Source organism: Terrapene carolina, unplaced genomic scaffold (assembly GCF_002925995.2).
Source record: "Terrapene carolina triunguis isolate 2854851 unplaced genomic scaffold, T_m_triunguis-2.0 Scaffold58, whole genome shotgun sequence".
Lineage (NCBI taxonomy): Eukaryota > Metazoa > Chordata > Testudines > Emydidae > Terrapene > Terrapene triunguis.
In genome coordinates this window covers 49,067,008-49,138,597 of record NW_020664409.1, presented here as the reverse complement: position 1 = coordinate 49,138,597, position 71,590 = coordinate 49,067,008, and the positions used below count along the sequence as shown (strand labels likewise).

At 42.0% G+C, this 71,590-nt stretch overlaps 4 protein-coding genes and 1 non-coding gene across 10 annotated transcripts in view; all 5 read left to right on the top strand.

Moving 5' to 3' along the window:
• PLAG1 (PLAG1 zinc finger) overlaps window positions 1-9,202 on the top strand; it is a 51,425-nt gene extending 42,223 nt beyond the window's left edge. For 5 of the 6 annotated variants that reach the window (XM_024198277.1, XM_024198279.1, XM_024198278.1 and 2 more), the window contains 3 exons: window positions 1,289-1,388; window positions 4,303-4,661; window positions 5,206-9,202. In XM_024198277.1, the coding sequence (XP_024054045.1) occupies window positions 4,420-4,661; window positions 5,206-6,469 (1,506 nt within the window). In that variant the 5' untranslated portion in view covers window positions 1,289-1,388; window positions 4,303-4,419 and the 3' untranslated portion in view covers window positions 6,470-9,202. The remainder of the gene's footprint in view (window positions 1-1,288; window positions 1,389-4,302; window positions 4,662-5,205) is intronic. The other variant, XM_024198282.1, reaches the window with a different exon arrangement.
• Window positions 9,203-26,194: 16,992 nt separating this feature from the next.
• MOS (MOS proto-oncogene, serine/threonine kinase) lies at window positions 26,195-27,244 on the top strand. The gene has a single exon (XM_024198289.1). The coding sequence runs from the start codon at window positions 26,195-26,197 to the stop codon at window positions 27,242-27,244; it is 1,050 nt and encodes a 349-aa protein (XP_024054057.1).
• Window positions 27,245-48,800: 21,556 nt separating this feature from the next.
• On the top strand, window positions 48,801-52,970 carry RPS20 (ribosomal protein S20). Its single transcript, XM_024198283.3, has 4 exons — window positions 48,801-48,921; window positions 51,505-51,604; window positions 52,229-52,302; window positions 52,746-52,970. The coding sequence occupies exons 1-4, from the start codon at window positions 48,919-48,921 to the stop codon at window positions 52,926-52,928; spliced, it is 360 nt and encodes a 119-aa protein (XP_024054051.1). The 5' UTR covers window positions 48,801-48,918; the 3' UTR covers window positions 52,929-52,970.
• On the top strand, window positions 52,090-52,154 carry LOC112105477. Its single transcript, XR_002908016.1, has one exon. It is a non-coding gene; the product is annotated as a small nucleolar RNA U54 (small nucleolar RNA).
• Window positions 52,971-63,995: 11,025 nt separating the features above from the next.
• Window positions 63,996-71,590, top strand: part of LOC112121150 (kinesin-like protein KIF20A) — a 34,534-nt gene continuing 26,939 nt past the window's right edge. The window contains exons 1-5 of the mRNA XM_026659562.1: window positions 63,996-64,133; window positions 65,737-65,811; window positions 67,832-67,951; window positions 68,997-69,135; window positions 69,227-69,411. Of these exons, the coding sequence (XP_026515347.1) occupies window positions 63,996-64,133; window positions 65,737-65,811; window positions 67,832-67,951; window positions 68,997-69,135; window positions 69,227-69,411 (657 nt within the window). The remainder of the gene's footprint in view (window positions 64,134-65,736; window positions 65,812-67,831; window positions 67,952-68,996; window positions 69,136-69,226; window positions 69,412-71,590) is intronic.

Sequence of the window (71,590 nt, the reverse complement as noted above, 5' to 3'; positions counted from 1 at the left end):
AATCTTCTGCTGGTGGCATCTGTCTCAGATGAAGAAAATTAACATATGTCGGACCCCACTGCTTTGGACCATTATTGAGCAGAACCCATCATCAGCATGGACATGTCCTCTGGAATGGTGGTTGAAAAATCAAGGGATATGACATCTGGCATGTAAATATCTTGTCGCCAGCTACAAACAGTGCCATGCAAACACTTGTTCTCACTTTCAGGTGACATTGTAAAAAGAAGCAGGCAGCATTATCTTCTGCAAATGTAAACAAACTTGTTTGAGTGATTGGCTGAACAAGAAGTAGGACTGATTGGACTTGTAGGCGCTAAAGCTTTACATTGTTCTATTTTTGAATGCATTTTTTTTGGTACATAATTCTACATTTGTAAGTTCAGCTTTCATGATAAAGAGACTGCACTACAGTACTTGTATTAAATGAATTGAAAAATACTATTTTTTTTAGAGTGCAAATATTTGTAATCAAAAATAAATATAAAATGAGCGCTGTGCACTTTATATTCTGTGTTGTAATTGAAATAAATATCTTTGAAAATGTAGAAAACATCCAAAAATATTTAATAAAATGGTATTCTATTACTATTACTGTTTATTACTGTCTATTACTGTTTAACAATGCATTTAATTGCACATTTAATTGCGATTAATTTTTTTAATCGCTTGACATCCCTAGAAAAAAAAGTCATGGCTTATTTATATACACCATAAAGAAGCAAAAAAGAGAATGAGTTATTTTTTTCCTCCCTTTGCAGATCAACTTCTAAGCAGATGATATTTCCTGTATAATTAAGCAGGATGAAAGTGTTACATTCTTGCAATGTTGGGCCCATCCAGAAGTCCTTTCTTAGATAGCTTGTTTGTTTGTTTTGTTTGTTTAAAAGATTGGTACTGTGTGAGGACTTTAAGGCTGGGCCCAATATTTAAGGGATTTATTTAATTTCCAAATCATTCATACATAGTAGTCTTTTACTTTTTAGATAAATCCTTTGCTGATACGTAATCTTTTCTTTTTATTGTTACTACCAAATGCAGAACTAACTGAAGTTCTGTAAGTGAACTTATGTAAGTTTTAGTCATTAATTGATACTTATTATGCAGTAAATCCATTCAATTTTAATCAGCATTAGATCATATTCTATATTTGGGCTATTTCTCTACCGCTTTAATTTTCCCTTCTTATACCACCTGCTCCACTTTCGTCCCTCTTCCCGCCCCTCCGCCTTTCTGAATATATTGGTTTCACTAAAGTCTAGTTCGTTCTTTCTTCCTTGTTTTTCAGACCAGCAAAAATGGGAAGTACTGGATTCTGGTTTCCTCCAAGAAGAGTCAGCGGAACTGGTTAAGACCAAAATCTGAGGACTTTACTGGGCTACCATCAGGTGTGCATTAAAACAAAGGCTACCATAATTCATTTTTAAGTATGCACTTCTTTTAAAATGGTATAAAATGTATGATGTATGTAATGCAGTAGATTTTTATAGTGTATATCATCATTCATCCTACAGTTGTGAAAGCACCAATGAGAGTGAGAATTTTAAGTGATATGTTGAGTCACAAACAGGCGTTTTTACTCATATAAAATTCGTTCAGCTGGTCTTCGGAAAATGTAATATTTGAGCATCAGTGTTTTTAAGCTTTGTCTTCATTGTTCAGTCTATACATCCACAGGTGAAAAGTGGAATTTTTTTTATATTGAAAGATAATTCTGAAGTTCTTCATTAACTATTGAAAATACCCTAGGAATAGCAATCAGAACAACATTTTTAAACGAATCACTATCATAATCATAGGGTCAAATCCACTCTTAATTTGTTTTTAACAATGCATATTTGGGTACGTTTTTGTGCACAAAGAATTCAAAATCATCTTCATTCGTTTGGATCTCAGGGAAATTAAACATTATTAACTCTGCTTGATCCTTTTCAGCATTCTGTGATTTATTTTTGAGACAGAGGTTAGAGAACTGGAGGCTTTGAAGGGGAGAGAAATATAGTACATATAGAGGATCAGTGACTTCAGTTGCACCGAAGTTAGTTTAATTTTATTTCTCAAATTCTGATTAAAAGGGACTTTGGTAAATCTTTTTGTTCACAAATTTAACTTAACTTTAAAGTTGCTGGGCCAGATCCTCCTCTCATATCAGTATAAATCAGAAATAACTCAGTTAAGTCATGGAAAAATTGGTCTGGGCTTTTACCCTTATGTAAGTGAAGAAAAATTTGGCCTCAAGTTTCCATTGACTGATCCATTTCATCACTTGATAGGGGAGGAGGGCTGAAACTAAGCTTCTTCTTTGATGCCTATGTACGTTCCCACTCAGGAATTGGTTCCCCATGCTCCCATCTCATGAGTGTGAACGTATGGAGGCAACTCTTGAAGAATCACCATTCTTGAAGACACCTCTCTTCCGTCACTGGTTACCTTAAAAAAAAAAAAAAATGCTGTAGTTAACCATTGATACAGCTTTATAATAAACTTTCAGTCTGATGGTTTAAGGTTGCAGTGTTGCTAATCCTTCAAATTAAAAAAGCATAACAGGAAAAATATCATGAGATTTAAAAAATAGAATAATACCTTCTTGGTCTGTCAATTAATGGTTTTACCCTGTCAGAGAGGAGGCTTATGCAGACACACTCAATGCATTTTCGGTTTAAAATTCAATCTGAAATGTACATAAAATGAACACACATTTTAAGGAGGACCCTTTCTCTCTTTTCCTCCTGGCCAACAGGAGAGAGACTTTCCTTCAGTCTCTCTCCGGCTCTCCGAAGTGGTATGTCCTGGACACTTTTGCAAGGTGCTTCTGCTTTTCTCTTCAAGCTGAAACCCCATTTCACTTGGGGATTGTTCTCAAGTCCCTTTTCCAAGCAATGTTTGCTACCTTCTTGTCCCCTAAACAGAAGCCCAGCGGCAATGGGGAGGAGAGGACAGGCTGCCTTGGAAGCTAGCTATCCTCCCTTCACCACCAGCTAGGGACCGTTCATTTTGTTCACTTGGGGAGGTGGCAGTAGCTTGGAGCAGCTGTTGCCTGGTGCTCTTTGCCTGACTCCTGGCTGCTCTTCCCCACCTGTCCCAACAGCTGCTTCTTTTAAGCTACAAGCATGCAGAAGCACACAGCAGGGAGCTGAGATACTGAAGGAGGCAGCAAGCTTGGGAATAGTGCCTTCCAATGCCAACAGAGAGCTGCACTTCAAAACCATCAGCTCAGGCTACTGACATCGACCTCTGGTGTCTGTGGCAAAACTGCATCTAGAACAGTTGCTCAGCCAGAATTCCTGAGCTGATGGTACTTGTGCATTGGATTTTCAAAAACTGGAAATTACTCACTGCGATAGAAATGCCAAATTCAACTCCTTCAAATCCTGCCTACCTTTTATATTTAACTCTGTCATTCATTCTGTTTCTCTCATGCTGCCTTCTACCATGCTGTTGTAGATCTAGCTTTTCATCTATGTCACACTGGATTCTTTGGTATTTCAAATTGCAGTTGAGTTTTGATGTTTAAAATAGTGCTGTAGTACTTTTGCCAATAAAAGATTGTAAAATACTGTGAGATCACCAAAGATCAGTTGCTACCGTGTATTGCCAGATTAAGAATTCAGAGCTACTCTTTCCAACAGACAATTTCAATGGGATAGACCTCCTCCTGAGTGGGTTTCTCATGTATTTCACAGATCTTAATACCTCAAGCTACATTGTGATCCTTCTAGAATGAATGAATAAGTGTTTCCATCTTGATCTAATCTAACTCTCAACATTTTCTCTATTTTATGATGTAGGAATTGTTTGGGGAGGATGGATATTTCCATTGTCGAGCTGAAAAAAGCCTAATTTATAGATATCTTTATCCATATCAATTTTGACTTAGTACAGTATACAGCTGCAGGAAAATTTCACTAGGCATTAACTGGAACATTGTGTATACTTTATTTATATATACACAAGTACAGTTTAATCCCTTGCGAAATCTGCAGCTGCCAAAAGTCAGCTTTATCTGTATAGTTTTGAGTAAAGTTATTTTTGATGCTTTCTGTAATCTTTCTGAAACATTGCTATTCTCCATCAGTGCCCTAAGGAAAAGTTACAAGGTGTAGTGTCAGGGCACATGTGGATCTATTCATCTTGAGCAATGCATTTTAAGAATTGTGACACATAGCATAAAGAAGCCAACAGGTATTACATTAGACCAGCTGAACCTAATTTTATTAAGTTTTATTCAGAAGCATCACATAGCAAGTAAACTTCAAAATTAAGTTTAGTTACAAACTAGTTGTTTCTTATTTTTTTTTCCAGTCCCCTTTTGCTTTCTTTTACGACCACATGAAACTTGAGAAGCCATCTAAAGCTAAATCATTTAGTGGAGTTGGGCAATTCCCAAGTGTCCAACAAGAAGGCCTGGTTTAGGCTGCGATGGCCACTGTCATTCCTGGTGATTTGTCAGAAGTAAGAGATACCCAGAAAGTCCCTTCAGGGAAACGTAAGCGTGGTGAAACCAAACCAAGAAAAAACTTTCCTTGCCAACTGTGTGACAAGGCCTTTAACAGTGTTGAGAAATTAAAGGTTCACTCATACTCTCACACAGGAGAGAGGCCCTACAAGTGCACACAACAAGACTGCACCAAGGCCTTTGTTTCTAAGTACAAATTACTAAGGTATTAAACTCTATTTATCTTTCAGATTATATTATCTATTTTATGTTGGCCATTTTAAGCCTTGTAAAAGTATATATTTGTGTACACATTTTTCAGCTGATTTGCAGAGAGGAAATGTTAATTAAAGTAGACATTGGTTTGTTTCTAGAATTCTAAATTACAGAATGTAAGTTTACCAGCTAATGTCTTTGGGTTTGTTTTTATAAACGAGAATAGAATTTTCATTTGTATAAGGAGTTGCCACAAGAAAAGTGTATGGACTGAGAAAATTTTGGCTATGGACATTTACACAAGTACTTTCATACTTGCCCATATCCCTGTTCCAGTAGCTAAAACCACCAAAAACTAAAGTGTCAATTTAAATGTAATGTTCATGTTTTGCTATATTTAAATTTGTCAAACTATCTTCGTAGTGTCCTGCTGTCAGCTAAAAAAGATTCTGTTGTGAAGAAACGTTAGTGTAGTATTTAGCTGCCATTAAAAAAATGAACACTTGTACTTTTTGATCAAAATAATTACTTACAGAATATATCTGTGTTTAAAGGCATATGGCTACTCATTCTCCTGAGAAAACCCACAAGTGTAATTATTGTGAGAAAATGTTTCACCGAAAAGATCACCTAAAGAATCACCTACATACACACAATCCCAACAAAGAGGCCTTTAAGTGTGAAGAATGTGGAAAGAACTACAATACCAAGCTTGGGTTTAAGCGTCACCTGGCTTTGCATGCTGCAACAAGTGGTGACCTCACCTGTAAGGTATGTTTGCAGACATTTGAAAGCACGGGAGTGCTGCTGGAGCACCTAAAAACTCATGCAGGCAAGTCATCGGGTGGAGTAAAGGAGAAAAAGCACCAGTGTGAACACTGTGATCGTCGGTTCTACACCCGAAAGGATGTCCGTAGACACATGGTAGTGCACACTGGAAGAAAGGACTTCCTCTGTCAGTATTGTGCACAGAGATTCGGGCGGAAAGATCACCTAACACGCCATATGAAGAAAAGTCACAACCAAGAACTTTTGAAGGTCAAAACAGAGCCAATGGACCTTCTAGATCCCTTTACCTGCAATGTTTCTGTGCCTATAAAGGATGAGCTGCTTCCAGTGATGTCTTTACCTTCCAGTGAGCTGACATCAAAGCCATTTACAAACACTTTGCAATTGAATCTCTACAACACTCAAATTCAGTCCATGCAGAGTTCTGCGTCTGCACACCAAATGGTCACCACATCATTACCCTTGGGAATGCCTTGTCCAATAGATATGGAGTCTGTCCACCCGTCTCACCAGCTATCTTTGAAATATCCACTCAGTTCTACCTCATATGCAATTTCTATGCCTGAAAAAGAACAGCCATTGAAAGGGGAAATTGAAAGTTACTTAATGGAGTTGCAAAGTGGTATACCGTCTTCATCCCAGGATTCTCAAGCATCTTCATCTAAATTAAGGTTGGATCCTCAAGTAGGGCCACTAGATGATGGATCTGGGGAGGTTTCCCTTTCCAAAAGCTCTGTTTCCATTAGTGAACCTCTAAATACCCAACCGTTGGACTTTTCTCAGTTGTTCAACTTTATACCAGTAAATGGCCCTCCCTATAACCCTTCTGTTTCAGTGGGAAATCTTGGAATGAGTTATACACAGGAGGAGGCACATTCTTCAATGGCTCAACTTCCACCACAAACACAGGATCCTCACGATCCTAGCAATAGTATAGGTCTTGGGTCCCTGCACTCATTGTCAGCAGCTTTCGCAAGTAGTCTAAGCACAACCACCACCCTACCACGTTTTCATCAAGCTTTCCAATAGGATGTACAAAGCTGGCTTATTACTGTCTATTTGTAGAAATGCCTTAGGTAATCATTTTTAACTTAGTGCCTACTATAAGACATTACAAATCCTCTGCTTTTGTACAGTACCAATCTCATGAAGCCAGTAAGAAATTTAAATTAACTTTTACATGTTTTGAAAGTGTTTTATTCTCAACTGTGTTTACTTTGGTTTTTAAAAAAAGTCTCAATGTATTGTTTGAATTTTCACTGCCAATTGACACACTGATAAAAAAAATAATAGAAAGCAATTCCTACTAAACTTTGACACACACCCCTTGTTTAAAACTTTTTTCAAATGTATCAGTCATTCTGTTTTGTCAAGTGAATGGTAGCTCGACCGTTTTACATTTTGTGCATTTTGTAATAGAATCCTAGTTTTTAATTTTACACACAGCTTCCTGAAGATCTTCAAATGAACTAAATGGTGGTATCTTATCTGGTCCATAATCTGACTTAATTTTTTTTTTTAATTAGTATAGAATTCAAACTTCCTTGTTGAAATGTGTACATACTTTTCATTTTGACTTAAAGTCATTATGAAAGGTATTAAGAACTTACTATTTTCTGGCTTAAATTGTTGCCGCCTGTATCAAGATTGGATAAGAAGCAATTTAACTTAATTACTCATCGACGAAATTATTCTTGCTTAATTGGCCAATGTGTCAAGTTAAAATTGGAACTGTTTTGTGCTTTTGTGACTCTGGTGAAGGGAAAAGAGGCAAAATTAATGGCTGACCCTGAAATATAGGAGTGTTGTAATTTAGTAGTGCGGAATATTTTGTCACAATTTTTGATTTAATTCTTAACTTGCTGTTTTTCTTTTTAGTAGTATAGAAAGAGTACTTCATAGGAGTCTTCAGATTTTATATTCACATCTGTAGGCATCAGTCTTTCCCAGCTGCCACAGCCAAAGTGTGGGTCAAGTCCAGCCAGAAGTTTTATACCTAGTGTCAGTTCAATGTGAGTCTGCAGTCAGAGAGTGAATGTAAATTTGCAGATATCAATTTTCATTTTTTAAAGTGGAGTGGATCTTTTCAGTTGTGTGACGTGGTGTGTTATGTCCTCCTAAGCGACAAGTTAAATGTTAATCACACTTACTACACCTGGGTACTTGGCTAGGGACTTTTTGCCCATTGCCAAGGTTTAAAGACAGGACTCTTAGGAGTGAAGTAAAAGCATATTGCTTACACCACTTTTACCTAATCTGATATACTCACGTCTCCTACCCCTAATAACCAAAAGAGAAATAACTGTGATGTGTAAAAGCAAGCTAGATTTGCTTTAACTCAATACTAATATTCATTTTCCTTGTCATTTTTGGATAAGGAATTAAAAAATAAAAATGAAATACATTAGTATCACTCAGTCAGTAGTGAGGATGCATACAAGGTTTTAAGTGGTTAAAATAAATATACTTCACAGAAACAAAAGTTGCTCCCATTGAAGGAGCTTTTGCTCCCAATACTTTATCATTAGCTCCTACTTTTTTTCTCTAGGAGCAATATGCAGGTGTAGTTTTACTATTTTATACTTATATGTATTTAAATTTTATTACTGAAAGATAATGTTTTTATAAATGTGTTTGTGTTCCAAAGGCATTAAAATAAGGATGTATTAATAAGGATAATACCTTTTCAAATTCTGCAAACTACTCCTAGATGTTGGGTTTAGGAGCATATTATCTCAAAGTGGACTTTAGCTCTGCTTCATGACTGCTTCCTTTAGTTTCTATGAAACAGATTGCTTACCTACATCTTTAGTTGAATGATGTGTTCAGTATTGCTTCCTCCTCCCTCCACCCCAAGCAGTTTAAGGAAAGAAAAACATTGTGTGAAAAGAGCACAAAATAAACAGAACAGAAACACTTTAATATTAGTTTAAACCAGCAAGCATAAGATAAAAAACAAGTGGAAAGAAGTTACTTTATTCTGGATCTTGTTTAACCAGTTTGAGCTGAAGATAAATGGATTCCATTCCCTTAATGGGCCATATTGTATGTGGAACTGAGCATCTTCAGCTTCTGAAAAGTTTTGGGTGCACAGAATCTCACAGAATCATACCCTTCATAAGCCACATTTGTCACCCAGAAAAGGCAATTGGAGACCGACAATTCCATTAGGTTGTGTTTGTCAATATACGCAGCTGTTGGAAAATGAATATGCATATCACCAATTTCAGAACTACAGTGAATTGTTAGTCTGGCAGCAGGGAAGGCCACTTGTTAGTGTTGCAAATTAGTTTAATCTTAACTGCCAACACAGAACATTCTGACAGACCTATCCCATTACTTAAGGGGATGGAAGTGGTGTGTATCTAGCATTTAGAAAAAGTGCCATTTGTTTATCAGTTTTAGTTCTGATTAGACTTGATTGAAAAATTTTTTGCCAGCATCCATTTTCTTAGTATATAACCAGAATCTTTACTACTAATGGTAGTGCCTTAGCTTTGTAAAAAGGGATTGACATTTCACTTCAGAAATAGGGACCTCAGACAAGATATTGAACCTCATTCAGTCAGGGCTTCAGTTGGTGGCTACATGATGTATGTTTGCTACTGAACTAGGATGTATGAATATGTGGAAGCAGATTGACACTGTAAGCAATATTAACACATTAGTGCTTTAGAGTATATTTTAGGCAGAATTATTATTGGCCACTATTAAAATGTCAGTTTTTAAACCCTACTTTCTTGTTACCGAGTTGATTTTATTTTTTCAGGGGAGGGGAGGGAGGGAGGCTGGCTGATCATGCACCACTCTTTGTGCAACTTTTAAACTTCTAGTATGTCTTTTTTAAATACATATATTTTTGTGTACTTGTTGCTTGTGCTTTATTTAGTAGTAAATTGTGGAATAGAGTGATTTATTGTTAATTTCACAGTAGCGGTTTTTAAAAACCATATACTGACTGAAACATGAGCCAGAGCTGATTGCTTATTAAGCTAATAATGAATGTTAAGAGTACATATTTTCAGGATCATTTGCCTAGTGAGCTATACATGTATTATAGGCCAATATTTTTTAAAATAAAGCTTGTTCAACCTCTATGTTACACATATTACAAGATATAGCACTTTCAAAAAGAAACCCTAAACCTTTTAAGAAAATTTCTTACAGGTTATGCTTTTTATTATAAAAACTTTTATTATAACTTGTTTCAAGTGCCATTAGATTACATATATGTAGGACTTTGGTATAATGCTTTGTGTACAAAATGGTAGACGTAATTTTAAACAGGTACATTTTTACAGTGTTTTCTTATCAATTTGCTATATTGCACAAAACCAGTGTGTCTTTCTTAAGGCTTTTACAATGGTTTTTTACTAGGTTTACATGTTTCAAACTACACTGTCTTCTACTGCCATTTTTAACACCAATAAAAAAAATCAGTCGTGCGTTCCTCACCAATTATAAACTGTGCACTCTGGAGTTTTGGATGGTAAACTGTCCTAGAATTTTAAAATATCTTATCTTAGCTATGCTGCTGTCTGAAGTAAACATAGGGCCTGATCTTACACCATTAAATTAAAGGGAAGCAGGACTGCACCCTTAGTTATGTCTGTTTGTCTCATACACTGGTTTAGCAGCTCATTCTACATACTTTTTCAGTCTATAGAAGGCCTATGAAATGTACTTTGCTATAAACTGTGTAGACACTCAGCTACCCATCCTGCAATCCTCCTAGTGTACAATTAAAACCCCCACCTATTTAACATTACACAGAAAGTCAAAATAGAGAAATGCATTCTAGTTCAAAAGTGTATCTGGAAAGTCCCAAAGCCCTTATACAGTTAAGGGTGTCTTATTTTGTTGGAAGGCAGTGTTTTTTGATAGCAGTTATCTAGCCCTGGAAGTGACACAGAACTATTGCTAATCATATGTAAACACTTTTCAGTATAAGCTTCAGTGGTACAGTTGAACCAGAATGAATGTTTATCTTCTCAGAAACACTCCTGCAATATTGTTATATTGGATCATGCTGCTAATGTAACTTGGGATACAACTCCTCTCATGGTGCTACAAACCTTTCTGTCTCATTCAGATGTATTTTTACCCCTAGAAAAAGGACTATACTAGACCTGTAGGTATACGATATATTTTTATACTGTGACTTAATTTGTCATTAATGAACTTTGTACAACACCACAATGTATTCATATGCACTTGCAAAAGGAAAATCTTGGACATGCAAATGTATACCCAGACAAGCCCAATTTTTGTTCACAAAACTAGAGGATGACTGTTAGTTAAAATGAAATGTGGGCTTTTTCTATGGTGTGGAGTGAAGAACATACTGTATGTTGCTAAGAGCCCTTTGAATTTAGACAAAAACTGGGAAAACTATATTGGGGAATGGATGACGCACGTGAACCTGACTTGGATTGCTGAAATTATATTTTTGGCTAGTGGGGAAAAAAATGTTTGGACTTGTATGCTAAAATGTTTTAATGATAAAGATTGAGTCAAAAATAGAAAGCAAAAAAAAAAAAAAAAAGACCCCTGCATTCCAGACTGAATTTGTATATGTTTCTTGCATTTAAAATTGCTATCCTGTGATATGGGAAATTGAATTGCTTATCATGTATATGTACTTTAAAATGTATTCACAAACTACTGTTGTATTTGTATAAAATATAGACAAAAAGATTGCATATATATTTTTGTGTATAAGCTCTGTAAAATAGCAATCACATTATGAAGCTGCAGCAGAACTTCATTTTAAACATTCACATCCAAAGAAACAGACTATTTATTGTCCACATACCCAGATTATAAAATATACCTTGCTGCTATTAAACAATAGTGCTGCAGCTACAGTGTTATGTTTGCTGTACAAAAATATGTGAACTCCACAAAATATATCAATAAAGTTACAGAATGGTTTTAGTTAATGTATAACGTATGGCTGGCATTTTAATAGATAAACATGGTTGCATGTGTGGGGTTTCAGAAAATGATCATAAATTACAACTGACACATTAAACACATTTATTTTCATTCTGCAAGGATTTAACAACTTGTCTGATTTAAAACTGGTAGGATGGCAGTTATTCAGAGACTCATAAAACAAAACATAGGCATCTGCAGTACATGATTTAGCCACGTGACAAATTTGGAGATCCTACTGCAGTGTGGTAGTGGCATCTCTACACTGAAAATAAGGATTGAGGAAGCTGCCACACTACATGTTGAAGCCTGCTGTGAGAAATTGACAGGTGAGTTTGAGACTTCTTAGCACACAGGAGATTGTGATGTGTTGCGTGATCAGACAGAAATACGGGCAATTCATGTTGACTTTACACTTGCTATTTGTAATTATTGGAAATTATGCTTTAAACAAGACTGTTGGCTCATTTCCTTGAAAAACCATCCTGGGAAGCTCTGTGGGGCCAAAACACTACATATGCATGAGTCACTACAGTTAAGGTCTCACTAAAAACAGTCAGTGACTCAGCTGCTAGTGCATGCAGAGGGTAATACTATGAATCCGGTCAAAATCCTATTCCTGCCTTGCTGCGTATAGTTTGTCTCCCCTTGCTCCCATTCCAAGTAGATACTTCCACTAACTTATGACTACCTACTAGGAAGCTAAACGACTAACAGCTGCCTGACAGCAGGGTTAAATTCATATTCCATTCTCAACAGTGTATTTGGGTTTATGTCTCTGGGAATATATGGCTTAACCCTCACCACTGTCTACATTTCCTGCTTTTGCTTTCTCTTCCCCGATTAAAGGGAAAAAAGAAGAAAAGGCAGAAAGGAATTGGAAAGAGATTCTGCTTCTGCGAACTATGGACCTAGATGTTTCACCTACTTTGAGAGAGGTTTTTTTTATCTCATTCTCACATTTATCTCTCTCCTCTGCACTGGCTAGTGCCCATTTTAAAAAAATCACTTCTGTACCATTTGCTTGGGAGAATTGTTTATAGTGCAGTAGTGCCAAGAGAGACACATGAGAATCTGGGCCTGGCTCTATATACATGGAAAGATATGTTCCCTACCCTGAAAAGCTTACAGTCTGAATTAACTAAACAGGCAACGTAGAAACAAAATGTCACATTAGTTACATTTTTTTTTTACACATTTCCCCCTAAACCATCCTTCCCCCCATTTAAAAAAAAAAAAAAAAAAAAACACCTTTGTCCAGGTGCCTCACCTAGTATTCTCCACCCTTGCTGGCCTAACATGTCCTCCTTTCCAACCTGACAGTGCCAGAGAAATAGAGCAAGATGTATAAATGGTTGGACAGGTGCGGCCCAGAGGGTTGACTGGTATTGTAAAATGGATGATAGAATAATATTTTCTAAAGGCCCCATGGCATGATCCCTTCTTCTCTGGCTGGCAGCTCCAGCTGCCTTCTCTAAGGGTAGGGGACAGGTAGCAAGGGTTCTACTTCCTCATGAGACTACTGTTTAGAGTAACCAGATGCTGGAGCCCTTTTATACCTCCTGTGAGCCTGGCCCTACTGCTAAAGACCTCTCAGATGGGGAGGGTATTTTTTGTTACCTGCCTTTCAGCATGTCCTCATTATTTTTAGCTTGGGGAGTGCGGGAGTAAATACTAACTTGCTGTGTTGTACCAAAGGGGCACTATGTTCAGCCACCATCTCAGTTCCTGCAAAGTATTAGCACTGCCAGCGTTGGTGATATGGGATATATTTTATTTTTTGAGTCCCTCAGCTCTGTCTTCTGTCTTCTTCCCCACATACAGAGAAGGGATTACTGAGTGACCCCTGTGGAAAGTTCAGAGATGTTATCACTTCAGCTATATTAAACTAAAAGGTAGCTTGGAACTCCCTACTATTTTAGCAGGCAATATCTATGGTAAACGAGAGGAGAGGAGATGGGGGGCTCACTATCTTTCTTAGCAATACATCTAGTGACTTCCTTATCTTCCTTGTGACTAGAGGGGAAAGCCCACTTGCGTTCTCTTTTTTTTTTTTTCCTCCCTCCCGTGGATTCCCTAATATGAAGAAAATTGCTTTGTCGGGAGGGAGGATTTAGAACACGTTTCCAAAACTATGATCTGAGAGCGAGCTGACTGGTCACATGATGTTGGCTTCTCCATTTTCAGTTGCTATAGTCTATTGTCAGGTGTAAGTGTACTTTTAATTTTCCATGTTGCCAATTGCAATTGCCAGAGGAATGTTATGTTGTCATAAATGGGCAGGAGGCCCACAAGATACTCGGTAATAAAGTACAGTCCATGCGATGTAAAAGTTTGAGAAGGCGTGCTAAATGATTTAACCCTTGCTTATAGTGATTGAGCAGAGCCTTTAGGCAAAGAACCAGTGACGCCTCATCCCCAGATTTATAACTGCATTGGGGATGGAGATGCTGAGGCTATAAGCATGCAAGAAAGTGGTAGAAGTTCTAGCCAATCCTCTCTGGCATTCTCTCTTCATACTTCTACTTTGATCATTGTCACTCAGAAGTTAGCGCAAGCGTGGCAACCATCTCCAAGTCCTAGAGCATAAGTACCCGGGTTCCTCAGAGAAGGCAGTGCAATTTTCTTCATAGAGCCGAAGTAGATGCAACAGTGTTATCTTCATTTCTCATGTATTCCTCACTGAAGCCATGACTTGTGAAAGGCCTGGGTGCATTTTGTCCTTTGTAAGGCTTGTGTGGTGTCAGCTTCCATCCTAGCTTTAGACTTCCTGTGACCGATGCATTTTTTGTGCATTTATCTTGTGATACATTTTACCCTTATGGGGGGCAGAAGAATTAATGTCTTTGGAGTAGCATCTGCTACAGCATAGTGGTGGTCTTTATAGTTCATAGGCCTCTAGTGGGCAACAGAGATGCTGCTTGCACGTATCTTCTCCCCCCATTGCCTTCTTGAAATATCAGACAGACAGAGGTTTGTTTTTTAATAAAGTGCTAATAAAACTGTGGTCATTTAAAAGGCACATGATGCATCTCTACATGACAGTGTCCTTGGCTCACATCTACTCTGTCTGGAAATGGAACACCAATAGGAGTAAGAACTCCCTGGAGAGGCAGAGTGCTCCAGGACAGCAAGGATCGCAGGCTTCCTCCTCTCCCCCGCCCACCTGCCCCAAGCTAACCCCTGTAGGCACACAAAGCAAGAGAAAACCCATTTTACTTAAGAGTGAATGTGCTGTGAGGAGTAACCCTTCTCTTCTCTCTCACCAGGAATAGAGAGGTGTCATTGGACTCACTCCATGTGCATGCCTCTTCCCCTCACTGCACCACACTGAACATTGAGACAAGTAGCAGTGGAGAGGTGAAAAGACGGGACGCCGTGGGAGGATTAGTACGAGGGAAATGGACCTGGGGCGGTGGAGTGTCATAGAGATAGAAAGGGTGGTTTGGGAGTGTGGAGAGGAAGTGGGTTTTGGGATGTGGGGGTTTAGAGAAGATGAGGGGAAAGGAAAGAAATGGGGAAGAGATTGAGATGAGAAGCCAAGGGAAAGAAATTGAAAGTAAGTACATGAAGGAAGAAAAAACATTCTTTGAATAGGGAGAATGGAAAAGTGTAGAGAAGCAGAGGGAAGGACACTAGGATATATAATAAGAAAAGGAAAAGAAGTGTGAAGGGTGATAAAATGAAAGAATGATAAAAGCATTTAATATTTTGATTCCAAAATAAAATAGTTCTGTCTAGTGTGCATGTTCTGTAATAAAACAGAGTATTCAGGCTGCACAATTATATATTCAAGTCAAGAAGTAACAAGGGCAAGGTTGCCCCCTTGTGCATGTGCATTACAATCCAGTCTCTTCATGATCTTTACCCTATATCAGGTAATGCAGTATCAGATGTTCCCTACTGCTTTAGATAGATGTGTAGCATCTTCTAAATGTTTCATTTGTGCATAATTATATTAATTCATTGGCATAATGGTTCACTATGTCTTCAAGGACTTAAATGGGGAAGATGAATTCTATGATGCATATTTTTAAAATGTAATTAACAGCCAGTCACTGTACAACTTCTTTTCAACCTGCAGCCCAGCCTTCTTTTTATGCAGCTCATGTTATAAGACAGTTAATTGTGAAAACACTTAGCTAAAAATGTAAGTGGCTTCTGATGGTTAAAATAGATTTAAACATTTTGGGGAGACCACACCACATTGTTGCATTACCCCTGGGTGGGCTATATATGCCACTAACTTTCACTATTACTTTAAACCAGTGATACTAGTCTTAAAGGTGCCACAGGACCCTCTGTTGCTTTTTACTCAGACCTTAGTGGTTCAGGAGCCAAATTAGGGATTAATATTACCCAAAAGAGCCACAGTGTGTGAATTCATTGTTTCAGAGTGTGTGTGTGTGTGTGTGATATATATAAATTCTCAAGTAAAATGACTGACCAAATATTTTATCAGCTACAATTGGTTAATAACATAGTAAAAGCATCCTGAGTGGTTAGTAATGAAATCACACAGTGTTTTAATATTGTGCTGCAAAGAGCCACAGGAGACACATTAAAGAGCCAGTTGCGGCTCACGAGCTTCAGGCTATCACTGCTCTAAACTGTTATACTTAATCTATAATATGTTGTGTAAAAATGGTGGTAGTGTGTCCTTTTCATATAAATCACTTCTGTGGACTCTGATATACACAGAGTAGTACAGGGTACTTACTAGAAGATGTTATACACACCGATGTCATAGAATATATATAAATTTAGAACTGTTTGCTCAAACTTAAAACAAAAAAAATTACCATGCGGACAGACCAACCCTGGAAAAGTAATTTATCACCAGCTATGTTGTTGGGCTTTTTTTTTTTTTTAATTAAAAAAAATAAATGATGGTTGGTTTTTTGTTTTGTTTGTTACGAGCCCAAGCTGGGTGAGACAGCTAAAGGTTCATACGGGTTAAGCCTCTACATCTGATTTCCAAGCAGCCTGAAGAGTTTCTCACAAATATTTGATTTGTCTAAGAGAGATGGTAACTACTTGTAGAGTGTACTGAGTCCTGCCAGGAAGGTACCTGTCAGACCCTTACACGATTTGACGGATACAATTTCAGCATGAAAGTTCTTCAGGCAGTGACTTTGAACATAAGCCCATCTTCTGGCTTACTGCTTTTATAACTAAATTAAATATAAGGGACATTACATGATATTGTTATAGGTAAGTTCATCTCTCTCCCTTTTCTCACAGAATCAGTGTTCAATTTTAAAGTGGGAACAGACCAGCAAAATATGCCAGGGCAGAGGACTGTACCTCAATTGAACACTAATGTAATGGATACTAAAGACAAGTAGCCATGGAATAAAACCCCAAACTCACTGAAATCCTATGCTGGGCAGGTTTACCTACCTCTGACAGATGGCTGAAAGCTCTCTCCTTCTTTACATTTCAGTGGAATGCTTGTCATGCCAGTAACGTATTATGGGATTAGCCAGTGTTCCTACCTTTCCATCTCTTTGCAAGAGGACATCCCAAAATACTTTGTACCATTTATTAAAGGGAGCCATCATGCTCATTGTCTGTGATATAGATACAGTGCTGGAACTGAAGCAGGAGATGGACCTGTGTTCATGGTTGTTCATAGGACTGTGGAAGATGGTAGGCCTGCGTGACACTTTGTTCATTACTACCCAACTTCCTCTCACCTACAATACAATATTCAGATCCCAATCACCACCATTATTACTGTTGTACTAGGACAAGGAGCAGTCAGTAAGTGATGGAAGCCTGTTGACATCATTCCCAAGCCCATTATAGTGTGTGTGTGTGCCATGTTTACTCAGCTCTGTGGAAAACCATGATCCTACCCCTAAACTACAAGCTTCAAAATCCAGCATTGCCCTTTATCCCTCAGCTGCCCTATTGGAAAAGTAGGGGACCCACGGGCTATTAATTAGCTTTCCAAGGTATTTAGGTGCCTCACTGACATTGATTTCAGTGGGAGTTAGGTGCCAAAATAGCTTGGAGGATCTGGGCCATAAATTCTAAGGCCAGAAGGGATCATCTAGTGTGACTGGTGTATCACAGACCTTAGAACTGCCCTGAAATAACTCCTGTTTGAACCAGAGCAGATCTTTTAGAAAAACATCCAATCTCTATTTTAAAATTTCCAATGATGTTGAATCTACTATAAGCAAAGGTTTAATTACCTTCACTGCTAAACATTTACATGTTCTTTCTGCTCTGAATTTGTCCAGTTTTGACTTCCACCCATTATATCTTGTTATACCTTTGTCTGCTACACTGAGGAGTCCATTATCAAATATTTGCATTGGGCTAGCAGTTAAATCTTCCAGTACAGTTACCTGAATTTGTCTGCCATACAATGCCCTTATTTCACATCATACCATCTTCATACAGTTAACAGGCTTTGACACTATTGTGGCTTGTCTCCACAGAATCTGACCGGTGTGCAATCCATGACAGGCACATAATAAATTATTTAGAAATGTAGAAAAGCAAAGGGCTAGCTAAATGTATGTCAAGGTCACCTATAAGATAGTTACAACACAAAAGAGCTAGTAATTTTTTCTTGCAGTGGCCTGCAAAATATTCTATGTTATAAGTCATCTTTTGAACATGAATAAGGGTGTTCTTATGTTCTTCCATTCTCAGGCTAGGAGGAGGAGATGATGAAAAAGGGTCATCAGCTCCCAAGAATAACCTGGGTTGGATCAGCCTTCTGTGAGCACAGTGTTCATTTAGTGCCACAAAGAGAGAGAAAGCCAAACAGACATCTATTAGGCAACACCTTGACTGAAAGTCAGCCCCAACGTATATGACTCATGAATTGTAAACCCAGTTGGGATCATCTAGTCTGACTAATGTACAACACAGGCCATAGGACATCCTGTATTAATTTCTGTTTGAACAAGAGCATGAGGTTTTGAAAAACATCCACTTTGGATTTTAAAAAAACAAGTAGGGCTGTTAAAAAATAAAGTAGTGACAGCTGTAGCAGATGTGCTCATTGAGCGCATTCAAATTCATGTACAACTACTTGAAATGTTTTACTATTTGCTTCTCCATCCCATCTGTCCTGCAGAAGCACCCAAGCTCTGGAATACTGAACTGGCTCGTGTTCATCCACAGAATTTGATAACAATTGTAATTGTTCAATTGCAAGATAACCTGTGTATCTCCATTGTCCTCAGATTATGCCATCAGTTACACTTTTGCAATCCTACTGATGGCAAAAAGATTTCATGAATATAAATGAGTATACAATCTGAGGACCGTGAGCTTGTATAGGTGTAACTGAGGGCAGTATTTGGACTGTAAAATCTTTATTAAGGGTGATGATACATGAATCAGAAAGAACATAGCTTGACTTTCAAATGCCAGACTGAGGATGCAAGGACTGACAGAAAAAAAGTATTTTGAATTGTCAACTGAGCAAATTTGATATAGAAATAATTGAATCACAAATGTAGAACCTTACAGACATTTTTACAAAAGGATTTTCAGAGTAGAACTGCAATTCAAGTTAAGGTTGTCAGGTGTCCGTTTTTTGACTGGGATGCCTGGTTGAAAAGGGACCCTGGCAGCTCCAGTCAGCACTGCTGACCGGCCTGTTAAAAGTCCGGTTGTCGGCACAGGCAGGCTTCTAGGGTGACCAGATGTCCCAATTTTATAGGGACAGTCCCGATTTTGGGGTCTTTTTCTTATATAGGCTCCTATTACCCCACCCCATCCCGATTTTTCACACTTGCTGTCTGGTCACCCTACAGGCTTCCTACCCGGCTCCATGCAACTCCCAGGAAGCTTCTGGCATCTCCCTCTGGCTCCTAGGTGGAGGGACAGCCACGGGGGCTTTGCACGCTGCCCCAGCACCAGCTCAGCAGCTCCCATTGGCCAGGAACCATGGCCAATGGGAGCTGAGGGGGTGGTGTCTGTAGGTATGGGCAGCACGCAAAGCCACATAGTCACACCTCCGCTTAGGAGCCAGAAGGAGATGTTGCTGCTTCTCGGGAGCCACCTAAGGTAAGCACCACCCGGAGCCTGCACCCCGAAACGCCTCCCATGTCCCAACCTTCTGCCTCAGCCTAGAGCCCTCTCCTGCACCCCAACCCCCTCATCTTTGGCCCCACACCAGAGCCCGCACCCCCAGCCAGAGCCCTCACCACTTCTTGCACCCCAACATCCTGCCCCAGCCTGGAGCCTTCTCTGGCACCCCATCCCCGTAATCTCCGACTCCACCCCAGAGCCTGCACCCCAAGCCAGAGCCCTCACCCCCCCCCGCACCCCAACCCCTGCCCCAGCCCTGAGCCCCCTCCTGCACCCCAAATTCATTCCAAGCACCACCCTAGAGCCTGCACCCGCAGCAGGAGCCCTCCTTCCCCCCTGGCACCCAAACCCCCGCCCCCTGAAAATGACCAAGTGAGTGAGGGGCGGGGGAGAGCGAGCAACGGGGGTGTGTGTGGATTGAGTGGTGGCAGGGCCTCAGAGAAGGGGCAGGCCAGGGTGTTCATTTTTCTACAAATACGAAGTTGGTAATCCTAATTCAAGTCCTAAAATGATAAATCTGAATAATTTTGCATGATTTTAAAGCTTTTCAGTAGAAACCTCTATACATCTCTTCTTAGAAGTTATACAGCAACTAGATACTATAGGGTTGGGTGTATTAGAAATGCAGAGAGAGTTCTTCTGAAATACCACTAACTATACAGAGTTAAATTCTCTGAGGTAAAATCAATTCTAAATGTCAGTTTTGTACTCGTTTTCACATTTGAGGCCTAAAATATTTCATACTCATCTAAAGCACACACATCTCTACACCCACAAACACTAGTGCACATTAATCAAATTCCAACTCCACCTAAAGAAAGGGAATAATTGATCATTTAAAAAAAATGTTTGCTAATAACTCTCTATGGATTCCCTAGAGTGTCATGTCTTATCTGGGTCTGTTGTTTAGACTGTAAGCCCTTCCAGGCAGGGACTGCGGTGGTTTGTTTTTCTCTTGTACAGCAACAAGCACATTGTCAGAATTTAATTGTAATAACAAATATAAACATGTCCTTAGATATGACTGAGGGCAAACAGCAATGTTCACTGGGGCTGATCCTGCATTCCTTTTGCACTAGAACTCTCCCTGACTCGTGAGGGAGGCTTGGGTGTGCCCCAAATGCAGTATCATTTGTTACTTTTTAGAAATACTGCACTAAACTAAGGGTTGATCTTCCAGACGTAAATATTTTTTGCCATAGATGATTTCACACATATTATACTGCAGCTCTCATGAAATAGGACATATATTGCAATATTGTCATTTTAAAGATGAACCATGAAACCCTGTTTTTAAAATCCCTTGCTACATATCTGTTCCTAATGACACCTTAAGAGTTTAAAGCTGAATTGTGCCCACAACTTCCACTGATGCTTTGCAGTTGATGCAGCTTCCTCTCTCTTTGCACGAGTCTAGAAAAAGAAGCCATTTGTTGGTGGTCTGGTTGTGCTTCCTCTTCACGTGCGCTAACGTGGTGACATAGGTTGCTATGAAAGGCTCCTTTGGAGGAATTGCATTGGATACAGTAGAACTGCTGTACTGGGAATTTTATTAAATAAAGGGGAGTGCTCCCCCTCCTGGTCAATAAGGATCATGCCACCAGATATAGAAAATGGTTGAATAGATAGGCATATTCATGCGCGTGCAATCTCTTTCTCTCTTCCGTACTTGGGTAACTGGGCCCAAACAATGGAGGGGTTTGGGCAATAAGTATAAAAAAGACACTCTTCAGTAATGTGCTATGTAATGTATTGTGCAATGTTACTGTGTTATATGAAATTCAAAGCTATTAAAAGTCCATTCTCTTTCTAAAAAAATCTGCTTTAATTACATTCAGACTGAAAGAGGCCAAGTATCCCTCCTCATTCCCTGCACCCTCCCCCCAGCAACTACTGTCATGTATAGGATTTAGTTTCCTCAAGGGAAGATACATTTGGGGACCTAAAGAGCTTTAGCGTATACCCCTTCATTACCAAAATCTATTGCAATGAACACCTAGAGAAGAATGCAGTTTGCTTTCTCTGTGTGTTCATGTTTTGGGGATGAACGGACATCATCAATGTGGAAATCATAATCGTCTAACATTACACTGAAGATGACCGCAAATCAAAGAAGTGAGTGGAGGGGAGAAGACCCTGAACCATCAACATCCGAGCAGAAAATCCCTTATAAAATTATTTTGAAAAGGACTTTTAAAAGAAAAAAATAGGGTGTACTATTTGAAAGGTGCTTAATCAGAAAGTGAAATGTGTTTAAATGAGTTGATTTAAAGAAATTGGTGCCCTTAAATTTATTCCTCCTGTTCTTCAGTCTAATACTTTTCCTGGCACAAAAACCAGAAGCTTGACTTTTTTTTTTTTTTTACAGGTGCTGAGTGCCTGTAGTGATCTTTGAGGTCCATATGGTGTGGCTGCTCAGTACCTCTGAAAAACAGAAACATGGGGGTGGGGGGAGAGGGCAAAGAGGAGTGGAAGAATTCACATGAGAGGGGAAATCCTCATTGTTGAGGAAGAAAATGTTCTTAATTTAAATATTCCTCTAGATAACCCCCCAAACCTCCCATCCAGCATTCAAGAGCCTGTCTTGGTCTGCTGGAAAGCACCTCTAGCAAACAGGTTTCACCCACCTAAAAGATGCCAAAGTCCCCTGAGAACCAAAAGCAGGGACTGTCTGTATAGGTGACAGCGCGGTGGGACCATGATACATTACTAGAGCCGGTAGGGGCTGCCATAAAAGAAAAACAGTAATTAATTAATTAAAGTCTCCTGTCTACATTATAGATTCCTCTATTTACTGTGCCACATCTCTTCCACCTTATCTCCTCAATTTGGCTAAAATTGGTATCTGCCCAGGAGGTGGCATTCACTACCTGAACACCCAGAAGGTAACCTAACATGCCTTACTGCCTAATTTATGAATTGCACCCAAAGTCTGCTAGGCACTTTACAGACAAATAAAAGACAAGTTCCTACAGGGGTGCTGGAACAATTTTTATAGTGGGGTTGCTGAGAGCGATTGAACCAAACTGTAATCCCCATATATAATGGAAACCACTTCAAGCCAGGGGGTGTGGCAGCACCCCCAGCATCCCTAGTTCCAGCACCTATGTGTCCCTGCCCCGAAGAGCTTACCATGTAAATAAACACCCCATGATACAAGTGAAAACAAAACTCAAAGGAAGTGGGCTAGGGGAAGAGGAGGAGAAGGGTTATAATTATAGGGTTGTGACTTTGCTTTAGGGGTCAAATACACATGCAGTTTGCTTTCTCTGTGTGTTCATGTTTTGGGGATTTGTCTGCTGTTGTTTATTTTATTTTGATTTAAACACAAATAAAAGCAAAGAACCATTGCTCCCCGACACTATTATTATCAATTATTCCCTAACAAAAACCACATTCCCATTCCCCCGCCCCACACACACTCCACCCTCTCACCACCAACTTAATTCTTCTCTCTCACCAAAAGCCAGGGGAAAGAGATAGGCTTTGCAGCATGCCCTAAGGCCATAGCTTTAGGATATTTTGAATGAAAGTTCCAAAGTTAAGGCAACTCCCCCCCTGAGATCACTGGGTGCACCCAGCGTCCTATCTTTTATAATGAGCTCAAGTGACTTTACTGACCACAAGTGTGGCAGCAGGGCACAGTGGGAGAGGTAATTTCACAAATAAGCAGGCCATTTAGGCCATTATAGGTCATAACTAACACCTTGAAGTCTATTTAGAAGCTAATCGAGATCTGCAGAATGTGGAGCACTGGTGTTATATGCTCAACAAGTGATGATGATACTCAACAAGTGAACCACCAAGTTTTCACATCAGCTTCAGTGGCTCGATGGATTTAATACATCGCTCCTCAGAGAGCCTGTTGCAAGGTGGCAAAGGCATGGAAGACAGTAGTGAGCTCCATTCCCAGAGGAAATGGGCATGTTTGTTGCCCATTAATAGTTGGGAACTGGTTAAAAGACCTTGGCCTAAATCCTTGGAGGTGTTTGGCCTAAATCCTTGGAGCTCCTAATGATTTCAATGGGTGCTATGTAACTAAATACTTCTGAGGCTCTGGGCCTTCATGTATAGAGAGAACTGTTGGTAGAGTGCTATGGATGGGAGCTGTTAGAAAGAACTGGCCAGAATAGGGAAACTGTGCTGAGTAGAAAGCTTGTGCAGAAGCACTTAGGTAAAGGGGAAGAACCAGCTCAGGAAGGGCAGGCTGAGCCCAGAAACAAGAAGGTTGGTTTTGGAGGGAGGCTCCTATGAGCAGAGGTAGGATTGGCAAGTAAAGGGACCTAAGGAGTGGGGTGCTATGGGGAATATTCTTGCAAAAGACCTGAGTTGAGGGTTGTGGGAGAAAAGCTGCAAGAAACATGGAGAATTTCTGGAGGCGTGAAGGCCCTGGGGTAGGGCATAGGAATTGGACAAGAGGGAGGGCTGACTCTTGGGTGGGGAGCCTGGAGATAGTGATCCTGCAGTGGGCATAAAGAACTGCTGCATTTTAACCTATCTTACTCTGAGGGGTCTGCTGATGATGGCACTTATACTGATAAATTATGCCTGGAAGCAGGGCTTGAACTGGACTCAGAGGGACAACATCCCTTTCCCAGTTGAGGGGAAATGACCACTGGTCTGCTCTGTGGTAGAGAAGATGGGCAACTTGGTTGGCCCTGGGGACAATAGAGGAAACTGAGGCAGGAGTTACCTGTAGCACCATGGTTGGCTGCTGGAGAGTTCTCTATTGGGTAGAGGGGCATGACCCCTGTTTCAAGCATACATTACATTTCCAACAACATGCATTGATGAACATACAAAACAACATTCCAGAGCTGACAGAGGAGGGTACAATAAAAGGAATATTGTGTATGCAGCACTGTCGGACATATTGTTGATGGTACACACACATCTGAACCAGCTGAGCATATCTTATCAAACATGCTTGATTCACCTTTGGAGATGAGTTATCAATTCTGATCCTTTCCTGTTCTACATTCAAACTGTCTAACTGCTTCAGCTATGCCAGTGGATTCCATTACAGATGTGGTGGGAATAACGGAGATCTTTTCCTGGACCCAACTGCTCACAGGGACATCTGTAAATGCAGTCATGGTCCTTTCTGAGGGAGAGAATGCATGGTTGTACCTGTCAGAGAGAGGCATGGTCTCACCACACTTGGAATGTCCCTTGAAGCCACTAGGCTGCTTCCCGTGCATCCTGAAAAGAAAAAGGGTCACAAAAACGACAACAACTGTTGGAGCAGCATCAGTCAACAGAGTTAGTGCAGGCCAAAGCCCAACTCAGAGGAAGCAGGAGCTAGCACTTCAAGAAAGTAGGTGCTAAGAACTAGGGGCTAGCTTTTCGTAGGTATTTACATACATGAAGATTCAGATAGGAGCCTAGTGGGATTTCCAAAAACACCTAGTCGCCTAATTCCAATTTAAACCAATGGGAGTTAGGCACCTAGGCATTTTTGAAAATCCCACTAGGTACCTATCTGCAACTTTAGGCACCTAAATCCCTTTGGAAATCTGGCCCTAGACGCCCCAATGCATCAATGAATATAGCTGGTGTCTAGAACAGAAACAGTTGGCACAAAATGCTCTGAAGAAATGAGAGCAAGAGAGTCAAAGCCGCAAGGCACTGCAGAATATTTGGCCCAGTTTGTCATAGCTACCCATTGGAGCACCTTCACTCACCAAAGTCCAAAAGGAACTAGTGGGGAACACTTGTGGATACTTTCATGCACTCCAAGGCATATAAGATGCCTTGTGCTAAAACCAGTGCTTCTAGAACTTCAAGCTTGAGGCGTTCCTAACTTTGTGCCCAAGGACACAGAGTGGGGAGCCAGCACAACTGTATCCTGAGAGAAATGATTTTTTTCTTTCTTTTTCAATTATAGTTTTTTGTTCATTTTATTGTATTTATTAACTATAATTCTGTGTAAGTGTTTAATTTTTCTGACAGAGCAGCTCCAGTAACTTCTCCAACTTATTTACTACACAGGATCTAGAAATAAAACATTTATTCTCCTACTAAGCTGACTGGGTGGGGTGAAATGTTATGGGGGGGACTAGAGGGAATTACTATTCATTTATTATTTACTACTTATAAATAGATGAAACATTACAACATTTTGCTTTTACCCTGATATTATCCTTGTCTCTCTCTGTACTGACTTGGGCATCCAAGTAATTTTGTTTTGTACCAGTTATATTTAGGTGGCAACTAATCATTCTCTTAACTAACTAATCAATATTAGCTTTCTCAGTGTCAACTGCTTCCACCAATAATAGCTGAGAGGTATTTAATGCACCTGGTGACTATCATTCTTGCCTACAGTGAAATATTTTACTTGATCACTGTGGTCCATTTACTCTTGGGATATTTTCTAATGACATTCAGTTGGGGATATTTTAAATAACATTTTATCCTGTGATGAGAAATGATACAAAAGGCAAGTATCCCATAATGTGAGTTAACATATTTTAGCCCTAAACCCCATTTGTATCAAGGAGCTTTCTTTAAAAGCCTTGATTTGTTTTCCTGAGTGCAATTTGTTTTCAGTGTTGGAGAAAAATGTTTGCAGCTGAAACTGATTGGGGTTCAGCTACCTGGTGACAGATGCAGCTCATTTGGAGAGACAGAGAGAGCATAAAAGAGGCTCTGGAGCAAAAAATTGCTTAGCTCCTCTTTTTTTTTTTAGGAGGCTCTCATCCTTTCTTTGTTTGTTATTGTTAACGCAGCCCCTGTTCTTATTCCCAACTCACTATGCCATCCCCTATTCCTCTTAATCGTCTCTTGCCCCTGGAGTTTTCCCCCTCTGTGGACCTGCGGCCCTGCAGTAGCCCCTTAGTACTCCCTGGAAAAGGTGGAAAACTCTTCTTGGGGGGAACTCCTTCACCGAGGGCTCGTCGGCTGCCTCCACGCCTGGCCTGGTGCTCTATAGACTGGGATCAATTGTGCCTACTACAGCCCCTGGGCTCTGGGGGCTTTGGGTCTGTCTACAAGGCCACCTACCATGGGGAGACAGTGGCTGTGAAACAGGTGAAGAAGTGCAGCAAGAACCGGCTGGCATCACGGCAAAGTTTCTGGGCTGAGCTGAATGTGGCCCGCCTACACCATGACAATGTGGTACGTGTTGTAGCTGCCAGCACATGTGCCCCTGCCAGCCAAGACAGCCTGGGCACCATAATAATGGAATATGCGGGCCGCACTACCCTGCACCATGTCATCTATGGCACTGGCTGCCTGCAGGGAACGGGAGAGGATGATGGGGGTGGATGTGGCAGAGAACCCCTAAGCATAGTGGAGTCCCTGGGTTATTGCTCTGACATTGTGACTGGCTTAGCCTTCCTCCACTCACAGTGCATTGTGCACCTGGACCTGAAGCCTGCTAATGTGTTCATCACCGAGCACGGTGTGTGTAAGATTGGAGACTTCGGGTGCTCCCAAAAGCTGGAGGATAGTGTGTCTCCAGGTCCCCAGCTTTACCAGCAGGGGGGCACATATACCCACCGTGCCCCTGAGCTCCTGAAAGGGGAGCAGGTCACCCCCAAAGCAGACATCTACTCTTTTGCTATCACCTTATGGCAAATGGTTACCCGACAGCAGCCTTATTTGGGTGAGCGCCAATATGTGCTCTATGCCGTGGTGGCCTATAACTTACGTCCGTCTCTGGCTGCTGCAGTCTTCTCCGAGTCAGCCTCGGGCCAAAGACTTGAGACTGTCATTTGCAGCTGCTGGAGATCTGATGCAGAGGAGCGTCCCAGCGCACAACTGCTTCTTCAAAGCCTCCACTCCCTGCAGGATAGACTGTAGCAATGCAGCAGGTTCTGCAGTGTCTTTCTTTTTTTCCCTTTTATTGCTGACTTTTCTCCTTCTCCTTCTTCTTTCTTTGTGTGTGGCTGCATTAGTGTGTTCTGGATCTGACCCTTGTTTCTTCCAAAGGGTTTTAAAAAAAAAAAAACCTATCTGTTGTGAGATTTCTATAAATAAAGTGATTAAACCCAGCTTGGTCAGTGTTGAAGAAAAGAATGGAGGTAAGACTATCCGAAATAAGTCTGCTGTCCTGGGACTGGGCTCTGTCCTGCCTTGCTCAGGAGAAACTAGAGAATGAATCTGGGCTTCTAGTCTGTTTCAAACTGTTTTTTGAGGGGTGAAGTATAAGGGTGTGTTAAGTCCTCCTTGTCGTCTTTTTTTTTTTTTTTTAAAGGGGCATTTTTTTAATGCCTCAAACTAGAGTGATGCGAGTCATGTAATAATCTAACTATTTCCAAAATGTGAGATTGGGGTAGCATTTTAAATTGCCTCAAAGAAACTTCCTGTATTTGCATATTAATGGCCTTCCTTTTAGTCCCAATTTCCTCAAACAGATATTGATCATACATCCTATAAACAGATGTACAGAGAACAACGAAACATTGAGTATAATTGAAATCTTTCTTCCACCACTTCCTCAAATGTAGTTTCATTTTATGTGAAACGGGTTAGGACTAAAGATATTGTGTAGCTTGTGTGCCCGTTTAGCAATCTCCCAATGAAATAAGGTGGCTTTTTCATCAATCTAAGGTTTTCAAGATAAGAAATGGGTTCTACAAATGCTGTATTAGCAGGTGTATTGAGTTAAGAAAAAAATGCAGTGTTGCCAACTGTTATGGTGAATCTATCTGTATTTGATGGTTTACTTAAAGCACCAGCCCCTGGAGTCATCAGAGAATCACAGCTTTCACATATTAAAAAATAGTTCGTTTCTAGTCATCATGCTGCAGAGAGAGCTTGGAAAAGGTAAACCCTAAAGGCTCAAAAAACTGAAAGGAAATAAAAAGAACCCAACATTTTAAAAGCCAAACTCATGACTTGCGGGGCCTGACTCTCAACTTTTAAATACTTGAGGTTGTTTTGTCACTAAGGAAGATGTTTAGAACAGCTGGGGAAAAGATGCCCTAACAACATTAACATTTTTAGTGATATTCTAATTGAGAAACTACTACCACTAGATCATCACACTTGTTTGCTTGCTTTACTGTTATCTCCCCTTCATCTTATCCATCTGTTGTCTTTTCATAACCTATGCTGTAAGCTCTCTGGGGCAGAGACTGTCTTTAACTATGTCTGTGGAGTGCCTAGCATAATGGAGCCTTGATTGGTGTCACTGTAACTGATGATTACAGCACTAATTGTCCAGAATGTAACTCTTATTTAGAACTATGAAGACTAGACTGCTATAGTTTGTGCTTTTTCAGCTCTTCCCTTTGTCTCATTTTTGGAAGATGGAAGGGGAAAAGTGGTGGTTCAGTCCAATTTTGTTTTTTCTCCATTCCTTAAAGGATTAATGTATCACAAGCAGGGCCGGCTCCAGGCACCAGCTTACCAAGCAGGTGCTTGGGGCGGCCACTTCGGAGAGGGGCGGCACGTCCAGTTGTTCGGCGGCAATTCGGCGGACGGTCCCTCACTCCTGCTCGGAGCGAAGGACCTCCCGCTGAATTGTCGCCGCAGATCGCGATCACAGCTTTTTTTTGTTTGTTTGGCTGCTTGGGGCGGCCAAAACCCTGGAGCCGGCCCTGATCACAAGTCAGAAAATGACTGATCTGTTCTTGTCTCATGAAGTCTTGGAAAGGGGTAATTGTGAATTTTGAGGTGGAAATTCTAGTCTTCAATATGAAAACGTCCATAGTTTGTTGATCACAGAATGAACATATTTAAAAGGTACTCCTAAATCTTTTAAATGATTTTTTTTATTAAGGATGATTATTATTTGAAAAGCATACTGAAGTCTAGAAAATCCTAAAGGTAAATATTAGATTGGTTTTTCTTCATGCTTCTTGTTTCCTTCAAAACACGCTTTATGGAGGTTGTGTGTGGCAATTTACAATGTAGCATGATCACTGTGGCTTGCCCTATAATACTGTACAACTTATGTCTTATAAATTGGGATTGTCTTATGAATTTTAACATGGGTTTACCATATTGAGTCAATTGGCTGTCTTGGAAACGTGCTGACCAGAGTGCATTTAATGTAAAACCTAATTTAGAATATAATCCCCACCAAACTATCCACATATGGGACTAATGGTCTGCAGACATCAAATTTTAAGACAATGACACCTAGTGTTCTGTATTAGAGGGGTAGCTGTGTTAGTCTGGATCTGTAAAAAGCAACAGAGAGTCCTGTTGCTCCAATACATCTGTTAGTCTTAAAGGTGCCACAGGACTCTGTTACCTAGTGTTCTGAATGCAGAAGAACACCATAAGACTAATGGATCTCAACTTGTATTTCAGTAGTTTCTGATAGTTTGTATCAGGAGTGGGGATCCCTTGCAGTAGGCACTGTACAAATGTTTACTAGTTTTTTAAAAAGACTTGTCTAAACAGACTGAAGTGTCCAGGGTGTATAGGTATCAAGTTGAAAAACAAAAACCTTTCCAACTGTAAGCAGCTTTTTTCTCAAAAAAATCTTATTCCAAGTCAGTGTGGCAAGATGATGAGGGGGCTGGACAAACGCTGTGGCTGCCTGAACAGAAATTAGAAATCTTATGAATGAAGTGACAAGATTCAGACACAGTATAGATGCTTGGGGAAAGGAGTCTGAGATGACCCTGGAATTATGGGCTTGGTCAACAGGGAGAATGGTGGTATTCTCAATTTGCTAGAGTGGTGAGGCCATATGGTGACTCAATCCAACTTCTCATTTCCTGAGGGGGCTGCCAGTGGTCACTTAAAAGGGCTTTACTAGCTTTTGTAGAAACTTCAGTGGTGGTTTATAGCAGTTTGACTTGTCATCATTCAAGGGGATTTCCCTCTATTGCCATCTCTATGTTGGTGTGAACAACTGTACAGTTGTAACATGACCACAAAGTGATGCAACTGCAACTTTGTCTCTGATATCCTCTGGCAGGATACATGTTTCAGTGGGCTGTGTTTGAGACTTCTGTTGTTTGAACATAAACAGCTAAAAGTTGTGTTAGATTCTTTTCATTTTTGGAAACTGTCCACTCCCACCCTACTTTACCAAATACCCTTTGTCTCTGTGGGGCTCTATCTCCTTTGTCCACATCTTGCTATATCCATACAAGTGGATAGCAGATCCTTTAAAACACTTTTGTTCTGATAATCTATTTCCCAAGCCATGCCCCCAAATTATCAATACATAATTAACCATAAATTGGGGATATAACAATAGCCTTTCACTTAATTCTGGCATGCTAACGGCAATTAAATTTAGTCAGATGTCTTAATTACAACAGATGTTATACACTTGTTTGGTAACCCTGGATTCCACTGGGGCCAAAATCTTAATACCACTTCATAGACTCTCTATAGAACTGGTTTCCAATTTTGTCCTGTAATTGGACAAACTCGCGTATCTTTAGCTGTAATATATCCCTAATGTTGATGAATATCTCCATATATGGAGAAAATGGTCAATATGAGTGTGTTTTGTAGAAATTTTCTGATCAAGTAACTAACAATTTAGTGTAAAGATCTGCAAAGCAGAGTTGCTCTAGCATAGAAAGACTAAGCAGAACACTGGATTAATAGAAAATTTTCCATTGAAACTTTTTAGAAAGAAAGTCCTGATGTAATTAAGAAACAGATTTTATTTAGTCCTGGTGCTGTCAAGTTGAAGCCTCAACAACCATTGTACGTGGAAGATGAGATCCAAGTGTATGTGACCAAACCAGTCAGGAGTGCTCTGGAAGTGTTTTGGATCAAAATGAAAACTCTTCTCAGTCTAAAAAACAACTCTAATTTTCCTTTTTGAATCAGCCCGTTAGAGCTTGGAAATATTCCAGATTTCAGCAGTTAACTTGGTCAGCCAAGTGACCAGAAGGAAAAGATGGCTACTCCAAGGGTTATCTTGAACTGCAGTGACAAAACATGTAAGGGGAATGAGAATGGATGGAAGAAGAGATCAAATTGGAAATAGTGTGTCTAGAGTGAATTTGAGCGACAAGGTGGGTAAGGTAACATTTTTTTATTGGACCAACTTCTATTGGTGAGAGACGCTCTCCTTTCTACTGGGGATTGGACTGAGATCACTGACTTGCTTTTGGTAAGTCACCTAACTGCCATCACATAGTAATAGCTTGTCTCTCTTACCAACAGAAATTGGTCCAATAAAAGATATTACCTCACCCACCTTGTCTCTCTAATATCCTGGGGCCAACAGGGCTACAACAATACTGAATACAGTGAATTTTGTCACTTTGTATTACTTTCACTTGTTCTTCTGTAGCTATTGCTACTCTTTTATGTTTACAAACAAAGTTTAGGCATCAACTCTTTGGGATAGGCATCATGTTTTTATTCTGTAGAGTTCCATATCATTTGAGAGTTCAATTGGACTACTTGCATGCTTAAAGTTAAGCTTGTACAAAAATGTATGCAGGATCATGGTTCTGGTTTCTAATTTTAACTCTTCCATTATATCTAGAAGTATAATGGGACTAGGGTGGGGGAACAATGACTACTTTATTTATAAAATGTTAAAAGGCAAATTATTTCAGCCATTTCTGCCACAAATATCCTATGTAATCTTGGACACATCTCAACACCTCTGTGCTTCTGTTATCCCACCTCATGGTGAAATAGGGGTTGGTTAGTTTGTCAGTTCAGGCAAGAAGTGGGAATAAAAAGTCTACTGGCTCCCAACCCAGTGCTCCATCTAAGACATGGAGTATTTGATCGGGAAAGCAACTTCAGATCCTAAATTTCCCAGAATACATTCCTGAGTTATTAAGCAGCCCAGCCTGACAAGGAGCAAAATGGACCAAATGTTCTGCTAAGGAGTTAAATGGCTGCACTTGTTTGTGCAGTGGTTCTCAACCAGGGGTACCTGTACCCCTCGGGGTACGTAGAGGTCTTCCGGGGGTACATCAACTCATCTAGATATTTGCCTAATTTTACAACAGGCTACGTAAAAAGCACTAGCGAAGTCAGTACACCTCTACCCCGATATAACGCGACCCGATATAACACGAATTCGGATATACCATGGCAAAGCAGTGCTCCGGGGGGGGGGCTGTGCCAGTGGATCAAAGCAAGTTCGATATAATGCGGTTTCACCTATAACGTGGTAAGGTTTTTTGGCTCCCGAGGACAGCGTTATATTGGGGTAGAGGTGTACAAACTAAAATTTCATACAGACAATGACTTGTTTATACTGCTCTGTATACTGTACACTGAAATGTAAGTACAATATTTATATTCCAGTTGATTTATTTTATAATTATATGGTCAAAATGAGAGAGTAAGCAATTTTTCAGTAATAGTGTGCTGTGACACTTTTGTATTTTTGTCTGATTTTTTTATAAGCAAGTAGTTTTTAAGTGAGGTGAAACTTGGGGGTACGCAAGACAAATCAGACTCTTGAAAGGGGTACAATAGTCTGGAAAGGTTGAGAGCCACTGGTGCAGTACATGTGGTGCTAACAGCATATTTCATAATTTAACAGACTGTTCTATTGCACAAGTGCTAGGGCCATGAAGAATGAAGTACATAAGTTGGAAATTTAAATGTTCAGCTGTTTATTAAGAAGCTATTTTCCTGAGTAGGGGACTAAGGGATGTGAGAAATATTACATAATCTTACGTATTTACTTTAGAGTTGTTTTTTCCCTCCTGCTTAATTCAAAAACTTATGCAACAAACACCTTCAGAGACAAACATGGAAAACTTCAATTGAAAAGATGAGTTTAAAAATGGAGGGGATAAAGTGGGAACTGCTTTCTTACAGTAGCTGGTTTTGGTAGCAAAACATGTAATAAAATATAGTTTAATTTCTTGTCCTTGCATGTTTTCTCCAGTGGTTCAGTTTAAACCACAGTGAAAATGAATGGTTTAAAAAAAAAAATAGTTTGTGGTGTTGAATGTGTCACTGCAGAGAGATTCAGCTGACAGCTGTCTGCAGGCATATCACTGAAGTATGTAACCAATATAAGGTAATAAAACTAATAGATTCCAAGGCCAGATCTAGTCTGATCTGCTGTATAACACAGGCCATAGAACTTTCCCAAAATTACTCCTAAAGCATATCTTTAAAAAATATATATATATATTATATTTTTATCCACCACAACCCCCAAATCCTTTTCAAAGTCACTTCTTCCAAGGATAAAGTTTCCCATCCTGTGAGTATGGCCTACAGTCTTTGTTCCTAGATGTATATATTTACATTTAACCCTATTGAAATGTATATTGAGTGCGTCCAATGTACCAAGTGATCTGGATCGGTCTATATCAATGGCCTCTCTTCTTCATTATTTACCACTTCCTTAATGTTTGTGTCCTCTACAAACTTTCAGTGATGAATTTTATTGTCTTCCAGGTCACTGATAACAATGTTAAATAGTGTACATCCAAGAACCAGTCCCTGAAATGACATAACCAGGTGTGTTTCTGGTGAGGTATTTCTGTGAATGAAGTGAGAAATTAAAGGGTTTTCTTAATTTACTAAATAAAACCAGTCCTATTAACAAGGATTAAAACTTTTAGACAGGCCAAAACTTTTGTTGTAAAACATATTCTTTAGGTTTGAATATGTAATGCTTGTACTGAACTTTGAAAAAGTAAAATGTTTAACTGCTGCAATTACAAGCAGCATTTAAAAAAAAAAAAAATTGTCCAGGCCACATAAGGTGGCACAAGCCAGCAACACTCTCCTACTGGAAGTATATTTTCAGAATGGTTCTTAAACTCAATTTTCAAATTGGAATTTCTGTTATGTGGGTAGGGTAGGTACATTTCCATTGGACAGAGTCGGGTCCTTATGCAAACCTTTCAACCAGCCGGGTTCCTTGGACTCCTTTCTACTGGGGATTGGACTGAGATCACAGACTTGCTTCAGGCAGGTCATCTAACTGCCATCAGATAGTAATAGCCTTTAGTCACTACTAATCTGGGCAGAATGGTGGAAGGCTCTGTATTCCATTATGAATCCCTAAGAGATCTAATACTGCATATTTTTCTCTTCCATTCCCCAGTCACTGCTGTGAATGCTCTTCTGTGCTAATGGATCTTGTCATCTGAAGCTTAGACAAACACTTTAAACCTAAATTTCTCTCTTCCTCTTAAGAGAAACACAATCTTTTAAAATAGTTTAAAACGTTTTATTGGTAAAGTGCTATAATTTACATGATGCCTTCTATAGATAATACCTTTCATGCCCCAAAAAGCTTGCAGTCTAAGATAAAACCAACAAACTGGCTTTGTTAGTACATGGTGACAAAGGAAAAATCATCATGTGCTATAGTTCCTTTGGGGGTATCCAATCATTAAGTTACAGTTGCATGTGTTACAGACCCTAACTGCACCACATGTGGTTTTCACTTTGATACTGTGCAGCTCATTACTGTAGGGGATGCACCTGCCTGTGTTCCTTCTGTGAAGCAGAAGTGCAGCGGGTACAATTGGAGCTAACAGTTGTTGTGAATCAACTTTGTTTTGGGGAAAATGTACCAAGTGGTGTATTTACATGGAAGTGTGAAAATTGGCATCTGCATTGGTGTTATAACCAAGATCAGCTGGAATTAATGGACTAAGCTTCTGCTTTTTCATGTCATGTTAAAGCAATATACAATTTTTAGGGGGTTCCCCTGGATATAAATACCATAACTAGAAACTTTATCTTGTAAAGAATCTACTGTTGCTTAAGAACAATAAATTCTTTCCTTGATCTTGTGTGCTGGTGAGGCAGTATGCATGAAGTCCTGGTCCTGCCAAGATGTGCAAACATCCTTAAATTTACCACCACTGACTTCAACTAGACTACTCATAGTAGTAAAATTAGACTCTTGTGAGTCTTGGCAGGATCAGGGCCTACATATGGGATCTAAGTTTTTTACCATAATCGGCACTGGGAGAAGTTAGGTCAAAACTGAGCACTTCTGCAAATCTCACACTTTAACTCTTTCATGTGGTCTATTACAAATTTCCAATTAATGTAAAGCATGCACCTTATTAATAGTGAGACCTACAAGCAATATAATGATGCATGTAGTAGAAACAAAATATGAATGGATAATCAGAACAGCCAGAAATAATTAATTAGTAAGCTATACTTATGTGGATAGCAAGAGTGTGGTGTCCCATACCTGAATTTCAGATACTGCTAGAAGTAGCCCATCCAATTAATAGAAGACATTAGTGTGACAGATATGGCAATTTCCTGCAATATCCTTGGAAAAACCTTATTGAATTAAGTATCTTTGGAGTCCATTGTATTAAATGCAAAGGTTGCGTATTAGTGTGAGCCCTGGGAAGTGTTATGAACTTCGGAGGACTGTATTGATCAATGGGCCAGACAAGAATGGACTTTGGGGATAAACAGGGTCAAGAGATGCTTGACTAGTGGCATCTCTAGTAGAGGTGAATGCAGATTCCCACTTCCAGTTATGCAAAAAAACCCAGACTTTTGCAGCTATGCCCTGAGGAGGGGATGATTGTCTGCTGATTACTCGTTCCCAGAATCTGAAAATCAAAGCCCCAAGCCATATAAAGGAAAAACTAACCTATTCAGGGGCGTGTTTGTTCTGAGATAAAGCTGTTATGAATTCGTAATTGCAGAAAATCCCTTGGTGGGGGTTGAAGAACTGACGCCTACCAGAGCCCCTTCTGGACCTCTGGGTGGGGGAGGGTGATCTCTAGTAAGCTTATTAGTATGTGTGTAGGTTTTTATTGCTTTAAATGTTTTCTCTCTAAAGCATTCACCTTTAGAATAGATGTGCTTGCTTAGAAAGAATTGTGTGGCAGCTTATAACTGGGCAATTATGCCATTTATAGACTCTGGGAGGACAGTAAAATGCAGATGCTGGCCTGTTTAGGCAGTCTGGCTTGATGGGAGTAACAGTGTAGGCAGGGTACTGTGCAGCCCAGAAAATCCCTGATCAGGAGAGGGAGAGATGGGGTGGGGGGTCTCCACCCCAGAGAGGTGACAGCTGAGGGTCTGGAAGCCTGAGGGACATGGGGGGGGGGTGCAGTTGCCCTGACCAGTGACAGTTGGTGAAACTGTAACTCTTAAAGTCCTTTTATTTATTTATTTATTTATAGTAACTCAAAGTTCTACTTCCATCTGAAAAGGTGACTCAAGCTTTGTATCCTTACATGGTCTAGTATGCATATTTGCCTTTAAGAACAAAACTAGAGAATTCTTCTCATAGTTGGAATCTTTTAACAGGAATATATTTAAAGCAGTTCTTCATGTGAGCACACAAGGGACTCCTCTTTTGAACAGGAAATATGCCTGCTGGAAGTTTTCAGAAAGGAGGTCAATGAAGAAATGAAGTACACTCTGGGTGGTCTCTGAGGAGAGCCTTAGAACAGTCACAACTAGTGAAAGGTTATTGTGGAACATGAGTAATCCTTACCTTCCTTTTTTTATTTTTTTTTATAAAAGAAAACATGTGGGTTTACTAGGAAAAAGTGGACAGACTAAAATAAGGAGTAGTGGGATTTTTGTAAGACTAGACTTGTATTTTTTTTTTCTTTTGAGTTTGTCTGGGAAGAGGGGAGACTCATTTTTAAATGAGTCAGAACTGAAGACTCCAGAAAAAAAAGTCCTGTTTGAAAGCTCTAGGAATACCATAAAATACATAAATATTGAGTATCGGTATCCCTAAAATTGCCTGATCAGAAAAAATATTTTTGTGGCATGTTTATTAGGGTTATAATATTATGAAAATAAGAAACGTGATACAAAATCCTCTGATAATTGTCTCAGCAACATGGTGATGAGACAAACATCCAGACTGAAAAATGCAGTATCCAGGTATTGCTGGTGGCATGCTAATCTATTATTCATCTCTCATATACTAAAGCCTTATTTTTAAGATACTGCTAACTTACATGTACTGAGCAAATAGGTATATGGCAAAAAGAAATTACTGGAGAACTGCAAACTGTCCTGGTTATTCTATCTTGTACCCTGTTAAATAGAAACTTGGGTAACTTTAAGAATGGGCATTCCATAGAACTCTTAAGCATTTTACTTGTCTTAATGATCTGGAGGATGGCGTGGACTGCACTCTCAGAAAGTTTGCAGATGACACTAAACTGGGAGGAGTGGTAGATACGCTGGAGGGTAGGGACAGGATACAGAGGGACCTAGACAAATTAGAGGATTGGGCCAAAAGAAACCTGATGAGGTTCAACAAGGACAAGTGCAGAGTCCTGCACTTAGGATGGAAGAATCCTATGCACTGCTACAGACTAGGGACCAAATGGCTAGGAAGCAGTTCTGCAGAAAAGGACCTAGGGGTTACAGTGGACGAGAAGCTGGATATGAGTCAACAGTATGCCCTTGTTGCCAAGAAGGCTAATTGCCTTCTGGCCTTATAAGTAGGGCATTGCCAGCAGATCGAGGGACGTGATCGTTCCCCTCTATTCGACATTGGTGAGGCCTCATCTGGAGTACTGTGTCCAGTTTTGGGCCCCACACTACAAGAAGGATGTGGAAAAATTGGAAAGAGTCCAGCAGAGGGCAACAAAAATGATTAGGGGGGTGGAGCACATGACTTATGAGGAGAGGCTGAGGGAACTGGGATTGTTTAGTCTGCAGAAGAGAAGAATGAGGGGGGATTTGATAGCTGCTTTCAACTACCTGAAAGGGGGTTCCAAAGAGGATGGATCTAGACTGTTCTCAGTGGTACCTGATGACAGAACAAGGAATAATGGTCTCAAGTTGCAGTGTGGGAGGTTTAGGTTGGATATTAGGAAAAATGTTTTCACTAGGAGCGTGGTGAAGCACTGGAATGGGTTACCTAGGGAGGTGGTGGAATCTCCTTCCTTAGAGGTTTTTAAGGTCAGGCTTGATAAAGCCCTGGCTGGGATGATTTAGTTGGGAATTGGTTCTGCTTTGAGCAGGGGTTTGGACTAGATGACCTCCTGAGGTCCCTTCCAACCCTGATATTCTATGATTCTATGAGACCAGCAGCAAACTTATATTTACTCAAAAAATAAGCTTACCTAAAGTTTTGCTGCTGGTGGCATAAGGGTATGGCTTCTTGCTCCTAATGCAGGAGGTCATAGGCTCAAATCCTGACGTGGCCATGGCAGGTGGAGTGAAAATGTTGTACCTTCATGAACCCAGATAATGCACTGTGAACCTGGATAGCTAGGGTGTCTGTCTTTCTTTTTCTGGCTCACATGCCTCTTCACTGCAATTTATAGTCATTTAGAATGTCAAGGACTAGTCATGTGGACCATGGAAAGAGTAAGAATGTCTGGCCCTGTCGATGTGGGAGACCCTAGTTCTAATCCTTAGAGCCATGACTCCGTACACAAAGTGAAACAAGTGCACGGGGGAGATTGAAAAAGACCCCCATCAGATTAGCTCAGTGGCTAGGCCACTCCTAGTTTTGGGACACCCAAGTTCAAATCTTTCTTCCACATCAGGTAGAGGGGGGAATTCGTAGAATCATACAAACATAGGGATAGAAGGGACATCAAGAAGTCAAGTCCAGCTGCCTGTGCTGAGGTGGGATGGGATAAACCTAGATGGCTCTGACAAGCGTTTCTCCAACCTGTTCTTAAAAACCTCCAATGATGGGGATTCCACAACCTCCTGTGGAAACCTATTCCAGTGCTTCTCTATCCTTAGGAAGTTTTTTCTCATATCTAACCTAAATCTCCCTTACTGCAGATTAAGCCCATTACTACTTGTCCTACCTACAGTGGACAAGGAGAACAGTTGATCAAATTCTTCTTTATAAGGTCCCTTAATATAGTTGAAGACTGTTACCAGGTTCCCCCCTCAGTTATCTTTTCTCAAGACTAAATATGCCCAGCTTTTTTTAACCTTTCCTCATAGGTCAAGTTTCTAAACCTTTTATCATTTTTGTTAGTCTCCTCTGGACTCCAGTTTTTCCACATCTTTTCTAAAGGGGGGTGCCCACAAATGGCTGCAGTATTCCAGCTGAGGCCTCTCCAGTGCTGAGTAGAGAAGGACAATTACCTCTTGTATTATATGTAAGACACTTCTGTTAATACACCAGGGAATATTAGCCCTTTTTTTTTTTTTTTTTTTTTTTTATCATATTGTTGACTCGTATTCAATTTATGATCCACTATAACCCCCAGATCCTTTTCAGCAATACTACCACCTCTCCTGTTATTCCCTATGCTGTAGTTAAGCATTTGATTTTTTTCTCTTCCTAAGTGAAGTTCTTTGGACTTGTTTTATTGAATTTCATCTTGTTGATTTCAGACTATTTCTCCAATTTAAGGTCCTTTTGAATTCTAGTCCTGTCCTCCAAAGTGCTTGCAAACCCTCCCATCTTGGGGTCATTTGCAAATTTTATAAGCATACCCTCTACTCCATTATCCAAGTCATTAATGAAGCTACTGAATGATACCAGACCCAATACTGACCCCTGCAGGACCCCATTAAATATGCTCTCCCAGTTTGACAACAAACCATTGATGATTACTCTGACCGTGGTCTTCCAACCACTTGTGCACTCACTGTATAGTAAATTCATCTAGACCGCATTTCCCTTGTTTGCTTATGAGAATGTCATGTTGGATTGTGTCAAAACCCTCACTAAAATCAAGATATCAGATCTTCTGCTTCTCCCCTATCCACTAAGCCAGTAATCCTGACAAAGAAATTGAACCTAGGCCTCCCCCGTAGATGCCCTAACCACTGGTCTAAGTTATGTGACCTCATTTTAAAAAAATTGTTCCCTTTTTTTGATTTTCTAAAAATTTTATTTTTGGTTTGATCCAAAACAAAACTTTTTTTTCCATGGAAGTGCCAGGGAACAAAAAAGTCCATAACCTGTCCCGCTCTACTGATTCAAGTAGGGGAAACCTACCCAAAGAATCACCCAGGCCCAGACAAAGGACAGTGGGAACCCTGATTCAAGGGGAATAAAGGCTGGACTTGAGCACTAAGGGCTAACTTGAAATACCATAAGAGACTTAATAAATGGACCCCACAAAGAGAGTGGATTGGGGCAAGGGGGGAGGGGGATTTTTTTAGTGTTCTGGCCTGACAGTAAATTCTTATAAGAACCAACAGGGACCCGAGAGCACTGCAGCTGCAGAGCCACAGAGTAACAATGAGGTGCCTGGAGATGGTTGCCTGTCATAGTTTCATTTGTTTTATTTTTCTTTTAACAGTTAAGTTTTGTTTTCTGCACAGCAAAATCTTCTAAAACTTCAGAAATATAAGGAGGCTTAAGTAAGGTTCAGCTTCCTCCAAACCCAGCTAGATAGATGCTGGAACTAAGGGTGCTGCTGCACCCTCTGGCTTGAAGTGGTTTCCATTGTATACAGGGTTTATAGTTTGGTTCAATGGCTCTCAGCAACCCCACTATAAAAACTCTTCCATCACCCCTGACAGCCAGTGACTGACAGCAGGGTGTTGAGGGACCACAGCTGGGAGGCAGTGCATCCTAAATTCCAGGAGGAGGAGGAGAGGTGGGGGGGGGGGGGAAGAGTGTATGGGAGACCCCCCCCCCCTTCCCTTGACAGTGAAACTGAATGGTTCACACAGTGTATAAAGCGATCTCTGAGCTGTTTCAAAATGGGAATGGCAGTGAGAACAGGGGTTGCATCAACACAAAGATCAATATATGCCCCACCCTATAAATGGAGGACAAACCCTCACAGCAATTTCTCTCAAGAGAACATTAAAGAACTGAGCCTCAACTACACTGCACTACAGCAGCATAGCAGCTGCAGTACTGCCTGAAGATCCAGATGGAAAAGTAGCCAGAGCAAGGCCTCAATTGTGCAAAGACATACACGTGCTTAACTTTATGCACTGTGAATAGGCTCTGTTTCATTGGGACTGCTTGTATGTAAAGTTAAGTGTTTGCAAGTCTTTGCAGGAATTGATCCTAGGATATCCATCAGGCTGCTATAGATTGGGGAGTAAGTTTTATAACCTCTGCAGTTTCCTCACCTTGCATGTGGAAATTGACTGTCCTGGTTCACAGTTAATGTAGCATTGCCATATGCAAGCATTCAAAGACATGAGACTAATACTTTTCAGTTCTTATTTTCTTACTAGCTTTTGAGTTGTCCGGTTCCAAAGCTTTTCTCTGCAGCCAGGGGGGTTAGAAATTTTTTTAAAATTAAAGCTTTTAAAAAATTACGTAGTCACATGACTCCAAGTGTTAGCTCATCAAGACAAATATTAGGCTTGCAAAAAATAAAAAAGAGCAAAAGTGAGCGACACATTTTTTTTTATATGGCAGTAAGTGCTTATCATGCCCCAAACGACCTTCTACACATACTTCAGGATTTAGCTCTATTTGATTAAATAGTTGAACAAGTTGACCAGTCTTCTAAGCCCTTAAGATAACGATAACTTCTCTTTCAGTGATAAACATGCAAACCCAACATTTCATCCTGTTTTGTGGATGGAACTCCTGTTGTCATCAGTTTAATTCTATATAGGTGGGGGCAGGCATGTGGAATTGGAAGGCATAAGTGTTTCTTTTAGTTCTTGTTTGCAGGACAACTAAAATGGTAGTTTAAATGGTAAAATAAAAGGGGGGAAATACATTGATGCATGTCATGAGATGCTAAATAATCCATGTTCTCTCATGTTGTAGAAACAGAATTGTCTGTATATTGTGTGCATGAGAATGTAGAAAATATGCTTTTATTAAGTATGCATTTTCTGAACGACTGTGGTAAGATTCAGTGTAAGTCAAAGGAAAGCTTAGGAACTGTGCTATACGGATCCAGAAGCTCTTAACCGCACTGCTGTGTGAGACCACAGTACAGACTCTACAGTTGCTTTTTCTTCTAACCACAATCTCTTAATTTAAATGGTAGACTACAGCTGCTTCTTTGCTATATTAACTTTTCAGAGAGAAGTGGGTAAGCCCTTTGAAACTCAAACTTCTTAATATTTGATGCCTCTTGGATCATTTTCATGCTACATTGATCCAGACAGCTGTTCCGGGTAACGATTTCTTCAATTTAGTTCCTGTTTCTAATCGGAGCTTGAACACCAACACATCTCATTTTCTTCTGAGTCCTAAGCTTTACCTGACCTTTTACTATTCCTGCTTGCTTCTGTCAAGCCATAGTGTGAGTAATATAGGTCACAAAAGGTGGAGCATCATTGACCTGGCTTCAATCTCTCCTCTCAACCAGCTTCCAAAGAGTTGGGAAAAGTACCTACTGTTCTTCCTCAAGGGTATGATATGTTGAATCTCACAGAGTACAAACCTTTCCCCTTTCTTTTTATTAACATCTACATGTTAGGTAAGTGTGAGATGCCACCAATATGCTGCTCTAATGTTCCAGTAGCACCAATGTGCTCGTGACACCTTATCTTAAATCTCCCTCTCATCAGCCACAGACAACACTTTCACACAGGTCCCAGTGCCTGAAAAAATGCTCAGGACCTGAAAAACAACTGGTTCAAGTAAGTGCAGGAAATAGGGAAGTTATGTTGATAAGATGAGGAAAACAATTGAGAGAAGCTAGATGAGATGCTCTATTGAGGCTCTCTCTTGAGAGCATTAGCCCTCTAGTCATTAAGATAGTGTGATGCCTTGGGCTACTTCTTGATAGGTAGGCACTTCAAATATCAAGAAATACCTTCTTCCACATCTGATGTGCCAGGGAATTATATTGCTGAGTATTAAAGACCAAACTACTGTGATTGGTCACCTCAACATGGGACTATAACTCTTTACCCAAAGCTTGCGATCAAGGTCACAAAAACTCCAGATGGTGAAAAAGGCAGCAGGCTGTCTCCTAAGGTCACTTACTAAAACTTCGTGGGTTTGTTTGGCCCTCATCCAATACCAAAAGAAAAGGGAAGGACGAATTGGAATCAGGATCCTGATACTTGCAGTCCCCAGGGCCAATGGAGAGATGCCAAGGCTCAGGTCAGCCTGATTGGCTGGGTAGGCAGGCCAATGAGGGAGTGAGGAGCCCAGGGGCCGGTCCTCCATGGAGCTGGAGCTGCCTGAGCCACAGTAGGGCATAGCTAAGGAGAGCGGCAGCCTGAGCTAGGCTGGAGGCCCCAACCCATCTTGCCAGTGAGTATCTAAACCAAAAGGGGCACTTTTCCATGTTACGCAAGTGCTAGTGGCTCAGTGTGGGCTGGTCAAGGAAGATGCATGATGCTTGCATCTGTAAGAACATAGGATTTTTCCAAAGGCTGCTAGTGGGGATATTTTTCCCTGACTCCCACATGCCCATAGTGATTTTGGGGGACTCCGTCTACTCCTTGCTCCTTTGTCTCTTGAAATCTACACTGGCCACCTCGACAGACCCTGGGAAATACTTAAATACCAGCTCAGCAGGTGCAGGATGACTGTTTGAATGTGCTTTTGGTAGATTTAAAGCTCAGTGGTGATATTTAATGGCTAGATTTGATCTCAGTGAGGCAAACATTCCTATCATTATTGCTGCATGTTCTGTATTACATAATATTTCTGAGGCAAAGGGGAAAAGGCTTCCATGAGGGGGAGGTGGACTGGCTCTCTGCTGAATTTGAACAGGCAGACAGGGCTATTAAGAGCCAATGGTGGAGTTATATGGTTGAGGAGGCTATAAAATAACATTTTAACAGTCAGCCATAGCAGTGTTGTGTGATACTTTTCTGAACTTGTGTGCCTTTGTGCACACAGAGCTTGAATATGCTCATTGTATGGTCAAGGGTTATTGACTCCCCTTATTAATGTTGTAATGTGGCATTTATGCTTGGTACAAACAAGTATACGTTGAATTTCAAAAACAATTTTATTTGGTGAATATAAACAGGAAAGAAAGCTCAAGTGCAAATACAGAAGCACTGTCAGAGGCTGACCCAAACTTATAAAAAATAAGTAAACAATTAACGTTTGCATATGACTGAAACATTGTAATATGTTTTTAATGTTAAAAACAAGTAGTACACTGTAATGTAAGTCATGGTTGTCCTTATTTTCCCTTAGCAGAGTGATTAGAGGAAAGCGTTCATGTCATGCTGCAACCTGTGATGTTGGGGGTACAGGAAGCAGCAAATGGAGTTTTCCATGAGTCGGAAAGGCAGTGCTATGTATGGAGTCTTGGGGTAGTTGGCACAATAATTTTCTGCAACATCTGTGTTTGTTGCTTGAGCAAAGCTATTATGTCCTGGTGAAATTACTGAAGTACCTCTTTGTCCCTTTGTCATTCCTTCAGTAACCACTCTGTCCATTCCTGGTTCTTCCCCCTACTCTCGGCCATTTGGCCCCTCCAATCCCTGTGCTCACGATCAGCAGCTGTACAGGACTGGAGGATCTCACAGAACATATCCTTCCTGATCCGCTTCTTTTCACCTGATCAAGATCAAATGTTCAGCAGGCGTAGAAGGGGCATCTCTTAAGGCCACCATGCCAGAGACTGCTGATTAAAACAAACAGATACAGAATTAGATTTAGATTTACAGTCACAACAAAGTAAAATGTCTAAAAACTCCCTTACACTATTCCTAAAGAAGACCTCTAATAAGAAATGCTATTTTTCACTTTAGCTTCAGAGCCCCTTGTTACATAAATTTGCAGCTCAAGCAATGGTGAGAATGGACTAGTGGGAGTGGTGGAGGACTGTTGCATGGAAGGTTTAGACATTGGGTGCCCCTCTGTGTCAGTAATGGGAAAATGGAGTGAATATTGAGAATATTTTCATAGGCAGTGGTGATTTTGTCTGATATCTCACTCCCAGAGGACCCAGCTGCCACTGACATCGGGAAGCCGCCTGGGCCCATATGCTGCTAGCCTGTTGAAATGGTGTCTGCAAAATTCATCGCAGAATGGTGTAGGAATGTCTCTGCCTTGTTTCTTCCCCTGTGATAGTCATCCTTCACAATATTCAGGAGAGGGCTACAAAGTATCTCCATGAAAGTTTCATCGAGTTTGTTCAAGAGGATACAAGGAGCACCCCGTTGAGATAAGCAAAATACTTTGCATGGCCCCCTGGCTAGCTTAACAAGAAGAAGCGGATGCCACCTCTACCCAACCATGGGACAGTGATCTGATGCTGCAGGCTGTGTAACTTGGACTGCCATATTTTTTTTTAATTTCTAACATTTTACAAGTTATCTAAATCATGAATGGGATGGGTACCATTTTAATAAAGAGAAGGGTGGATGGGTGGGATGGAGGGGGGGGGGGAGGTTTTGGGCACAAAAAGGTTTTAAAAATTGCTTATAAGGAACAATACATCTCTACACTTAGCTGAGTTCCAATCCCTGTCATCATCAAGCTCATCAGTGCTCACCCAGCAAGACTGTCTTGATGCCACCTGAGTTTCAAACACCTGGCTCGCTGAATGGTTTGTGTCCCTTTCTTTGTCCTCCCCTACTCATTGTGCACTTCAGCGGTTTCTTGCAAAGTGTTAAAATCTGGATCTTGCAAAGTGTCAAAATCACATTCTGGGTGCTGGTAGGTCCTCACCAAGTATGGCATCTTGGAACAAAGAATGTAGGTTGCATTTACAGGGGGGGGGACTATCCTGGCAAGCAGACACTCTGAAAAAGATGTGTGGGTCATAGTGGATAATCAGGTGAACATAAGCGCCCATGGCAACACTGTGGCTAAAGGACCAGTGCAAGCCTGGGATGTATAAGCAGTGGAATTTCAAATAGGAAGGCTATATTACCTCTGTGTTTGACAGGGTTGTGACTGCTAATGGCATGTTGTGTTCAGTTCTGGTGTTAATTCAAGAAGACTTGATATCTCAGAAAGGTTTCGGAAGAGCCAGGAGAATGGTTAAGGATTGGAAAGCAGGACTTATAGTGATTTAAGGAGCTCAATTTATTTAGCTTATTAAAGAGAAGGCAAAGGGGTGATTTGATAGTATCTACAGGGGGAACAGAAATTTTACACTAGAGGGATCTGCAATCCAGTATACAAAGGTATAACAAGATCCAACTGAGTTGAAGCTAGACAAATTCATACCAAAATAAGGTGCAATTTTTTAAGGGAGTATAATTAACCAGTAGAATAAAATAGCAAATGTTGTTGTTGTTGATACTCCATCACTGGAAACTTTAAAATCAAGACTCGATGTTTCTTTAGAAGATGTGCTCTAGTTCAGTGGTGCCCAACCTCATTACATAGGAGGGCCACATAAACCTAAGCACAACCTTGTGTGAGCCAAACAGATTCTACAAACTTTAGTAAGATTTAGTCACCTATATTGATTTATAGTTAGTTTCTATGTACAGTATTGTCTTTTTTACACACCAGTGTAAACTAAAATGATGTAAACGTGATGACAAAACCCTACTGAATCAGTTGTTAGTATACAGTGTTGAAGCAGGCTGCGGGCCTTAGGAAATGCTTTGGTGGGCTGTGTACAGTCGGCAGGCTGTAGGTTGCGCAGCCCTGCTCTAGTTCAACTACAGCTATTGATCTTGAAGCAGGAATTAATTCAAGGAAGTGTGTTCTTATGGAGTTCTATGGTATGTGTTATGCAGGTCAGACTAGATGATCACAGTGGTCTCTGCAAGCCTTAAAAATCCAAGAATTCATGACTTGGGATGATTACACTTAACAAGGAAGATAAAACCACCAAGGTCCATAGTGAGGTTTTCAGAAGCTGAAGTACTCCCATTAATAAGTATTTGTACATGAGTAAGAGCCTGCGGAGCCTCAGCCTGACCAACTTCCAGTCTTACCACAGAACTCTTGTTTTAGTAGAAATCTTCTTACAATATCAGAAGCAAAAGGATACTAAAAGGGAAAGGTGACTTCTACTTGATTTTTTTAAGTAGATAAATCCAAGACTAAATGGAGCAGGGTCCAGCTGGGATTTAACTTGATGCAAACTGATATTTCTTTTTGCCCCTAGATAGTATAGTAGTGGCTATAATATAAATACTTTGCATAAATAAACAGGAACAGGTTCATCACCCTTTAAAGCAAGTTAGCATGTCTAGCAAGGCATTATTGTTCCTACAACAGCCAACTCTATTCAGCAAGAATGGAATTTAAAATGATTATAAGCTGTTGGGGGCAGGGTCTGCCTCTTTGCTATGTGTTTGAACAGCACTTAGGCCTTGGCTACACGCGCGGATTCACAGCGCTGCCGAGGGGAATAGCTTGCAGCGCTGCAGGTGCTGATTATACTGGCGCTTTAAAGCGCTGCACTCGCTGTGCTCGGGGAGGGGGTGTTTTTTCACACCCCTGAGCGCAGCAAGTGCAGCGCTGTGAATTGCCAGTGTAGCCAAGGCCTTAGTCCAAGGGCCTTGATCCACAACTGGGGCATTAGGCATTACTGTCACATAAACAAATAATACTTGCCTAGTGTTCTTTCATTTAAAGAATGTGTTACTTTACATGAGGGAGACTTTTTAATGAATTATTTTTTGCTATAATTACTACTTTTAAAGTCCAGATCTTAACAATTTAAGACTGCCATCTTGCAAAGGCCTACACGTTTAAAGCTAAAGGAACCATGCTGTATCTACCCTGTGAGGATTGGTACGAAGGCTGAGAGTGGGGTACTTGCTGCTCTTGTACTGTGTGTGTAGGTAGAGGCGGTGTCCTCCTGCCTCTGCAGCCACCCACAGCACCAAACTGAAATACTGTGGCTGGGCAAAGGGGGCAGGATTTGGCCTTTTAAAAGTGGGAAAAGTTGACCAATTGTATTTAAAAGCTGTCAGTCTGACAGCGGCTCCTGCCACCGACTTTTCGCTAGCAAACAAAGTCACTGTGACTGGCTGAGGTGGTGTTCAATCTTTTTTATCTTTCCATCCTTGCTTTATGTTAGGCAAAGTCAACTGCTTGAGGCTATGATGCAATAACAATCCTTTAAGAACCCCCTGAGTGCTAACTCTAATCACAAATCACCCCAAACATTCACGTGTTCAGTTAATTTAGGTTATTTTCTTTTTAAAATCAGGCGGTGAGGCGCTGGGCATTTCTCTCTTTGAGCCCTCACTATCCCCAGCCTTTACAGATTTTTGTCACGAACTCAGCCCTGCCTGCAAAGGCTCGAGCCTGGCTGCGGCCACCACTATCAACCCCAGTGCTGGGGCTGCCAACTACGAGTCGCCTCCATCCCCGCAGCCCCGGGCGGAGAGGGGCTCAGGGAGGACGCCGAGCTCAGGGGCGGGCAAGTGCGCTGGGCTGCGCTATGACACAGGCAGTACAACTGCCCCCCGGGCTCAGACTTTATTAGGCCCCGGCAGTCTTGCTGCTCCGCTCAGCAGGCGGCCACCACAGCGCGGAGGGAGCCCGGCGGCCCTACCCAGCCCGAGGGTGCAGCGCCCTCCCCGACCCGCTGCCCCCGCGGGCTAGCCTGTCTCTCAGGCGGGCAGCCTCGCCTGCCTGACCCCAGCGCAAGGCAGGGGCGGCGCGGCCCTGCTGACGTCAGAGGTCGCGCGATGCCCGTATGGAGCGCTGCTATATAAGCGCCGCGCACCCGCCCCCCTGTCTCTGCTGCGAGTGACTCTGTCGCAGCCGCTGCCCCTCGCGCCGCTCCTGACTCACCGCTGTTCGCTGGGCCGCCCCGCCCCGCCCGGGAACAAGTCGGTCAGGAGGACTCTGTGCAGCCATGGTGAGCGGGGGGAGGGGTACTGGCGGTGCCAGCAGGGCCGGGGTGGGAGCGGGCCGGGGAAAGGCGCGTAGCGCTGCCGCGCGGCTGCTCGCGCTCTGTTAGGCCTCTACTCGCCGCGTGCTCCCAGCCTGTGGCCCGAACCCCGCGGGGCGGCGGCTCCCGGCCTCGCTATCGTTTGTTGGGGCCTTCCGCCTCTAACTGGCGCTGATCTCGAGAGAGGAGCCGGGCTGGCAAGGCCCTAGCGACCGCCTGCGCTAACGGGGAACTGTGGGGGAGACAGTGGCCGGCGGCGACGGAGCGGCCGGGGCACTTTACAGCTGGGGGTTTCGGGGACGTTTCTGGGCCACGACCCTCCCGTGTCTCGCTCCTGCCTGCTTTGGCCAATAGTAGGGTGACCAGGCAGCAAATGTGAAAAATCGGGACGGCGGGGAAATATAAGAAAAAGACAAAAATCGGGACTGTCCCTATAAAATCTGGACATCTGGTCACACTAGCCAATAGACACCCCCGCGCTGGGGAAATGGCCTCCCTGTGCTGCACGCTGAGCTTCTCCAACTCTGCCCCTCCCTGCAAACTGCTACCAGTTCCAAGTGTGTGTGTGGGGGGGGGTTGGATTCTTGGAAAATCATGAAAAAATCTTTCTGTGGCTGCATCTTGTGTTTCCCCTGTAGTTTTACCTGCTTTAGAAAGTCAGCCTGAAATAGCCCTTAAAAATTAAATTGGTGGGTCCTATGTGGTGTACCTCTACTGCCCCTAGAAACCTCTTTCATTAGCTGTTAAACTTTGTATCATCAATGGGATTACAATACCGTGCCATTTGCAAAATAAATACAAGTACTTTATTTATAAAAAAATCCTAGTATATACTACCATCAAAAGAAAGGGTGCCTGCCAGTTATATAAAAATATAGCTGCAATAAAATAATTGTATATTGTGACCTAAATCAGTTAATACAGGGATTGTCTTTCTGATCCCTCTGATAAGTAGCACATTGCAGAAGTTATACATTAGATTGTTCTTTTTAAATTATTGTTACTTAAATATTCACTTTTTCCACCACAAGAAGTCAGAGCAAGTATACTAGTGTAGCTGTCATTTCCCAAATGAATTTGATGTTCAGCCTCCTGATAGATGCACATCTATAATTGGTTGACCACACACCTTTGTTCTTTATCGCCTGGCTGGATTATGCCTATGATACAGGCATTTTTCTTTTTCAATTTTTTCTGTGAAACAAACACTGGTTAACACTGTAATACAGATTTGTATATCGCTATATGCTTAAAGAGATAAGGTGGGTGAAGTAATATTTTTATTGGACCAACTTCTATTGGTGAGAGAGACAAGCCCTCATGCTACACACAACTCTAATATCCTGGGAGTGACACCACTACATACTAAGGCAGGAGTGACCAGCCTGAGAAGGAGCCAGAATTTACCAATGTGCATTGCCACACTAATACATCAGTAGCCCCACATCAACTCCCCTCTCCCCTGCCCGCAGTGTCTCCCAGCAGCACAGCCGATCAGCACCTAACCTTCCATCCCTGCGCCTCCTGCCAGCCGCGATCATCTGTTTTGTGGTGTGCAGGAGGCTCAAGAGGAGGAGGAGCAAGGGCACGCCAGACTCGGGAAGGGGCGGGGGCCTTGGGGGAAGGAGTGGAGTGGGGCTGGGGCAGACCCAGGGGTTGAGCAGTGAGCACACTGTAGCGCATTGGAAAGTTGGCGCCTGTAGCTCCAGCCCCGGAGTTGGCACCTATGTAAGGAGCCCCATATTAACCTCTGAAGAGCCGCATGTGGTTCCGGAGCTACAGGTTGCTCACCCCTGTACTAAGGCCTGGTCTACACTACAGAGTTAGGTCAATGTAAAGTAGCTTGCTCTGTGTCTACACTAAAATATAGCTCCCATCGACGTGACTTTCCCACTACGTCCACTTAATAACTCCACCTCCGTGAGAGGCATAGCCCTTAAGTTAATGTAGTTAGGTTGATGATGTGTCAGTGTAGACACTGTTGCTTACACAGACCTGCTACCTTTCAGAAACCATCCCACAATGCCCCACACTGGCAGTTAAATTGGTGCAAGTGCTCCTGGTGAGGACACGCATAGCTGACACAAGGAGCATAGTGTATACGTGTAACACTGATTCAATTACTGCAGTGGCTGCATGTCCACATAACTTGCATCAACTTAATTTTGTAGTATAGACTTGCCCTGTATGAGTAAAGTATTTATTTTGGAGGGGTGTCAGTGGCTAGATGGCCTGTTCCATATAGACACAAGCCAGTGTGGAGCGCTTCTGTTGTTTTCCAAAGTGGATAATTGTTAGAGTAACTGTACAAAATGCCATCTCTGAAACTGGATTCTTGCCCTTTCCTGTTCTTCCTCCTTTCTCCCCCCCCCCCATTCAGAATCATACCTACATCCTTTTGATATGAACTCTAATAAAAGTTTTATAAAAACTAGCTATGTCTAGAACTACGTTTTCAATTTTAGTGAAGGTAGAATGCTTTAAGGAGCATACATGCAATACTGACCAGTTTGGCTGTAATTTCTAATATTCATAATGTTAATGTTTCAGGCATTTAAAGATAGTGGCAAAGCACCTGTGGAACAGGAAGTAGCAATTCACCGAATTAGAATTACCTTGACGAGTCGCAATGTAAAGTCCCTTGAGAAGGGTAAGTAAATTTTTTTTTTTTTTTTTTTTTTTTTGGGGGGGGGGTGTTGCTTATGATTTGAAGTCTCAAATATTGCAAAACATAACCTGTCAATTAGGGAAGTTGCCAACTGAAGTTATTAGCCCAGAAGTTGGCAATTGTGTTTAAAATTCTTTACCACAGCCATTGACCTACTCTGCCAGTGACCTAAAGCAAACTAAGGAATAAACTTATGTTACCCTGCGTTAAACACTTACTTTATCCATACTAGCCAAACTGTTTAACTATGAACTCCCTTGAACAATGTTTTAGCTATGTGTTGTGAACACTATTCTAAAATAGCTATGCTCTCAAAGCAAAATGTGTTTAAACCATGTTAGTTTAAATTCTTAAGTCTTTAACTAGTTAATCTAACACTGTATAAATGCCATTGTGGACAGGCCTAAAAAGTAAAATTACAAGTGACCTTGCTAATTCTGGGGTAAGCAGTTTATTCCATATGTAGTTGGCTATGAGGATAAATTGTAAACTGAATTACTATGATTGTTATTTACGCTATTCTGAGCCAACATTTTATGTGAAGTGGAATATCTAATTCAATTAAAAAAAAAAACCTTTTCTAAACAGTTGTGTATTCTTTTACAGTCTGTGCTGATTTGATCAGAGGTGCCAAGGAAAAGAATCTAAAAGTGAAGGGACCTGTTCGCATGCCTACAAAGGTACTTACAGTTTAGGAGGCAGGAAAACCATGATTAATTCTACAAGATTTTATTTGTAAATTACAAATAGTAAAATTGAGAAGGAGTGCAATCTGATTAAATATATTAAATCCAGTTTAAACTCTAACCAGTTAATGGATTAGTAGCTGGCATAAACATGACTAAATGGTTAAATACAAAACATGCTGAAGAGAAATACGGAAGAGGATTTTGACCTGCTTCCTACCTGCATTCCCCTTTTTGACTTAAGACTCCTTGGGCAGCTATGAAAAGGGGGTGATGGTGGGCATCAAGATATAAGTAGAGTTAACTTTTGACAACTATGTAAAAAATACTGTAAGCAATATTTTAATTACATTAGAGCTATAGAAAGTTTTGATTTTAGTCAAAACCTCTGTCAGTCTGTCTTCATCTATTGGTTACTATTCCACTTTCTGTTACAGACACTGCGAATCACTACTAGGAAAACACCTTGTGGTGAAGGTTCTAAGACCTGGGATCGTTTCCAGATGCGTATCCACAAACGTCTCATTGATTTACACAGTCCCTCTGAGATTGTTAAGCAGATCACTTCTATCAGTATTGAACCAGGTGTAGAAGTGGAAGTTACTATTGCTGATGCCTAAACACCTGTCATCTACTTTAATAAAAATTGATTTGTAATTTTGTTTACTGTTGCTTTGTGTTTTGTGAAATAGAATCTTGACTAGAAACTTTCAAGAAAAAAGAACTGAAACAAAGTGGCATAACAATCAAGAATCTAGGCATTTTGAGGGGAATGGTTGGCCAAGTCTTGAGTAGAGGTGAACGTTACATTACTTTCTTTTTTACCATTGATATAGAACTGCTTTAATGTATTTTGAAGAAGGGAGTGCAGTGTGATGTAATGTTTCAAATTAAAATAAGGAAGAAAGTAATTTTTCATAGTGAATTTTGTTTGCCTGAAACAACTTATAGGCTGTACTCGGTCACTTTTCTCAGATAAAGTCTGGTTTAACAGTGAACTGCAAAGGCTCAAATCCCCTTTAATTTGCGCCTTTAGCCTTTCTTTATACATCATAAACTTTTTTTAAAAATCATGCTTATTAAGGAAGACCAAGAGGTCCTGGGAATATTTATTGTGAGACTTTATTTGAAGCAGTGAGCATATTGAATATCTAACAAACACCTCTAATCTCAAATGTGAATTCAGCATTGAAGTTAATTAGCTGTTAAAAGCTTTTAAACAGGCTGACTTAAACTCTTCCCCTCCCAAGCGTAACTTTTTCTCTTGATATTTCACCAGTCTTGGGGCTTGTCTTCACGTACAGCGGTGCAACTGGAATGGTGCAGCTGCGCCGCTGTAGCGCTTTAGTGAAGATGCTACTATGCTGACAGGAGAGCTCCCATTTGCGTAGTTAATCCACCTACCCAAGACGCAACAGCTATGTCAACGAGAGAAGCTCTCCCATGGACATAGCACTGTCTGTGTAGGGGGGTTAAGTTGGGGATGTGTGGATTTTTCACATCCCTGAGCGACTTAGTTACACTGATAGAGGTCTGTAGCATAGACCTGGCCTAAGTCTTCCGAGTTAGATAGAACCTGAATTCCTAGTGTAGTTAGGGAAAAAAATTCAGGACTCCCTCCCCCTTGTGTGTAAAGTAATGAAAGCACAGTTCCAATTTTTGGTTTGTATATCCTTTAAAGATCTTGTAGTAATCTTCAAGAAAAGGAAGGACCTGATATTTCAAATGTTAGGTTTATGGTTATTACAACAAAGAGCAATAAAAGGGTAAAAACAAAGCTTTAATTGCAAAACTAAAGTCAAGCTTTACAAATCCGTAATACTTGATTCAATCCCCTGTATAATTCAGATAAGGGCTGAAAGAAATGCTTGACAACTTCATTCCTTGCAGATATGTTCATGTCACCACTCTAGTGTACTTTTGAGGGCCTGTTGCTCTGTGAAGTCGAATTCAAAAATGCTTGTTCCTACAGGATGCTTGGAGAATAGACCGGGCTTCACCTAGTGTCTTCAAACTTCAATTCCTTTCTGATGTACAGTATTTCTAACTGAAATATACTGTATACCCAATCAGCCTACTGTTAGAAAACATTTCTAAATATTTTCCCCTTCTTCCTGTAACTATTTAATAATGACCACAGAGTGAAGTAGTCAAGCAACACAGTAGTGAAGTGCCTTACAGAGATGGGGGACAACAATGTGCTTTGAGCACCATAAACCAACTAAGGGTATGTCTACACTACGAGAGTAGTTCGATTTTGCTTAAATCGAATTAGTGGAACCGATATTACAAAGTCGAACGTGTGTATCCACACTAAGAACAGTAATTCGACCTTGTGAGTCCACACTAACGGGGCAAGCGTCGACATTGGAAGCGGTGCACTGTGGGCAGCTATCCCACTGTCCATTGGAATTCTGGGTCGAGCCCCGAATGCCTGCTGGGGAAAAAAATGTATCGAGGGTGGTTTTGGGTAACTCGTCATTCAACCGTCACTCCTGCCCTCCCTCCCTGAAAGCGCCGGTGGGCAATCAGTTTGCGCACTTTTCTAGTGAGTGACAGTGTGGATGCCACAGCACTGCGAGCATGGAGCCCGCTGCGACCATCGCTGCAGTTATGGCCGTTGTCAATACCTCGCACCTTATCATCCACCTTTTTCAGAGGCAGATGCTGAGAAATCGGGCGAGGAGGCTACGGCAGCGCGGTGAGGACATTAAGTCTGAGAGTGGCACAGACCTCTCGCAAAGCACAGGACCCCACGCCATGGACATCATGGTGGCAATGGGTCATGTTGATGCTGTGGAACGGCGATTCTGGGCCCGGGAAACAAGCATGGACTGGTGGGACCGCATAGTGCTGCAGGTCTGGGATGAATCACAGTGGCTGCGAAACTTTCGCATGCGGAAGGGAACTTTCCTGGAACTTTGTGAGTTGCTGTCCCCTGCCCTGAAGCGCAAGGACACCCGGATGCAAGCAGCCCTGACTGTCCAGAAGCGAGTAGCCATAGCCCTCTGGAAGCTTGCAACGCCAGACAGCTACCGGTCAGTCGCGACCCACTTTGGCATGGGCAAATCTACCGTGGGGGTTGCTGTGATGCAAGTAGCCAACGCAATCGTTGAGCTACTGCTCTCAAAGGTAGTGACCCTGGGAAACGTGCAAGGTCATCATAGATGGCTTCGCCGTGATGGGATTCCCAAACTGCGGTGGAGCTATAGATGGAACTCACATCCCTATCCTGGGACCGGAGCACCAGGCCAGCCAGTACATTAACAGAAAGGGATACTTTTCAATGGTGCTGCAAACACTGGTGGACCATAGGGGATGTTTTACAAACATCAACGTCGGATGGCCGGGCAAGGTTCATGACGCTCGTGTTTTCAGGAACTCTGGTCTGTTTAGACGGCTGCAGGAAGGTATTTACTTGCCGGACCACAAAATAACTGTTGGGGATGTGGAGATGCCTATAGTGATCCTCAGGGACCCAGCCTACCCGCTAATGCCCTGGCTCATGAAGCCTTATACAGGCGCCCTGGACAGTGAAAAAGAACTCTTCAACTACCGGCTGAGCAAGTGCAGAATGGTGGTGGAGTGTGCTTTTGGACGTCTCAAGGGGAGATAGAGAAGCTTACTGACTCGCTCTGATCTCAGCGAAACCAATATCCCCATTGTTATTGCAGCTTGCTGTGTGCTCCACAATCTCTGTGAGAGCAAGGAGGAGACGTTTATGGCGGGGTGGGAGGTTGAGGCACATCGCCTGGCTGCTGATTACGCCCAGCCAGGCGATTAGAAGAGCCCAGCGGGACGCGCTGTGCATCCAGGAGTCTTTGAAAGCTAGGTTCCACAGTGAGCAGGGTAACCTGTGACTATTAAGTTTGTTTAAAGAGAAGCTGAACCTGCCCCTGTTTCTTTACCCACTTAATGTTGACTATCCTCTCCAGTTACATACCCCCTTCACCCCCATTGCCCCCCTTCCAACACACCTTTAAAAATTAAATAAATGGAACTTTGTTCATTAACACCATTTTCTTTATTAAGGGTTTCGTGGTAAAGTGTTGAAACTGGGACGCAGACTGTGGTGGGGAGTGGCTGTAGTGATGGAAAGGACGCTTCTAAACTCGAGGAATGACAGGCTCCTGCTCCTAGAGCGGTCTGTAGTGGTGGACTGGTTGTTTCAACGGCCCCTGCCACCCCTCCTTTTTGGGACTATGTGTGTGGGGGCTATGTGACTTTGTGGCGGGGGAGGACGGTTACAGATCCCCTGCTGTGTGGCTCTGTCATCCAGGTTAAGGACCGCTGCATAAGATCTGTAACCGCCCTCCCCTGCCACAAACTCACATAGCCTTCCCCCACAGAACATGAAAACCACCTCCCAGACTGACCAGGGTGCCTAGTGACTGCAATGTGTGTGTGACCTGCTGCTGAACCTGCCCCCGTGTCTGTACCTTGGTAAAGGTGACTGTCCTCTCCAATTACCAACCCCCTTTCCCCCCTTCAGACACACTCTCCTCTAAAAGAACCTGACGGAAACAGTAATTAACAGAAATGTATTTTTTATTAACTACACAGGGGATGACACTGGGATGGGGGCTTGGGTGAGGTGCTTTTGGAGTGAAGGAAAGGACTTATCAAAACTTTGGGAGAGAGAGTCGTCTGGTATTTGAGCAGTCTGCAGGGGTGGAGTGACTGTTTTCACGGCCCCTGCCGCCCCTCCTTCTTGGGACTTTGGGTGAGGGGGGGATGGGACTTTGTGGCGGGGGAGGGCGGTTAGAGAGAGACTGCAGCAGGGCTCTGTCCTCCTGCCTACGGTCCTGCAGAACATCTACAAGGCGCTGGAGCGTGTCCGTTTGCTCCCTCATTAGTCCAAGCAGCGTTTGAGTTGTCTGCTGGTCTTCCTGCCGCCACCTGTCCTCCCGTTCGCTGTGTGATTGCTGGTATTGCGACATGTTCTCCCTCCACTGGGTCTGCTGTGCCGCCTTGGCTCGGGAGCAGCCCATAAATTCGGAGAACATCTCGTCCTGTGTCCTTCTCTTTCGGCACCTAATCTGCGCCAGCCTCTGGGAGGGGGATGCCGGGGTAGGTCGGGAGACACTCGCAGCTGTGGGATGGGAAAAAGGGAGTGAATTCCTCACAAAGATACATTTTTGTGAACAATGAACATAGTCTTTCTCTGTGAACAAAACCATGCACAGCACCGATCACATGCGCACTCAGGACAAGGTCGAATTTTCAGCCTTCCCATTCAGTGCCTGGGGTCTTGGAGTACAGATCACAGAAGGGGGGCAGGACAGCGGAATTCGGGTAGCAGGCGGATATGGTAAGCCGTAGACTTTTGGCTGCTGAAAGCTTAATTTATAGCCGTGCCCTCCTTTCATGTTCAAACCAATGCCCCTAGCGTTGCCCAGTTCCTGCTGCCGGCAATCCGGCCAGCATGAACTCTGCCCCTGTCCCACCCCCCTCGCGGCTGTCCCCGGGAAAGATCCCTGTATGCTGCCCCTGTCCCGCCTCCACCGTGTGGCTGTAAACCGCTGCTCACACTTATGTAAAGGAACAGGCAATCAGTCCCAATACTAATATTCCCCTAATTTAAAGCAGGTCACCATGAGTGATATCACTCTGATGAGGATCTCGGACACAGAGAAAGACCGCATGCTGTGTGAATGCCAGCAAAAACCAGGGCCGTATGCAGCCATGCTGTGCGAGGCACTGATCTCGGAGTACTTGCTGCTAGCCTGGCGCGGAAAAGTTTCCTACCATGGAGGACGCAATAAGGCCGCTCTCCCCAGGAACCTAATGCAAAGGCTTTCAAATTACCTCCAGGAGAGCTTCGTGGAGATGTCCCAGGAGGATTTCAGCTCTATCCCCGGACATATTGACACAATTTTCCAGTAGCTGCACTGGCAAGGACTAAAAAGTAGAGTGCCTAGGGCAAAGTAATCATGCAAAACCGGACATTTTGAGATACTTTTGCAGTAGTTGCACTGGCAAGGACTAAAAAGTAAAGCACCGAGGGCAAAGTAATCATGAAAAACCCATTGTTAATATTCCATTCCTGTTCTGATCAAAATAAATGTTTACATGTTTAAAACACTTACCAACTGATCCTTTCCCTGATTCAGGGTCAGGGTTAACGCCTTGGGAGGGTTGGTAAGGGATCTCCGTGAGGGTGATGAAGAGATCCTGGCTGTCGGGGAAATCAGCATTGTATGCGCTGTCGACTGCCTCGTCCTCCTCATCTTCCCCGTCCGCGAACATCTCCAAGGAAGCGGCCGTTGACAATACCCCATCGTCAGAGTCCACGGTCAGTAGCGGGGTAGTGGTGGCGGCCGCACCTAGAATGGAATGCAGTGCCTCGTAGAAAAGGCATGTCTGGGGCTGGGATCTGGAGCGTCAGTTTGCCGCTTTGGTCTTCTGGTAGCCTTGTCTCAGGTCCTTGATTTTCACGCGGCACTGCATTGCATCCCGGCTGTATCCTTTCTCCGTCATGGCTTTGGAGATCTTCTCGTAGATCTTCACATTCCGTTTTTTCGATCGCAGCTCCGAAAGCACGGACTCATCGCCCCACACAGCGATCATATCCAAGACTTCCCGATCAGTCCATGCTGGGGCCCTCTTTCTATTCTGCGATTGCATGGTCACCTCTGCTGGAGAGCTCTGCATCATTGCCAGTGCTGCTGAGCTCGCCACGATGTCCAAACAGGAAATGAGATTCAAACTGGCCAGACAGGAAAAGGAATTAAAATTTTCCCGGGGCTTTTCCTGTGTGGCTGGTCAGAGCATCCGAGCTCGGACTGCTGTCCAGAGCGTCAACAGAGTGGTGCACTGTGGGATAGCTCCCGGAGCTATTAGCGTCGAATTCCATCCACACTTACCCATATTCGACATGGCCATGTTGAATTTAGCGCTACTCCCCTCATCAGGGAGGAGTACAGAAATCGATTTAAAGAGACCTCTATGTCGAACTAAATAGCTTTGTTGTGTGGACGGGTGCAGGGTTAATTCAATTTAACGCTGCTAAATTCGACATAACCTCCTAGTGTAGACCAGGCCTAAATGAGCTGTTGCTGTAGTTCATTATATGTTGTCCTCTAAGCAAAAATTTAAAATTCTGCAGAATCCAATTATGCCAATCAGTATATATTCAGAAGTACTTTATCCCTTACAGCTTACTCAATCATCTACAATGATTCTCCTAAATAACACCAATTTACAGGTTTCTGTGTCTACTTCGCTGTATTCTCATCTATTCCTAAACTAAGTGGTTGTGGAAACAGCTACTCATTACATATACTCCAGTATTTTATAAAAGCCCAAAGCCAGCTGCAAGATGTTAGACCATCCAATTTATGTTGTAAAACATTTCTAGATGGGCTGGTGAATGACTTTTTAATGATTCGTTGCACTTTTATAAAAGCACCTTTTATCGGAGGTTTTCAAAACATTTTACCAAAAACCAATGGTTTTGCTATGAGAATCTCCTCTGAAATACAAATCTTAATAAACAAATTTTACAGAAGGATAAACTGAAACCTAGATAAGTTGACAGAGTTTAAGGCCACAGAGGACTGCTAGATGATTCAGTTGTACTCCTATATCACAAGTCATTAAATTTCACTCAGTTACAGAATTGTGGAACTGGAAGGGACCTTGAGAGGTCATCTAGTCCAGTCCCCTGCACTTGAGGCAGGACTAAGTATTATCTAGACCATCCCTGGCACATGTTTGTCCAACCTGCTCTTAAAAATCCCCAATGAGGGAGATTCCACAACCTCCCTTGGCAATTTATTCCAGTGCTTAACCACTCTGACAGGAAGTTTTTCCTAATGTCCTCCCTTGCTGCAATTTAAGCCCATTGCTTCTTGTCCTATCCTCAGAGGTTGAGAACAAAATGTTTTCTCCCTCTACCTTGTAACAACCTTTTATATACTTGAAAACTTCTGTCCCCTCTGTTTTCTCTTCTCCAGACTAAACAAACTCATTTTTTTCAATCTTCCCTCATAGGTCATGTTTTCTAGACCTTTAATCATTTTTGTTGCTCTTCTCTAGACTTTCTCCAATTGTCCACATCTTTCCTGAAATGTGGCACCCACAACTGGACACAATACTCCAGTTGAGGCCTAATCAGCACAGAGCAGAGCAGAAGAATTACTTCTCATGTCTTGCTTACAATACTCCTGCTAATACATCCCAGATTGATGTTTGGTTTTTTTGCAACAGCGTTACACCGTTGGCTCATATTTAGCATGTGATCCACTATGACCCCCAGATCCCTTTCCGCAGCCTTGTATTGAGCCCACTAACTATTGTTTGGTTAGATCTTCCAAAAAGGTATCCAGGCTTGATAGGAAGCCATCAAGAGATGGAAAAATCCACCACTTACCTTAATTGTTCAAATATTTTCTTTACTGTTCAAATTTTGTGCTTAATTTCTAATTTGAATTTGCCTGGTTTCAGCTTCCTGCCATTGGTTCTTGTTGCAGAGAAAAGTGTTAGATTAAAGAGCCCTTTATTGCCTGGTATTTCCCCCCCCTGAAAGTACTTACATGGTACACTCAAGTCTCTCTCAGGTTTTTTTAATAAGCTAAACAGGTTGAGCTTTTTAAATCTCACAGTAAGGCACTCTGTCCTCAAATACTTTTTGTGCCTTTTATGCAGCTTCAGTTTCTTTTTTTTTTTTTTAAATGGACACTAGAATTATATGCAGTATGGGTCTCCCCAGTGCTATATATAGAAGTAAAATCACCTCTGGTGCTCCTCCTCACTTGTTTATACAGCCAAGCATTGCATTAGTCCTTTTTGTGCCACAGCATCACAGGGAGAGCTCATGTTGAGGTGCTTTTCCACTGTGATTTTTAAATCCTTTTCAGAGTCACTGATTTCTAGCATACAATCCCCCATTCTGTAGGTATGGCCTACATTCCTTGCAGATATATAACTGCATATGGCTGTGTTAAAACACATTTTGTTTGAATGGGCCTAGCTTACCAAGCAATCCAGAATGACCCGTATGGCTACCCTGTCATCATTTACCACTCTACCAATCTGTCATTTGCAAATTCTATCAGCCATATTATATTTACTGCCAGATCACTGATGAAAATGTCAAACAGTATTGAAATTAAAGTTACCTGCTTGCTCTGGGGCTCTGCTTCCTACATAACAGTGCTTTCAGTGTGGGTCAGGGCACGTCTACATTACAAAATTAAATCAACTAAAGTTAGGTTGACCTACAGCCACTGCAGTAATTAAAGCAGCTCTTTATGTCCATACTATCCTCCTGTCAGCAGTGCACAGCCTCATCAGGAGCGCTTGCACCAACTTAAGTGAGGCATTATGGGGCACTGACAGTCAGAGCCTCACCACCTGGGACTGACAGCTGGAGCCCTGTCACACTTGGCTTGACAAACCAAGCTGTCAGCCCCGGGGGGTGGGGCTCAGGCTGTCAAAGGCAGCAACGGGCAACGTAAGCAACACAATGTCTACACGGACACTGCATTGACCTAACTACGCTTACCTAAGCCACTCGGAGCAGTGGGTTGGCATAGCGCGGGAGTTAAATTGGCAGGAAGAACACTGTAGTGTAGATGCTTAGGTCAAGGTAAGCTGCCTTACATCAACCTGTAAACCAGGCCTCAGAGTCAATAACAGACCCAGGAACAAAGAGTGGTAATCTCAATCTACAGTCCTGCATTTTAACAATTACTTCCCCTATCCTTCCTGCAACCACAATATTGCTGCCACTAGCTTTAGACTATCTCATAAAAATGCAGGCTTAACCAGACTGTTTGAAAACAATGGCTGGGAAGCTCCAGTGTTAGGGCTTCTCAACCTCACATTTCCTTTACGAAGGGTTGGCTTGTGCGCCAGTGCCCTCTGCTGGACATCCAGCCTGGTCGCCACGTGGGTCGGGGAGCGACTGAACTCCAGCCCGCTTTGGCATTGCCTGGCTGTCGCTTCGCAGGAGCGTTTGATGATATCTCGTGTGTGAGCTGCGTGGCGGTCTCCGTTCACGTCACTGGTCCCTTGCTGGTAGCCCCACGAGCGAGCCTGCCGTGGCGGGGTGGAGACTAATGATATTCCAGGCCAGAAGCGGTGCCCTGGGGGGGAGGGGGTGTGTGACTCCATGGCTGGGGAACCGGCCGGGTGCTGCCGCCGCCCATGCTGTACCCATGTGAACGGGGGGCTCAGCCCCCAGGCCTGTCCGAACAGCGGATCCATCGGTACCAGGCAGCCCTGGAGGGACCTTAGCGGCGGGTACCTAAAGCCCCCCCGTTACAGACGTTCCCCCCGAGCTCGGGCCGGTACAATTGTTCCCTCCCCCCGTCAGCCCTGGAAAGAGGAACCGGTAACTGGAAGCCCAGTCCGCGGGCGTCCAGGTGCTTAGAGCCACCCCAGTCCCCAACCGTCGCAACGGGCTTATCGCTGGCAGGTGTAAGACAAGCCACCCCTCGGGCGGCACGCGCCAGCATTGGCGGGACTCCCCCCGCACGCGCCTCCTACTGCGCGCCGGGCCGGGCCGGGCCCGCGGCCAATCAGGGGAGGCGCTGGCGCCGCCGCCCAGCGGGGCAGGGCAGCGGTGCTAGCGCCTTGCCGGCCAGCGCGCGCTAAAAAAGGCGGTGGGTGGGGGCAGGCGCAGGCAGCGGTGATTAGAGCGCGTGAGGAGGGGCAGTGGCTGGAAAGCCTGCGAGCTGCACGCGACGCTCGGCTGGCGTAATCGGCCTCTCCCAAGGTGCCGTGTGGGAGGGGTTAGAACCACCCCCCCCCCCCCTGAGAGCGGGCGCACCTCCCCCTCCCTCGCGCAGGGAGCCGGGCTCCGGAGCGGCCGCGGTCCGTGGCTGCTGGTGTCCCGCGTCTCTGAGCCCCCAGCCGGCAGCCCCGCCGCTCTCCCGGGGCGGCTGAGGGAGAAGCTAGTAGCTCCTCGCGCGCCTCCAGCCTATGCCTGTGATGAGGCAAACCCTGGCCGTGGGCCGCTCCCTCCTCTCACCTGGACTCGGTGGCCAGCTGCTCCCCCTCTGCCACAGGCAGCTCTGGGTGCAGTTCCTGGCTCTGCCACTGATTCACTGGGCCCTTGGGGAAGGCATTGCCTCTGGAGCCTGCTCTGCCCCCACTGATAGAGGCGAACCAAAGAGATTTATGCCTCTGTTCATTAGGGCCAAACTCTGCCCCTGGCATCCTAGTGTCACCTGTGCTCCAGCTGCAGTCAGCGGGAGCCCTGCATAGGGGTAGGAGGGGCGCAGAGTTGAGCTCACTGTGAGTTTGATCTTGTTAGGGTGCTGAGCACCCTCGCCTTGTGAGTCACAACATTTTGGGAACTCCTTTTGACAGCTGCGAAGGAAAGGGAATGATAGAAGTGCTAACGATCACCTTCGGATGTACCTATTTACAGGACTGCCCATGTTGCTGGTCTGGTATTGTAGATAGTAAATGTTGTGGATTCCCTGCAGACTCTTTTCATGCTATCTGCAGTTTTAAAAATGTGGTTCTTGCATTGCAGAGCATTTTTAAAGGGTAAATAACTACAAGTCTTCTGGGGGTCATGTCTTTAGATCTCCTTCCTTCCTTTCCCCCCCTCCCCCTTCAGGAGGTGTGTGTATATTAAAAGCCATACTTGTTTCTTGCATACTCTCCACCATTTGCATGTGAGAACATGTGTGTTTATTTCTTATTCCTCTCAGTGTGAACAGGATAAGAGAATGGACTATGAGGTGGGAAGCTATGCATCCTCAGCAGTATGTGATGTGTTGGACTTCACCTGTTATGAGGACTTAATGGGTAAAACCTCACCCATGGAGTTGTCAGTGATACCTAATGCTGATGAACAGCAGCAGGAGGTGCGGGTGTGTTTGTAATCATTTTTTCTAATGATGCCTTTGCATTTAAGTAGCAACAACTCAATAACAAGTTTGTCTCTGTATTTGAACTCCCTCCCTTTTTCCAAGTCTGTTTCCTTTTCCCTTTACTTAGGCCTGGTCTACACTAGGACTTTAATTCGGATTTAGCTGCCTTAATCCGAATTAACCCTTCACCCGTCCACACTACAGAGCCAGTTAATTCGAATTAAAGGGCCCTTTAAATCGATTTCTGTACTCCACCTCGACGAACGGAGTAGAGCCTAAATCGATTTTGTTAATTCGAATTAGGGTTAGTGTGGACGCACACCACCGAATTACTGTGGTTTAAAACCGAATTAAGGTGCTTAGTGTGGCCGCGCACAATCGAATTTATACAACCTGTTTCCCAAATTCGAATTATCTAAATTCGGATTAATCCTGTAGTGTAGACATACCCTTAGAAACAGATCATGTCCTGCAGCAAATTAACATTTTAAATGGTACTTACAACATTTGTCTTAAGCATTTGAGGAGCTAAAGGATTGCAGTGTAGTGCAGAAGTACACGTGGAAGTTTGCACAACACCCATCTGGAGTATGCCCAGTTCAAACCAGTGTTCTTATTACTATCTCACTCTTACCATGAGCCCCAAACTGTTGTACACTCTTGCACTTGACCTGCAAGCCTTTTAACATTGTTATATAACTATTGCATTATGCCAAGATCTGGCCTTGGAGTTTGTTTCTACTGGTCATGCTATCCTACAGCAGCAGGTCTACTGCTTCGGTACCTTTTGGTCAGCACTCCATCCATTCTACCTTTTTGGCAGAGTGATGATGAAAGGAGTAGTCTGAAGAGTTGTGGTAATGAAAGGTGCTAAATGGACAGGTCAGCAGCTGGGAAAACTCTAGTGTACCTCTTCTGTTCACATAGCTGGGTGGGAACGGAAGGCTCATAGGGATCCCTCTGTCTAATACAGAACAGTGGGGAGACCCAGTTGGGTTATTTTTTTTCCTTTTTAGTAGCAAAGAGGGGAGATAGCAGCAGCTAGGGAACATCCCCATTTTCCCAGCAGCCAAGAAGGCTTCCTCCATGACCGTTTCTGAAGGGATGGTAAAGGGTTTGTGGCTTGGCGATAGGGGCAAGATGTTTTTTGTTTATTGAGCCCCAGTAGTGTGCCTTGCACTATATAAAACTAGAGTACAAACTTTCCATTTATTATACGAGCAACACAACTTAGATACAATGTGCAGAGTGACCAGAAGGTGGAAGCAGTGCAGTTTTTTGTGTAAAATAAATAAAGTGCTGTTGATGGATTAACATTGGGCTGGCTGTGTGAAATAAACATTTTAAAGAATTTGAATGGAAAGGGGTGGATAGTTTTAGCACAGTAGGCGTTCTAGGTGTAAGGGACAGCTTGGAGAAGACATGAAGATGAATGGAAGGATATTAGTACAAAAGTCACAGTAATGTGGGTGGCATGAGATGGAATGGTGGGGGGTGGGAAAAACATCAGAGATGTAAGCAGGTACAAACAAAAACTCTGGAATCCTGAGTCTTTGGCCTATAGATGTAACTATATATATTTTTTTCAAATGAGCAGATATATCAACCTTTGAAAGTCTACTTGAGAGTCAGACCCTTCTCTAAAGCAGAGCTTGAAAGCAATGAATCTCAGGTTAGTTGTTGTCTATTAATGACTTATTTTTTTGTCCTCCATGGAAAACACTTGCGTTTCATCTCAAGAATTCTAAAATAGAAAAAGCTTCTGTAAGTTTTCAGTTTCTAAATTCTGTAACCAATAGATGTCACTTCTGAGGCATTCTTAACTTTAATGGTGAGGAAGAGTGCTAATTCCATCTCCTAGAAATATGCTACTTATATCAGCAGTCTTTACGGTCTCACTGATTCCTACATTACAGTTTTGGTAAATGTGGAAAGCCAAACCAGAACAAGATCAGCATATTAAATTTTGTCCAATAAACTGTTCTGAATGTGGCTGCTGTATGAAGTCTGACCCTTAAACCCTGAGTTTTTTTTCAGTTAAAGTAAAATATGTGACAGGTAACTTAAAGGCTGAACACAGAGAAAATAAATATCTGCTATGCACCGGTAAAACTTGTCCAAGTAATAGGAAAACAATAGATCGGGTTGGCAACCTCTGGCACGCGGCTTGCCAGGGTAAGCACCCTGGCGGGCCGGGCCAGTTTGTTTACCTGCCGCGTCGGGAGGCCAATGGGGGCGGCGGGAAGCCGCGGCCAGCACATCCCTCGCCCTCGCCGCTTCCCACAGCCCTCATTGGCCTGGGACGGCGAACCGCGCCCAGTGGGAGCCGCGATCGGCCGAACCTGCCGATGCGGCAGGTAAACAAACTGGCCTGGCCCGCCAGGGTGCTTACCCTGGCGAGCCGCGTGCCAGAGGTTGCCGACCCCTGCAATAGATGGTAATATTCCATGGGTTGTATGTCGTGCAAGGTAATTACTTCTGCTACATCAGTCACAAAGTCATGTTCTCTTGCCACTTGAACTGGGTGAAATTCTCTATACAAATATTTTGTTTGCCAAAAAATGCAGTTTTGGGTTGATTGAAACTATTTTGACAAACTTGTCAAATAGTTTCGGACCCCCCAAAAGATGTTCTGGTCTAGATGCATATGGTTACTTAGCCCCCCCTCCCCCTTTGTACCAGTGGTTAGGGCACTTCCCTGGGAGGTGGGAGATCCATGTTCAAGTTCCTGCTCCAATGAATATTGAATTATTTATACAAAGTGGAACAATCTCTCCTGTTGAAGCTAAGAGCCAAACCAAAATAGCCCGTAGCCTTCTGGTTAGGGCCCTCAGCGGGGAGATTGACTTCAAGTCCCTGCTCCAGATTAGGGATTTGAATTTGGGACTCCCACATCCTAGCTGTGTGCTGTAACCACTAGGCTACTGGGTATATGAGCACTACCCATTACCTCCTGTCAATCTAGTCCTTCATTTAATCTTTTAAAGTAAGTTAGGTTAGGTTGAACAAAACATTCATTCAGTCTGAAATGAAATTTTTATTGACTTCAGTTTACCAAGAATTAAAATTGGTTTCAATTTGGGTTGAACCTAATCTTTCAGAACTGCCAGTTAATTGAAAAATAAATAATTTTGCCCAGCTCTAACTACCACTGTTATCAAATGGATTATGTTATGGTCTTATAATACTTAAGAGGCAGAAGTTAAATCATATAAACTCTACAAGTTTCCTTTCCTAGGTTATAAATAACACCATACATCATTCAAACTGAAACTCTTCAAATCCAGTTTGCACTCTATTTAGGCAGTTCATAGTTTACATTTTGTCCAGAAACAAAATATGAAGAAAACTAGTCAGTTTCTAATCCATCTTGTTTGCAGGTTCTCTTGCATGAGTACAATACTGCAGAGCTTGGGTTGCAAACTCTACAGATGTTTGGAGTGTGTGTTGCAAATAGGAGTGGGTGGAGGGGATCCTGGCAACATTTTTAATGGTCTTGGGTATTGTAAAAGCTTACCTTTTACAAAGCCCATGTTTTGGTTCAAATCTAATATTAGTGTCCCTTTAAAGTTGTAATGCATCTCTTAAATATTTTAAAAGCTATTTTTTACAATGTTAAAGCTCTGGTAGACAAAGGTGTGCATTTCTGGAAAGCTATTTTAGAAAGAAGAACTTCTATGTCTGTGCTTTAGGACTGTGTAATTATTGAAAATCCAGAAACAGTAACTCTACAGGCACCCAAAGAATCTTTTACAATGAAAAACAGTGAAAAGGGGATTGGACAGTCTGTACACCAGTTCACCTTCACTAAGGTAGGCTAACTTTCATGCAATGATCTTTACTAGGAAAGCAATTTTACCCTATAGGAAACTAAAGTTGTGGCTTGTTTTTCCATTTTTAGTTATAGTGTAAGTGTTTCTGTTTGTATCATTTGTTAACTATGACCTTTCAAATTTGAATTACTGTTGGTATCTTCTCAACTGCCTTTGAAACAAAACACAATGTATAGGACTCGTATTCACTGTTAATTCATCAGGAAGGCTATATTTTCATGCAAATACTAATTAGACGAGAGAAGGAAATTTATGCAGTAATCCTATTGCTTTCTTTGATTAAATGGTGTTTACAAAAGCTTCTTGCAGGCAATTTTATATGAAACAACATAGCACAAGGAAATAGTGTGACCACATAAATTTATGTGGTTTCACTATCCTTCTAGATTACAATTGGATGTATAGGTATTGTAAGAATGTGTTACTTAAAACTGGCATCTAGAAAGGTATATATTCAATTCGAGAGTATGGAAGCTTTATGGCTTATCCCTTTCAAACCTGAAGCCTAGCTTTTCTTTACTTGACACATGAATGCGAAATCCAGTAAGGACTACAGGAGCTTCTGTTCTCCCAGTATCAAGAGAAAGTGGTTTGCATAATTTGTTAAATAGCTTCATATTTAAGACTTGGTCTTTCTCTGAGTAATTTTTGAATTGTAGATTCATATTTGCATATGGCTCCCTCCTATTCTGCAATACAAGTATAGGTCTTCTTCCAGGATGAGGAGCTCAGGCTATTCTTGGTTCTTGCCAGTTGAATGGTGGTCAGAAATAAATGCAAGCCTGCATTTATCTCAGTAGCTGGAATTAAACATGCATGACCTGGAGCCAAACAGAAACTTGTGATCAGTTATAGGGATCCAGACAATGAAGCTGGTATCGTTTGTTCAACTTTCTCTGTACAGCTAACTTACCTTATAACTCAACAGTGAATGGTAAAAACAAAAGTTCTTTGGACCATTTAGTAATCCATTTTTCAGCTGCTCCAGATGTCGTTTGAAAACTCTTGTTCTTCTTTTGGTTAGGTCTTTGGTCCAGAAACTACTCAAAGTGACTTTTTTGAAGGCACAATGAAAGAGATAGTAAAAGCTTACATTGATGGAGCAAATGGACTGGTGTTTACCTATGGGGTTACTAATGCAGGCAAAACATTCACTATTCAAGGTAACAAAAGCAAATGTTACAACTTTCATAAAATCCAATTAACACTTTTAGTGAGACTAACTATGTATAATACACTTACTTTTCTTCACAGGTTCTCCAAAAGATGGTGGTATTTTGCCTCGTTCTCTTGATATGATCTTTCACCACATAAGAGGAAGACAATATCTGAAGATGAACTTGAAACCATACTTAAGCAATGATGTAAAGAAGCTAGATGTGACACAGGTTAAACAAGAGGAAATTATAAAAGCTGCTGTTCTTGCCTCTCTGAAAGAGGTCGATAACCAAATACTTCCTTGTTACCTAAGCTAACATCTAAATCTTCCCCTTAATTTAAAAAAAAAAAAAAAAAGGGCTGTTTAGTACTTTCTTACAAGGGTCTGCTGCTGTAGTGAATTCCATTTCCAGGTTTGTGCAGCCTCTGTAGTGTCAATTAAGATATGAAGACTTTAAAGAATAAGAGCAGCAGGTCATACGTGCAGCATAGGTTAAGCTTTTTAATGAGAACTTTGTGGAAACTAAGTTTGCTACAGACAGGGGAAACAGAAGTGAAAAATATTCAAACATTAATTTGAAACTTGCTAATGTTATGCTGTTGAGGGTCATCTCCAGTTTATTGTGTAATTGTTCCCAAGATAACATCAATAGAACCCTGATCTCCTTCATATTAGATGAGTGTCTGGCTGTAACATCCCTTTGAATAAAAAAAGTAGTGTACAGATTTGGTCTCTGCTTTCAAAATGTATGTGAAGTTGAAATCAGGCTACCAAAATGATTCCGTTCCAGCATGATTAAGGTTTTATATAAAGAATAGAAATGTATTCTGGGTTTAAAAAAAATAATAATTAAAAGTATCCTAGTCCCAATGAAATTTCAGTGCAGAGTCAAAGCTCACAAGTTGGTGCATTTCAGAACTTTCGCCCTAAGCTCCTCTTCGATATATGTTGAGAATACTATCAGTCTGATAAACCCAAAATGTGCACTCACTCTTCCATTTTAAAAATCTATTATGTTCAGCCCAATGTGTCTTGTGCCAAAATATACCTGGATGGCTGTGAGATTAGTGAGGTGGTTTAGTGGGTTATCTTCCCTCCCAACTGTCCTTTCCATTGTCTCCAATAGCCATGACCGCTTTTGAAGCAGTCCAGTTAACTATCAGAGACCTATTCCTCAACAAATGAGAACAGAAATTATTCTAGCAGCTCATTCAAACCCTGCAAATCTAAGCTTGATGGATCAGAATCTTGTTTAATAAAATGTTAGATATGGATCAGAGAACCTCAAATGAAAAAATGTGAAAGACAGAGGAGAAAAGGTCAGTGACAGACTGGTGTCAAAGGAGTACTAAATAATTAGAGGGAATTTTGTACTACTGAAAATTGAGGTAATCAGAACTTTTTCCAGGTAGGATTAGTAGACAAATTTTTATTCCTGAGGGCATTCTGTGTCAAAAATAAAATAAAATTCTGCACACATTTTAAAATTCTGCAAATTTTATTTGTCAAATAAATGTGGAGGCTCCAGTATGGCACTGGGGAGCACATGCCACTGGCTGAACAGAGGTGGGAGATCACTGTGCAGCTTTTCTCCCTTTCCCCTGGGACACGGACTCAGCGGTGAGGCTGCACCCAGTTCTGTCACAGTGCAAGGATTGGGCCTGCCTTAGAAACACCCCAGGGCCCTCCCCATCCATGCCAGGTGCATCAGGTATGGGCAGGCAGGCTCAGCAAGGCAGGATCCAAGTATGGAGGGGCTCAAGTAAATTTTCACTTTGCTTACTGGTTTACTATTGAAAGAGTTCACTGTTTACATTTTGTTAGATGAAACACCTCTGACTTCCCAATAGTGACAAATTATACTCTTCATGTGAGAAATCAGAATCTGAAGTTCTGTTCTGTTACTTACTCTTGAACATGTAGAGGAAGCTTTCATATTTTAACAGCAATTAGTCTAAATATACTTACCTGTCTACTCCCATCTATGTGAAATATTAACTGAAGAATGATGACTGAAGCAGGGTCAAAATAGGGGGAGGATGAAATCTAATTGTGGGAGGAGAAGGAGATGCCTGGAGCTCCATTCAGGATGCTGAAGATCAAGTTATTGGCATGGGGGAGCAGGTGGGGACAATATTTAAGAAAAGAGGCTGTGGCAATCTGATGCTGATTGCTGCTGTTGCAAATGTAAAACTTCTAGTAAAAATAGTGGCTGCCAGCAGGGGGCCAAGAAATGATTACTTTGAATATAAATTTTAGCTTAACTCAAGAGTTCTACTCTGATTTTGCTTCATGGCTACAGTTTTCTTCTTAGTTGCAAAAACTACAATTATGATCTTTCTGAATTGTTTTTGTAGCTTGTAATTAAATAACCTTGTTCAAAAACTAGTATTGGAGGTGAAGACAAGCCCAGAGTAACATCGTCACTGTTGCACTATTTCTTCAACTATAATATGTTG

Excerpts from the sequence above, each read along its gene's own strand:
- MOS (XM_024198289.1), top strand. The coding sequence starts at position 26,195 with ATGCCATCCCCTATTCCTCTTAATCGTCTCTTGCCCCTGGAGTTTTCC.
- RPS20 (XM_024198283.3), top strand. Across the intron at positions 51,605-52,228 it reads TGTAAAGTCCCTTGAGAAGG|TCTGTGCTGATTTGATCAGA; the intron begins GTAAGTAAATTT and ends ATTCTTTTACAG. Across the intron at positions 52,303-52,745 it reads CTGTTCGCATGCCTACAAAG|ACACTGCGAATCACTACTAG; the intron begins GTACTTACAGTT and ends TTTCTGTTACAG.